At 51.5% G+C, this 70545-nt stretch overlaps 2 protein-coding genes across 2 annotated transcripts; both read right to left on the reverse strand.

Moving 5' to 3' along the window:
- Nucleotides 1-1011: 1011 nt before the first annotated feature.
- On the reverse strand, nt 1012-36468 carry SORT1 (sortilin 1). The gene is made up of 20 exons (XM_048826630.2): nt 36264-36468; nt 26690-26749; nt 23655-23728; nt 22184-22286; nt 21504-21674; nt 21045-21118; nt 19492-19541; nt 18615-18745; nt 18083-18227; nt 16078-16233; nt 14602-14708; nt 13907-14009; nt 13472-13640; nt 12862-13052; nt 8427-8616; nt 7802-7918; nt 7050-7158; nt 6779-6885; nt 5672-5795; nt 1012-4697 (listed from the first exon to the last, which is right to left on the reverse strand). Exons 1-20 carry the CDS (start codon nt 36438-36440, stop codon nt 4683-4685), a joined length of 2373 nt encoding a protein of 790 aa, XP_048682587.2. The 5' UTR covers nt 36441-36468; the 3' UTR covers nt 1012-4682.
- A 7991-nt stretch (nt 36469-44459) lies between these two features.
- Nucleotides 44460-62263, reverse strand: PSMA5 (proteasome 20S subunit alpha 5). Its single transcript, XM_048826672.1, has 9 exons — nt 62090-62263; nt 58749-58815; nt 55196-55322; nt 53705-53772; nt 52542-52649; nt 52379-52437; nt 51316-51418; nt 49473-49559; nt 44460-44750 (listed from the first exon to the last, which is right to left on the reverse strand). Exons 1-9 carry the CDS (start codon nt 62116-62118, stop codon nt 44673-44675), a joined length of 726 nt encoding a protein of 241 aa, XP_048682629.1. The 5' UTR covers nt 62119-62263; the 3' UTR covers nt 44460-44672.
- Nucleotides 62264-70545: the final 8282 nt, after the last annotated feature.

Consider the following 70545-nt stretch of genomic DNA (forward strand, 5'->3'; position numbering starts at 1 on the left):
ATCAGTTCTGGCCTCTACACTCACCCAATAGCCACCTGCTTTGGTCTGAGCCCTCATCAGACTCCCAACAATTCCCCAAGGCCTCCAGCACTAGTGGCCTTGGCCCGCAGTGCTGTGATGCAGCAGGGAGGGGGGAGCGTTGACCTGGGAATGTGGCAGGGGAGTTTCAATGGGAGACCTGAGAGCCGGTAACCTGAGCGAGGAGGAGGAGATAACACCTCTGCCCAGGAATGTGGAAAAAGGCTGCAGGAGGGAGCCTGCTGGGGGGGTTTAGTTTCAGTTTGGGGCTGGGTGGTGGAACGCAGGGAACCCCAGGGCTGGGGTCTAAGCTCCCTGCTCCCCCAGAAGGACTTGACTTGTACCCACAAGCTCTGTTTGAGACTGTGTTCCTATTGTTCAATAAACCTTCTGTTTTACTGCTGGCTGAGAGTCCCAGTGAATCCCAGGAAGAGGGGTGCAGGGCCTGGACTCCCCCACATCCATGACAGGCACAGCCTCCCAATGCCCTGCTCCCAGGCTGCCCGCCTCAAGGGCAAGACCTCACTGCTTTTATGCAGCTCCCCTTATGGACGGACGCCAGACATGGAAGCCTGCCTCTCTCTGCAGGGCAGAAGGATCATGTGAGCAAAGGAAGGGGAGTTTTTCTGCCACTGGTAAGACAGAGAATCAACAGGACTAATCAACTGTACATTTTATTGACATCAGTGCATTAACCAGGGAAGTGGCCACCGGAACAACAGACTTACTGGAGCCATTAAGAGGGGCACACGGCTAAAGACTGACGTGCCGCTATCCCCTGACAGTGTGTTACAGGGGCTAGTCATGTCCAGAAATCAACCTGGAACTGGTGGGGGAGCTGGGCCTGGGAGAAAGCATCTAGTGTTTGTTACAGTGCCCAGGGGTCTGCTAAGGTGTGTCGCTGGGCCAGGTGGGAGAGGGCACTTTAGAGGAGTCTAGCAGGAGCCAGCCCCTCCTGCTCCCACAGTAAGGCAGTCCACAGAGCAGGTCACATAAATTCCATTTGATTTTTATTTCTAACCCAAATATTGCAAATATACAGAAAAATCCCAGTACAAAGTCATTCCCCAGCCCTGACTTCTCTCTCACCAACAGATGTTGGTCCGATAAAAGACCCCCTCCACACCGTGTCTCTCTAGTATAAAGTTATACCCCAGCCAGGTTTGTTTACAGAACACTCCACACACCTTCATCCCGTCCTGTGTGCCTTCCCTGGACCTGGGCCCCGAGATACTCTCCATGGGAGGGCAGGGGCTCTGGCTTCAGTTACATGGGGACATAGCACGGGCTGGCTACCTGGCACAGCATCCCTGTGTTGATCTGCCCTACAGCCACGCTGGTAAACCAAGGGTACTGGGGCAGCATTGGGCTTAATGCCACATGACAGCAGCATCCCCAGGGAAGTGCTCCGGCAGCAACCATTCAGCAGGGACAGAGCTGCAGCATTATCAGTGCGCTTTGCTCAGGGAGAGGAAGGCTGCTGTTGCATGACACAGCGAGGCCACTGGCACGTGGGAAATGCACCATCGCCCACCAGAAAAATGTAATTTGTCTCTCCCCAGGGCTGCCTTCACCCCGTTGGAGCACGAGCTTCCTGGGGGGCAGGTGCTCTCCGCGCCAATGTACCACGTGCGTAATGAACAGCAAGGCTGATGGGTTTGGGGGCAGGAAATAGGGAAGGGGGTGTGCAAAAGAGAACCACAGTGTTTACCAGCTTCTTCGACAGCCTGTAGATGAGAATGCTCCTTCAGAACAGGCTGGTCTCAAGAGCATGAGAATTCGTAGCCAGAATTTTACATTCATGCAGCCGACCAGCTCATCCCCCAAATGCTCTGCTTCCGTTTCCCCTCGAAGGCTGGCACCTGGAGCGCTAAGAGCCATGGCCATCTGATTCTGCCCCAGATGTCTGTGCTGAGACAGTCTGCTGGAGACTCCCAGAGACACAGCAGCCACCTCTCATTTATTCTTCAGCCTTTGTTCCCAGCTGGCGAGGAACGTGGACCTGGACCTTCTCCTGGAGCTTTGGCCAGCTGCGGCTATTTGGCTGCTAGTCAAATTCTAACGGAAAAAGCTCCCCAAAAACTCATTCTTTAAAAAGAAATTTTGCTAAACCAAGTCTGGGAGCCAGAAACCCTCCAGGCAAACAGGCTAAGCTACTTCTTTCCTATTCTACACGAGCGGACGGATACGGGGGGACGAGGGTAGAGTTGGGCAATGTGTTGCCCAGGAAAATGCACCCAGATCTGCCTTCACCACCGAGCAGCCTCTCTCTTAGCCAGAGAGCATCCGCTCCCTTACAACAGGCTACTCCAAAACATAGCACAGCTTCGGAGAGCAGCCTTCCAGCTGTACCCAGGGAAACAGCGCTTTCTAGTGGCCACAGGAATGGCATGGCTCTGCTTGTAAGTTTTTAAAGGAAAGCCCCAGGGTAACAAGAGTTCGGTAGCTTAGAGCCAGATTTCTGTGAAGGTATTTAAGGGCTGCTCCACTCCTTGTTGCAACACCTAACTGACTTAGGAGCCTAAGTCCTATCGTCTTTCAGTGAAACTCAGGAGCCTAAGAGTACATCTACACTACAGTGTAAGCCCAGGGTTCGAATTCAGGCTCAAGCTTAACCCCCCTTTCGTCTACACATAAATCACGCTAACCCAGGGTTTGGACCCAGGATCCCACAGTGGTGGAGTATGAGAGCCCGAGTCAAGCTGGGACCCAGGGTTCAAACCCTATTACTTTGCAGTATAGACACAGCCCCCCTGGGCTCACGCTCCGGGAGTCTGCCAAAAGCACCCACTATCCTGCGGGCCAAATTTACTTTGTCCCTTGGACAGTCATGTTTTCGCACGCTGCCCCACGAACACAGAGCTCCAGTGGCCACGGTTAAGGAAGGAACTAGGAAGCCTGGGATGTGGGTGGCTGGACTCAGGCCTGCATACCGCAGTATATGCTGGAGCTCAGGCTGGGACCCAGGGTTCAAGACTTCTGAACCTGGGGTCACAAATGAGTGTAGACACTCCAGCCCTACGTCTGCCAGACAGACCCCAAGCTCCCTGGAAAACATTATGCTCCTAAGTCAGCTGGTGCTGCAACGCTGAGCAGAGCAATGCCTAAGGCCCTGCCAAGGCTGGGACTTAGCAACGAGAAGAGTTGCAATAAATGGGTTTAACATGGCCAAGAAGAGCCAAGTCGAGGGGAAGCTGCTAATGGGACAGGGACCTGGACAATTCTAGACAAGCCCTGGCTCAGTTCAAATAAGCCAAGTTTGAAAAATACCAGTCCTTGAGACTCCTGTCTCCTGCGGGCCTGGGGTCGAACGGTGCTCCTTGCATCTTGGCCTATGCTGGGGCCTAACAATGCACCGGATGAATGGCAGCTCACTGGGACCCAGCCCTGGAGAACAAACACCAGTCATATCTGTCAGACTGTTCTATACATTCACTTTTTATCACCCAGCCCTCCAAGTGCAAAGGCCAACCAGACACCCCCTCCGCAATCAGCGGGGCAGCATCTATTGCAGGGGACAACTGGACGTTTAAAAAGGGACATGGACACACTGCGCAGTGTACTCGGCCGAGTGGAACTGCACCTAGAGCAGCAGCTTACAGTTTGTCAGGCGACATCACACCCAAACGCGGTACCGCTGGGAAGGGCAGGGCACTGAAGATCCTGTTGGTAATTGCCAGAGTGCCTGCGAGCCACCGCCAGGCCTGGCCACATCAACAGCAGCTCTAGGAGCTACCAAACAGCTGGTTTCCTATCGCTTTGGGGCGGGACGGGACAGGCAGATGTTCGAAAAGTAGGAGCCTCTCTCTTCCGCCCCCTTAAACGAAGCCCTGGGGCTCTTCGCCAGAGCACTGACATTTCAGTGCACAGATCCACCTGGAACACGCTTCCCACCGCCCTGAAGAACACACCAGCACGCAGGAGATTTATTCCTACCAAGTTTTCTGCTGCACTTATTCCTAGAACTGAAAACAACCCCTTTCCCTCCCCTGCTGCTACCGCCGGTGTTTGCAGACACAGTGCTTTCCCAGTTCAGTGCTTTGGTTCCACAAGGGCCAGTCACAGCAGTTACTCCTGGGGCGGAGATGAACTCAACTTTACGCGCTGCGTTGGTTTCATCCAATCACTCCTCTGATGAAGAAATCCGAGGCACCCGCCCCCCTCATTTTGGCACGTGGCCCTGCGGGGCGCTGGCTCAGCGACATGCTGTCCTGGCGGGAATCCCGAGGCCTGCCCACGCTAGGTGAAGTGGTGGTGGTAGGCCAGTGCCAGCAGCAGCTCTGCCCAGGCCACGCCAAGGCAGAGATGAGCCCCGAGGGGTGACGCTGGAGTTAAGAGCCTTCTCTCTGCAGCAGGGTGAATTGCACCTTTGTAATGCTTAGTGCTTAGGGAAATGCTGGTTTCACCTTCCTATTTAGTCTTCCTTAAAAACCAAAAAGCTGGAAAGAAATCTCATTACAATAAAGACAAATTAAGCCCGCCCCGCCCGCCCCCACCGGCTCTGGACAGTCTCAAGGGAAGCGGCTGGAGCACGGAGCTCCTCGGAAAGGGACCCAGGCAGCCAGCGCGGAGAAGCGTGGGCTGGAGGAGGCGGTTGCTGTTCTGCAGATCCGTGGCGGCGTCCAAACCCACTTGTCCCAGTGCCAGCGAGCAGCGGCGTGCCCCTACTCCAGGAGGTCCTGAGGAGAGAACACGAGCGCTCAGCCCTCAGGGCAGACAGCGCCAGAGCCTCCCCCATCTCAGCCTGATCCCAGCCCAGGACCACTCCCCTCCTGCCCTGGGAACAGGAGAGAATGGGACACCCCGCCTGCTGCCGTCCCCCCATGCTCAGGAAGCCACAAGGCCACTGGGAGCACTGCACTGTGTGAAGGTCTCAGCCTGTGTGATAGCTTGGATGGTGGGCGAAGCCACCAGGACAGCACAAGCCGGCTCCTCGGCCTGTCGGCCCCAGGACAGACATCCCGTTATCGACAGGATGGGCACCACTGCAGTGCAAGGTTCTCACCTGTGCCATGTGGCTTCCTGGGCCAGAGGGCCTGGGGGTGGGGGCAGTGTCCACTGTCCCGCTGCGCTATTCTCTCAGAAAGACCACCTAGGAACAGGACTGGGACGGACTCATTTCCTGCAGGCCATTCAGCCCACATGGGGGTGGCTTTCAGAGACACTTGTGAACTAGCCCCGCCGCATCGAGGCCGAGTGGGAGACCCAAGATCAAGTATTCTTCAAGCCACTGAAGACATTCCAGCCCACCAGCTGCCCCATTCAGAACTCACTGGCCTGCCCCCCCAGCCCCCCAAGGGCTTCTTTGGCTGGAGCTGCTCCCCGGCCCGGCTCAGGGCCTTCATTCTGCAAGCAGGCCAACCCCAGCAGTTCAGCCCTGACCAGCCTGGCCTCCTGAAGCCTGGGGATGACACAGAGGGAGGAGGTTCTCCAGCGGCAGCCCTACGTTCCCTTTGCTGGTGGCTGTGGGCTGCAGGACTGCTCAGACAAAGGGGCATTTCATATGGCCCTGACATTCAGCCCCCCACTGCACAGGAGCAGCATCCATTTTTAACCCCATCCCAGCTCAAGCCCTGCTTCCCCAGGACACCGAGGACATGCCGTGCTCAAGCGCTGCTCTCTGCTGCATCTGCATCACCTGCCAATCACCTACCTCATCAGAATCGTCGTGGTAGCCCCCTTTATTTGCAGGGCTGGCTGCCTCCAGAGCATCAACCCCTTCCACCCCATTCGCCTCTGCATGCTGCTGCAGGACAGAATAGCGATGGACCAGGAACCTGGGGGTGGAGCAGACACGGGGGTCAGGGACACGCCATGCTGTCTTTCAGCACCTCTGGCATGTCAAACAGCAAGACCTTCTAATGCCCTAGGAGCTTGGCAAGGACAGCTGCCAGCACTGGGGGAAGAATTCCAGGCCTTTACGATGCCCCGTACTCTGCAGTGGAATGGTTAGTGACTGCAGACAGGACACAGGAGCTGCTTACCACGAATGAGCTTCGCTTAACTGAAGCTGGTAGATGTCAGAGCCATCTCAGGATATGCCTACGCTGCAGTCTGCAGTACAACCACTGGCAACATGAGCAGGAGGCCGGGATCTCTGACAGCCTGCGCCGGAGCCTGTGCCACCGGACGACACTGCTGCTTTTGGCCAGGGAGCTGCACTCACACTTTGGATTGCAGCATGGCCGAACCTGCTGAGGGGGCAAAAAACCCAACTGGCTTCAAGATTGAGCTGGATCAGTTTATGGAGGAGATGGTGCGATGAGATGGCCTGCGATGGCATGTGGCCCATCGCTCACTGGGCTGGTGACGGGACACTAGATGGGGAAAGCTCTGAATTACTACAGAGAATTACTTCCCAGGTGTCTGGCTGGTGGGTCTTGCCCACATGCTCAGGGTCTAAGTAATCACCAGATTTGGGGTTGGGAGGGAATTTTTCCCCAGCTCAGATTGGCAGAGACCCTGGGGTTTTTCCGCCTTCCTCTGCAGCCTGGGGCACGGGTCACTTGCAGGTTTAAAGCAGTGTCAATGGTGGATTCTCTGCAACTCACAGTCTTTAAAGCATGATTTGAGCACATCAGTCACTCAGCAAGGTTTAGGGGTCTGTTACAGGAGTGGGTGGATGAGTGAGGTTGTGTGGCCTGTGACATGCAGGAAGTCAGACTAGATGATCACGATGGTCCCTTCTGGCTTTAAGATCTATGAGATGTGTAATACTTCACACAGAGCGACTGCATGTGAAACCCCTCCCAAACCTCACCTGCCCCCACAGACGTATTTCTTAATGATCAGGACTCCAGCTACGATGGTGAGGAGCATCACGCCCACAGCAGCCAGGATTACGGGAGCGGAGCTGGACGCAGCAGACTGCAGAGAAAGAAAAAAGCTTTACTACATTCACAACACATGAAACTTAAACCAAGACTGCTCCGGTACCTGGCGTTTGTACAAGAACCTTGTAGCCCCAAGGATCCCAAAGCATTTCACAGCCTGGTATTGGCTGGCTCCCCACATGGTTTGCTATCACCTACCAGCTGGCTGGGAGTCAACAAGTTGCTTGTGCATTTCCTCTTCAGGTCCGTCACTTCACGGCTTGGACTCTTCCCACCGCTACATTTGTCTCCCGGGATCTTACGGTACCTGGAATGTCAGGGAAGAAAGCACCTGCAGGACCTGATGATCAGGAGGGAGCTTCCCAGGCCAGCTCAGAGATTGCCCGGCCATTCCTGGAGACATCAACCCCACCCCGGGATGGGCAGAAAGCGTGCAGAGCAACATGGTTTCCTAGCCAGGATCAAAAACTGCACCTAGACCTGCTGGGGGAACTCCAGCCCTAACCTGCCAGGGGGCCAGAGGAACAGCCTCCTGAAGCTAGGCAGGCTCCCCTGAGGTCTGGCTCCGTGACCGACTGCCCGCACAAACAGCACAGGGCCAGCAGCAGGGGCATCCATATCCACATCCATTCTGTGTGCCCAGCGCTGGCCTCCAAGGACCAGAAGGGCAGTTTCCCATTCGAATATGCTACAGCAGCACTTGTTCCAAAGCCCTGGGGCCAGGCTGGGAAGTATCATCGTTGCCCAGAGCAGGAATTGGTGACACAGCCTGGCACAGAACCCAGGTCCTCCTAATTCCCACCCTGTAGCCCTACACACTGGGAGTACGGTGCCATGGTAGCACCAAGATTTATCCCCCTGCTCCCAGGAGTCCCTGACACACTGCTGCTGCTTCTGCCCCTATCTAGGGCTAGTGGTTGCTGAGCGACCCTGTTAAAAAGCCACTTTACCCTCTAGTCTTCAGCAGCTCCTGCCTGCCATAGAGACAGAACTCCAGGTCGTGGCCCTTCAGCTCCGGCTGCTCCACACAGACAGACTGGTTTTCAGGGCGGAAATAGCCAAAATCGCTGCAGCGCAAGGACAAAAAGCAGAGACGGGCATGAGTGACACACTGAGCGATGGCTCGGGGGCCCTTCAGCTAGCCGGCTAGAGCGTTAACACAGGCAGTCCTGGAGCACCTGCAGCGGACTCTTCTAGCCAAGTGGATACAGGCTGTGCCAGGCCTGCGGGTCAGCTCTTGGCACTCCCACATGCACCACAGGAAAGTCAGTGTCTGGTTGGGGGCCCCCACCCCCTAGTTATAGCATGGCACCATGTATGGTGCATTCCGAATGGGTTTGCCTTCACCAGGCACTGGAGCGGGATCCCTACTCACTAGCTGATGCTCTGAGACAAACCCTACGCGCCGACCGGGCCAAACGATCCACACGAGCGGGTCCCGCGCAAAGGCAGCTCCTACGCCACCACCAGAGTCCCAGACGAGCACGCCACCCGATGCAGGGCCACTCTAGTAACCTCAGCAGAGCAGATGTCGCCCCTCGCCATGCAAGGCGAGCGAGCCTTTGCTCGCCATACCAGAGGTAGTCCTCCAGCGTGCACGGGCAGACAGAGGGCTGCTTGATCATCACGTAATCCCGGCCATTCTGACAGACAGATGACTTGCGGAGACGCAGGTATTGCTCCTTATAGCCCAGAACGCAGCCATCAGTGCGGCTGCCAGGCTCGCTGGAGTGAGCCAGCCAGATAGTATAGTCCTCCTCCTCACCTACGAGAGGGGAAAGGCGATCAGACTCCGGGCACAAGATGATGTAATTGAGAAGACAGGAACTGACCCTGGGCAACAGCTGCCAACCCCAGAGCTGAAAGCAAGAAGAGGAGTGTGGCCATTCCAGCCCATCCTCCTACAGAATCGGGCACAATGAAGCAGGACAGTCTGCCCACCCGCAGGAAAGGCAGTGATGGGTAATACCTGGGGGCACTGGCAGGGCCATGAAGGGGAAGAGATTTTACACCACCTGCTTTAGCCAGCATCAACCACATTCCTTTCCGTCAACACTAAAATCTGCCCTGAAAAACCCTAGCAACATCTGCAGGGTTTTGACCGCCTGGTGAAGTCATTTGCTGTCAGTGGACCTCGGGATACTGGTAGGGAACTCTGGTTACCAAGTAGCCTACAGGAGTTAGGTGAGCCTACCCCTCATCTCACTGGGGAGTTACAGGACAGTGCATGAGATTAAACTCCAGGAATCCCTGATTTCTATCCTGGCTCTGTTGGCCATGGGTGTGTCACTCCCCATCACACCCATCTCAGAGGAGCCGTGAGATCTAGCACATTGGGAAGATTCAGAGCTCTGCATCGAGCACGGGAGACTCCTCTCATTTATACAACCCCCAGGACAACCAAGTGTCCAAGATGTTCCCATGGCAGCATCGAGCAGAGGCTCTCAGTGGGGCCGTGCAGCATCACTGCATCCTGTTTTACCGAGGGGTCTGGGCCTTGCCCAAGGTCACACCACGACTTGCCCAGTCGCCTGCTCTAACCACTAGCAAGAGGCAGGCACATTAGAACAAAGCCCCCTACACCTCCATGTTCTCCACACCAAGCTGAAACCCAAGGCGGTGCCTAGGCTCGGCACAGCTGTGGTCACGTTTCGGGAGCGAAGGCTTGTACTGAAGGAGGGCAGCGCAGAGGTCGGTGAACCGCAAGTTCCATTGCATGCTGCCCCTGCATTCTCAGCCACTAACTGCGTCATGGAAGTGGTTGGGATGAAGCTGGAGGTGCTAGCCACCGGTAATTGGGGCTTTTGGCCCCCTGGAGAGGTGTGGGAGTTTGGGCGGGCGGGTTAAGCACGCTGCCTCAGTGTTCCTGCAGCGACCAGCAGTGCAATGGTTAATGACAATACTTCCAGCAGCCAGCTGTAGGTTCCAGCGCTCACACCCAGAGCTAGTCTCATGGCTGTTGGCAGACTCTGCAGCATTTCACGCTCTGTTCACGGTTTCACCACAGAGAAGCCACAGAAACAAAACTCTAAATGACCGCTCTGTGCAGGAGCGCAGTGCTCCAGCAAGGGAGTCACAGCATAGGCCCTACCCCACCTGTAGCAGCAGCCTAGGGCGGGGCTGCTCAAGGAGCTTTCTAGCGATCTACAAACCAAAGGGGACATCCAGGAAGGGAGGGAGGGGCATGTCACTAAGGAGTAGACGTGGGAATAGCAAGAGCGTAGGGACAAAATCAGGAAAACCCAGGCAAGGAAGAAGTTAAAACTGGCAAGAAATGTTAGACACAACAAGGACGGTTCTACAAATACGTCAAACTAAAAAGATCAATCGGGGACAGCGTGATCCCCGCTGCTCAGTGGAGCTGGTAACGGATTATAAGAAAGCAGAGCTGCTCATTGCCTACTTTGCTTCAGTCTTCGCACAAAAACCAGCCTGTGGCCAGAGGACTACCGAAGTTATCCCAGACAGTAAAGGGGAAGGGACGCAGATTGGGATAAGTAAGGAACATGTCAGATCTTCTGACAAATCTGAATGAATTCAAGTCCACAGGGCCAGATGCTATTCACCTGTATCTGTAAACTCCTGGATGACAGGAGAGGTCCCGGAAGACTGGTGGAGGGCCAACTGGTGCCCATCTTTAAAAAGGGGGGAAAGAAAGAGCTGGGGAACTTTAGACCAGTTGGCCTGACTTCGATACCTGGGAAGTTGGTAGAGCCGTGTAGAAAACATTCCATTTCCAGCAACCTGGAGGATGAGGGTGATCACCAGCAGCCAGCCTGGGTTTACCAGGAACAAACCCGGCCAAACCAGCTTGATTCCTTCTTTGACAGGGTAACTGGTTTGGCGGATGGGGGAAATGTGGTGAACGTAATATACCTGGACTTCATCAAGGCTTCTGACACGTCCTACATGACATTCTGAGAGGTAAGCTAGAGAAATGTGGGCTTGACAGAATTACCATTAAGTGGATACATAATTGGTTAAAAGAACCGCAAACAAAGAGTCACTAGTAATGGAATGAAATCAGATTGGACGGAGGTCTCAAGTGGGGCTCCACAGGGGTCTGTTCTGGGTCCGGTGTTGTTTAACATCTTTTTATTAATGACCTCGATGTAGGAATAGATCAAGTTTGCGGATAACACAAAGCTGGCCAGGAGGATGCAGCGGGGGGTTGCAAACTCTTTGGAGGATAGAACTAAAATTCAGAGGGATCATGGTAAATTGGAAGACTGGGCTATGGACAACAAAATGAAATTCGACAAAGACAATTGTGAGGTGCTACACTTAGGGAAGAAAAACCAAATGCACAGATACAGAATGGGGGCTATCCGGCTTGGCGGCAGCACTGCTGAGAAGGATCTGGGAGCTGTGGTGGATCACAACCTCAGCATGAGTCAGAAATGTGATGCTCTTGCAAAAAAAAAAAAAAAAGCGCAAATGCAATTTTAGGTTGCATTAACAGAGGCACGGCATGCATGTCATGGGAGGAGACAGTGCCGCTCTACTCAGCACTGGTTTGGCCTCAGCTGCAGTACGGTGTCCAGTTTTGGTCACCAATGTCTAGCAAGGATGAAGAGAAACTGGAAAGGATTCAGAGGCGAGTGACAAAGATGATCAGAGGGATGGAACACAAGCCATATGAGAAAAGGCTGAAGGAACTGGGTATGTTTAGTTTGGAAAAGAGGAGATTAAGGGGGGACATGATAGCAGTATTCAGATACTTGGAAGGCAGCCATAAAAAAGACGGGGAAAAGTTGTTCTCTCTTGCCACAGAGGGCAGGACAAGAGGCGATGGGGTCAAACCACAGCACAGCAGATGTAGATTAAACCTCAGGAAAACCTTCCTAACTATAAGAAGAATAGGACAATGGGACAGACACCTAGGAAGCTTGTGGAAGCTCCTTCACTGGAGGTTTTCAAAAGGAGGCTGGAGTTGTGTGTCTGGGATGGGTTAGACCAGGGGTGTGCAAACATTTTGGCCCGAGGGCCACATCTGGGTATGGAAATTGTATGGCGGGCCATGAATGCTCATGAAATTGGGGGTTGGGATGCGGGAGGGGGTGAGGGCTCCGGCTAGGGGTGCAGAAGGGGGATCAGGGCTGGGGCCAGAAATGAGTAGTTCAGGGTGTAGGAGGGGGATCAGGGCTGGGGCAGGGAGTTGGGGCGCTGGAGGGGGTCAGGGGTGCAAGCTCTGGGTGGTGCTTACCTCAAGCACCGCCCGGAAGCAGTGGCATGTCCCCCCTCTGGCTCCTATGCAGAGGCATTGCCAGGCAGCTCTCCACACTGCCCCGTCCACAGGCACCGCCCCTGCAGCTCCCATTGGCCATGGTTGCCGGCCAATGGGAGATACGGGGGGTGGCTCTTGGGGCAGGGGCAACATGCGGAGCCCCCTGGCTGCCCCTACGCGCAGGAGCTGGAGAGGAGGACATGCTGCTGCTTCCGGGAGCCGCGCAGAGCCATGGCACGCGTGGAGCAGGGCAAGCCCTGGATCCTACTCCCCAGCAGGAGCTCGAGGGCCAGATTAAAACATCTGAAGGGCCAGATGCAGCCCCAGGGCTGTAGTTTGCCCACCCCTGGGTTAAACACAACAACAAGTCCTGCATCTTGGCAGGGGGTTGGGATTAGCTGACCTTTGCAGTCTCTTCTAACCCTCTGATTCTAGATGGGACCAAACCATAGGAAATCTGGGGTCAGGGGATTCCAATTGCTGCATAGTTTGGATTCCTGCATGAAATCCCACAAGCATGCCCAGGTGTGAAGGGGAGTAGCAGTGTGATGTGTGCAGTCTATAGCAGAGAGGTACAGCCACTCTGCAGCAGCCTCTCTGGAGAAGATGTTCCCCTGTTATGAGGGCTGAAACTCCCACCTCTTCCCCAGTCTGTATCACTAGTCTGAACGCGGCTGTACTCATCTGTTCAGATTGCTCCCCAACTTTGCCCCTCTTAGCAGGCAGGCAGCCCTTCCCTACCCCCATCTCTGTATGGAAAGGAAGGAAGCAAGAGATGCTCACAGTTCCTGCTGAGGAGACGACTGAAGTCAATGGTGTAGGAGACCCACTTGCGGGGCAAGACAGAGTCTCTGTAGCCCCATAGGCTTACGTTCATAGATCTGGCTCCTGGCTCCGACGCCAGACCCGTGAAGTAAACGGGCTCCTTGGAGAAAGTGTACTTGTGCCAGCACTGGCCTTCATCCGTCGAGAACCTAGAGAGAAAAGACTTACCATGAGGAGCTGGATTCACAACCAAGGAGAGACCAGGTGGAACTTTCTGTGACCCCCTGCTACATTCAAAGGCGAAGAGGGGTGGAAAGACAGGCTTGCGCAGACAGGCATGAAGGCCCAGAAGGGGGAGCTTACCGGCAGAGTGCCAAGCACAAAGCCGTATGTGCCCAAAGGAGAGGGCTCCTTCCCCTCTCAGCAGCCTCACTCCCATGGAAGATCCTTTGAGCAGCTGCAGAACAAGGGAGGGAGGGGAAATCCCAAGACCGACAGCAGCCTAGTTCCTCCCTCAGCACCAATCGATATGGACAGAGCTAAGCTGACAGCTCACCAGAGCCTCCCAGAACCAGAGAACAGACCCCCTCCCACCCCACCCCCTTTAGCAAGTGGAGCTCAGGCTTACTTAATCACATTGATCGGCTCGAGGCTGTGCTCAATGGCTACGATGATGCCCCCGGAGTCCAGGATGGCGTAGTGATGTGGTCCTTCCAGCACCCGCGCCCAGGTATAGCCCCCATCATCCGATACGTAAACGTCTGGGCTCACCACGGAGATGGCATCCCCCACACTGCCTGCAACACGGTGCCCAACACCACAGGGCTTAACGCAAGTCCAGGAAGTGTCCCTTCCTCGGGGGCAGACTGAGACTTACTTACTTTGACTTTCCCCTGCCCCGCAGCCTTGCTCTGTAGGAACGAGCAACTCACCCCAAGTGGATTAAACCTGTCACTTGCCAGCCCAAGGCCCAGAGGATGGATCCTGAGAGTCCCCTCCTGCTCCGCCCACATAACCCCTCCACTTGCCCTCTCCCTGTGTTGGTAGCAGTCGGGTCCGTTACCGTGAGCGATGACTGTTCCAACCACATTGGGCTCGGACAGAGGCAGCATGGGCACGTTGTGATTCAGGGAGATGCCGTACAATGCGTAGATGTAAAGGCTACACTGTAAACAACACCAAAGAATCCAGGTGAGGAGACAAGACGACACATGGGGGGGGAGGGGGTCTTCCTGGCATGTTCCCACCAGCATCTCAGCAAAGCCCAGCTCAGGTTTGCGCCCACCCTGGGCTACTCAACTAATGTAGAGCCAGGGACCTTTACCTGCTTCTGCCATTTCCATTTTGTGCGAGGCACAGACCAACTACACAGGAAAGGCAGCCATCTGCCCCCAAAGACACCCCACAGCCTGGATTAACACATTGTGAAGTCTTGGCTGGTGTCGCTATTGAACTTTACTTTATTACACATCTCACTCACGCTGCAGGATGCCAATAAACTGAGCAGAAAGTCGCCACACACAGGCCTGATGCTGCAGTATCTGGGCTGCTAGCCCTGCCACGGGACTAGGTCCCCTTGGACTTGCACATGGGAAGATGCAGGGGTCTTAAATAAAAGACTGCTTACAAAAAATGAACTATGGGGCCAAGTCTGCCCTGCCTGCATCCCAACACATGGCAGTGCCCCACACCTGAGCCTGGCTGCCCCGGGACTCATGAGAACACAGTGTGTCTGGCAGAGACCCCAGACAGACAAACCTCCTCCTTGTTCTTTGCTGCAGAGTTACACTTAGCGTTGACAGGCGTCCTCAGCGGCAGCCACTCACCGCCCTGGTCGAAGGTGATCACCGACTGGATGGAACGGTCTGGAGGGGAAGGGGAACACTTGGTGTGAAACCCTCAGTGTTTTGTATTCCACTCAGCTCACTCCAACTCAGCCCTCCCGCTGAAGACAGCAATACGGTCTGACGGGACCCTTGTCCCGGTCCATCGAGCAGACATCCTACCCCTGCGAGCCAGGCAGCCTGGCTCCAGCAGCAGGTGATGAGTCGATTTCTCCCTGGCAGCTGACCACATATATTTCTGCTGCACCGTTTTCCCAGTGTAGAGCGCTCAGCTACACTGCACTGAGGAGTTTCTCTCCAGCTGCAATCACTCCACTGACTCTGTTCTAGTAGGACCCCAAGGACTAGTTCAGTAATGGGCCAATAGAAAACTCCCTAGTTACACCAGCAGGATGTCCAGAAGACAGCAGAGGCGAAGAACCATCCTTGCAGACAAAGGAGGAGCGTGCAAGTTTCAAGAATTTTTAAAATTATTAAGCCAGCCAGGCTCCCTCACTGCTCTGCCTTAGAAGTTAGATTGGTCCTGCATGGCACAGGTAGTGTCTGTTCACTGTATTAGCTCATACTGCCATGGACTACTCGCCTCCCTTTGTGTATCACTGTACCATTTCAGTTAAAATTCAGACACGCCAGTGAGAGCGCTGTTTCACCTCCCAGCGACGCCCCACGGTGCCCACTTACCTCCTCCCCCCGGGATGTGCCATAGACTGCTGAGCAGCACTGAACCCCAGCGGGGCTCTGCCGACAACCTGATGCTTTCAAGTCAATGAGTAAAGTCCTGTGAATCGAAAGGTCTAGGTCTCGCCCCCTCTCCCAGCCAGAATAAATCTGTCCAGACTTTTGGAAGCCAACTCAGGCTCTTCTCTAAAGACCTCCGGGCTGAACCCAAACTTGGCCATTTCCAGCCCTGCAGGAGACTCACACGTGAGCAGAGAAAGGGTGTTGGACTGAAAAATTTTGCACCTAGGGGCCAGCTGCTACTTTACTCCTGTGAGCAGGCCCACCAGCATCAATGGGAGCAGGACTGGGCTCACTGACTTCAATGGGGCTACTCACATGAGCAAGGACGGCATGCTATCCAGCCATGTAAGCCAGGCCCACGCGAACCCTGCAGACAGTGTAAGGGTTGGACTCAAACAGGAGCAGGCAAAGGACAGCAGAGATACACCCCATCCTTCCTGGGCCTGGGTGGGCCCCAAAGCATTCCTGAGGCCTGGTGCAGACCCCTGGAGAATCACACCCCCCAGGAACAGGGAGGGGCATTCAAGAGAAAGGTTCTGGCTTGACTGATGCTTTACCCCGGGCCCTTCCCCGGTGCCGGGGCTGAGGGTTTTGCTCTAATGCAGCCATCCTGCTGGGCGCAGCCCATCCCCCAAGAGCGAGCGCTTGCCTTCAGAGAGCACGCTGGTGATATAGACGCCCCGCAGCGAGGTCACATTGGTGAAGTCAGTTTCACTCCCAATGCCAGTGTAGAGATGCCGTTCGAGGGACTTGGAGTATATGAGGCCTCGATCGTCTGAGGTGTAGATTGTGCCGCACCCAGTATCTGCAAGACAGACAGATGACACAGCTCTGGAAGAGGAGCAATCAGATAGTGCCACAGAGGTTACCAGGCCAGGGAAGTTTCCTGGTCACACCCGGACTCAAGCCTCCACATGCCAGAGTCGCACCTTACGCTGCCCGTGCTGACACAGCATCGCATCAGCGATTTATCCCCATTTCGCATGGCGGGGGCGGTGGGGGCAGAGAGAAGCAGCAAGTCCAGAGGAGAAGCAAAGAGGGCCCACGAACTCCAGCGCTCACGTGGTGTGATGCTGCCAGATGCCAAATTCTTTGCTTCTACTTACAGCTGGCCTTGGAGACAGCACTTTCACCCTCTGCTTTGCCAGGAACGATGGCTCAGCGGTTAGGGTGCCCGACAGACCATGTGTAGGCGTACAACAGGGACAACAGCCCTGCCCCAGGGGGGCGTGAGAGGATAAACCAACAACAGTACTCTGGTAACAGGGCCGTCTGAGCAAGGGTCTCCCTCTGTCTGAAGCCCAGTACTGATTCCGAGCCCCTTAGTTTTGCCAAATCAAAACCAGTGCAACTGAAATGTCACAGGCATGATCGTGTGCCAGGGACAGCTTTCCTGGCAAGCCTGAAGCCAGACAGTGGCGCAGAAGTGAGGATTACACTCAGCAACTCTCAAAGCCTGCAGCCTAGAAAGCAGAAGTTTGGGTTAATCTGCTGCTCTGGAAGCCTGGTGCCTTGGAGGAATTTGCTGCAGAGGGATCTGGGGGGAGAATTTAAGTATTTACATGTATCTGACAGGCAACTTCATGTGACACATACAGCTATGGCACGGGGAGAGTGGCAAGGAGCGCAGATCCCTCGATCCCTGTTCCATGCGGCCACAAGCCTGATGTGGCTCTCTCCATGACTGGAGAACGGGCGGGCAGGGAGCTACATTGGGTGTCCAGTCTTGACACTAGAAAGGAAGACTCCACAAAGGGACTGGTCTGAGAAGGAGCAGGGCCATCTGCAAGCTCTGCCGGGACCCCCAACACTGAGCAATTCCTGAAGTCTTAAACAATATTAAGGTAACCTTAACTCTGCCCTTGTATCACTACTCACAAGACAGTCCTACTTTCCAGCAACAAACATGTTGACTGCATCAGCGACTCTGAAAACTGACTTGTGATCTAACTGGCCTGCTTTGGTCTTCTCCTAGTTTGCACTGGGGAATTTAAACTGAAGGGCACTTGTCTTTCCATCACTACAAGCTGCTCTTAACCTCCAAGACCATGAACAACTGCAGAGAAAATAAAGGAGACTGATGCACTTTTCTTCATCAAAGCAGGCTGGATTCAGGACCATAAGATTCAAAGGACAGATTTTTCAAATGCCGTGCCATAGTGAAAGATTTGGCACAGATAAGGGGATAATATTTCTAAGGGAATAAATTTAAGGCGTGGACCAAAACTTAACTTAAAAGATGGCGTGCAGGGTAGCGTGGAAACCACATGCATTCAGACACGCAACGTACAAAACCATAGTGTTCGCACGGGGCTATGGTATTCCCACAGCCACGGGCTACCAGGTATTAGAGCCCTTGCTGAACTCTCCTTCAGAACACTGCCTCCTACATGGAATTGCAGTGGGTATACAAGGCAAGTCAGTGCAGAACTGGACAAAGTTACGGTTGTTTCTATACTTAGAACATTCAGGCAGGGGATTTATGTGAGTTATCAGCTTGGCTTTGCATTTCTAGGCTCTTAGGGTTTGCTATCAGAAGACTACAGTGTTCTCTTGAGTAGAGATTTACAATCAACTCCAGTTGGATGAAGCACTGGAACTGAAATTCGGATCTATTCAGGCACACACCCGTCCACCTGCCCTCTGTCACTCACCTCCAGGGTCATCCACATGCATGAACACCATGTCCTCGTTAGCTGCCAGGATGGAGAAGAACTGCTCCTGACCCACAGATGGAAGCTGGGCCATATTCCAGGTCTCCCCTTGGTCAGTTGAGACATGGATCCTCCTCGTATTGCCCTGGAAGGCAAACACAATCTTTATGCTGCACCACCAGTGACTATCGTATTCAAGCGTCCGGCAGTGCCTACGCTCCTGGGGCCTAGGCGGACCACAGAGGGCGACAGGGAAGAGAAGCAGGAGCGAGAACAGTCCCAGTACTAGATCAGGACACAGGAATGGGATAAGCAACTCTGGACAGCCACATGCTCATTTATGCCCTGGCCTGTTCCCAGCCCCTTAAGGGACAATCACATTCACACGGACCCTGCACCCACGAACCCAAACCAGGGCATTTATCCAAACCCGGGCCATGGCCTCCCCCATGGAAACAAAGAAAGGCCGTGACTTGTGGACTCTCAGAACCACCTGGAAGCCGGACAGAAAGGAGTAAAGCAAATCTCCTACCTTCTCCGTCACCACAGAAGTGAACAGGAAGCGACCTCCCAGGCCAAACGAGTAGATTTTGTTTCCTATGGTCTTGAAGCTTTTGCCAAAGTCACTGGTTTTCTTTAGCTCCAAAAACCCAAGATCAGTTTCTTAAGAGAAGGAAACGAGAATTCATGTTGCTGCAGTAGAGGGGGGGAGGGGAACACTGAGGCCAGGGCTACAGAAGGAAGAGAAGTTGGTGTAACTACGTTGCTCAGGGGTGTGAATAATGCACCCCCCTGAACAAAGCAGTTAACCCAAAGGCCCCAGTGTAGACAGAGCTAGGTCAATGGAAGAATTCTCTGGTGACCTAGCTATCACCTCTCGGGGAGCTGAACACCCACGCTGGCAAGAGACGCTCTCCCTTCGCCATCGGTAGCGTCTTCACCGACCCGCTACAGTGTTTTAAGTTTTGTGAGGGTATTACGGCGTCATACTCTCTATGATCGCTGGAGAGCACCTGGAGAATTGTGACCTGTAGGACTGCTACATTTAAACAGACTGGAGATGTAATTTACATAAATTGTTTAACCTGTAAATCCAGGCATCTAAGTCACCTTATATGGTACCTGGCAGGAGGGGGACCACAAACAGTTGACAGCTTTCAGAATCACATGTTAAAATAGCCACCGATTAGCTTTATACAACCTCCAGAGCATTTGAGCTCAGGACCATTCACTGGCCTGTCCCCAGCTCCTTGGGCAAACGAGTCAATTGCTAACGGCTGATTATTTATTAAGGTGTTTGCAGAACATGAAGCTGAAGGGAAAAGGTTTGTGAAGTCTCTGGCCTCAAACACACAAAGTGGCTTTGATTCTCTGATACTGCCCAACTGTTGGAACCAGGGAGTACTTACTGCAGGAGTCATTCAGGTAGGTGGTGAAGAAGATGGTGGCGTTCGGGCCCCTAGAAACAGACAGGAGGGGGGAAAAAACCACGAGTGCTTAGAAAGCTGATATCAGGAAAGCGGATCAACAGCTGTGTCAGACTGTCTGTGCTGCAGCTGGAGGTGTATCTGCAGCTTGGGAGGCAGATCTGCACTAGCTGTCTTCTAACTCGCACTGCTCAGACAGCCAGGAAGACGCAGCAATGCACACACCCAGAACACGTTCCCAGAGTCCCTGCCAACGGGTTTTCTCTGCTGTTTTTAGCGGCCCTAGTGATATTAAAGCTAGCACAGGCATGCCCACGTAGGCAGCAATCACACCCCCGACTGCAGTGTAGCCATACCCATAATTGTACACAACATGGGGACACAGGTGAAGCCAGACTCCCTGAGCAGGGACAGCCTGTATCCCCGTGGTATACTGGGATTCTACAACACATGCACCAGCGAGGACTGCTACAGGCCTTTCAGAGACACGTGGGTCCTTTTGCTCAAAAGTCTGGGGAACATCCAAGGGGTTTGTGAACTGAAACCAGATACCATCCATACCGCACACACTGGCCCTGTCCAGGTAGTCACTGAAGGACTAGCTTGACTAGATTCAAGTAAGTTTGTGATGAAGCTTCTACTTATCAGAAGCAGGGCTGAGACCTAACAAACTCATGGCACCCAAGCCCATGGTTCCTAAACTGTTCCAGTCTGAACTGAAAGCTACTGGATGCACGTGTCATCTTGGTATCTAGGACCAGAATGCTGAATGGTATTGCTGACTTCAAGGGGTTCAAAATCCAGCGAGACTAAGCAAACTGGGATTCAGCTCCAAAAAATCCAAGGTCCTCTCACCTTTTCGGTGCCCTCCCTCCCTCTGTAGCAGCCAGGAAGGAGGATTGTGGGCATCCATAAGCAGAATCTGACATGAGCGGGTACAGCACAGACACACACTAAAGAAGTGAAGCAGCCAAGCAGGAACTGGAGTATTTATTAGACTGCTAAAGGTCTAAAGGAAGTGTGTGATGAACACAGACACTCAGATAACCCCAGTAAGGAAGGGTGGCTGGCCAGGTATGGGGAGGCTCCAGATCAGTCAGTTAGGTGAAACCAGTCAGGCAGGTTTTACTAGATGAGCCCAGCCAGAGGCCCGTGGCTGTGTGCGGAGTTCTAGGTACTCCATGTGAAAAGAGTGGAGGCTTCCATTGAGGGAACACTCAGTCCATGCTTTCCCGACCCTTAGAGAGCAGTTTGCTGCTCCTGATGGAAGAATCTGAGTCCAGGACACTGCACTGTGGCAGGGAAGGCTCCCCAACCCTCAGTGGGATGGGACACTTATTTCTAAATCAAAGCGTATTAAACATGAGTGGCATGTGCCCCTCATGCTGTTGGGCTTCCTCTATGGGAAAAGAGGGGACAGAAAAAGAGTGCAGGAGCATCAGTGGAAGAGCCACAAGCAGTGTTGAGCAGCTCCTGCTTTCCTTTGGCGGGAGAGCTTAGAGCAGCGGACACCGCGTTACCATTCGGCTACTCACCATTTTGCCAGACAAACAGCTTTGTGGATTTCTTCCCACTTCTCCCCAAAGTTCCTGGACACCCAAAGACTGTTCTGAAAAATTCAGTAGTCAGACAGGATTGCTGGTTACTGGCTGTGTTAACTCTAACGCTTCAAATAGCATCTGGCCTAAAAAAATGCAGAGCCAACCCTCTGAAATGGAACACACGTCAGGGCTTCTAAATACAAGGCCACATAACACTCCCTGGAAAGTACTGCCTGTAGGTTTCAGACTCAGGAATAGAAGTTCATCCCCCAGAAGCATAAAGGGCTAAAGGACACAGCAGCTGTGATTTGTCATTCTTCCCCTTGTGGGATGCTACCACCCGACCCCACCAGGTGTCGCTACAGAACTCAATCCCAGGACATCTCTCAGCGCATTCTGGGCGCTATGTACGAAAGCGGAGACAGGGGGAGTGGGACGCGTCTGGTCTCTTACTTCGGTGCTGAGGAGCAGCAGGTTGTCGGAGTTCTGCGGGTGGTATATGACCTGACTCTGGGGCTGAAAGGGGAGATCTGTCTGAGCAAAGTTCTTAGCATAATCAGACGATCTGAAGATCTTTCCTCCACGGCTCCCTCCAGGCACAGGCATGTCCCCTGTCAGAATCACCTAGACAAGGAGCAAGAGGGAGACCAGGTCAGCGAGGGTGCACATGCCTTCACTGCGACAGTCAGCCTCGGCCATGTCCCCCGCGCCGGCTGAACTGACCTGCTCCAACACAATGGGCAGCGTGTGGCTCACTCAGCCCCATTTCCCTGCAATGGGATCAGAATGTGCATTTCCTGGCAATGGGGCTCCAAGTGCTTCACAGGCTCTGGCTAAGCCCCAGAGAGATAGGCAGACAGGGAAACTGAGGCACAGAGCTGTGATGTGACTTCCCCTCCTTCTCCCAGCAGGTAAATGGAGTGTTGGGAGCAGTACCCAACCCAGGAGCACACCACCACCCCTCCTCTGAACACCAGTCAGCACTGCCATGTGGAGAGTTGCATTTCAATGAACAAAAGTGCATTGCTATGCAGCATGAATGCAGCCCTCATGAAGGCCAGCTCCATCCCTGACTCAGGAGCAGTTCAAGGGAGTGCATGCTGTCCAAGAGCACATCAGCAGCTGTCTCCTACCTTCCCCGAGTTCTCTGGTCCGATGGCCATCCCAAGCTCCGTCCGGATGAAGGTGTGGTTAATGAGCTTAGTGATGTCTATGAAAGTTTTTCCATAGTCCTCGCTGAGAGGAAAGAAAGTAGATGATGACTCTTTTAGAGCAGTGGTTCTCAAGCAGTGGCCTGGGGCCTCCCAGGGGGCCGCGAGCAGGTTTCAAGGGGTCTGCCAAGTGGCACCAGTTTAAACTCGCTGGGGCTCAGGGCAGAAAGCCAAATCCTCACCGCATGGGCCTGAAGCCCCACCACCCAGGGCTGAAGTAGAAGTCTGAGCAATGTAGTTTTGCGGGAGCTCCTGTGCTGTGGGGCCCTGGGGAACTGCCCTGCTTGTTACCCTCTAATGCTGGCCCTGGCTTTTCTATGCAGAAAACCAGTTGTTGAGGCACAGGTGGGCTGTGGAGTTTTTATAGAATGACGTGGGAGCCTCAGACAGAGAAAGGTTGAGAGCCCCTGGTCTAGGAGACACCTTGGGATGCAGCACAGGTGTCACTGATGCTTCAGGGACAACTGCTGGGATTAGAGAGCCTGAAAGAAGGGATGTCCTGGGCAACTCAAAGCAGCTGCTCAGTGCAGCTACCAGGCAAAGAACGGAAGCATTCCATGGAAAATGGCCCCTTTTCCAGCACTCAAGCTAGGGAGGAGCCAACCTGCAAGAGTTCCAATCACCCAGGACCAGGAACAGCCCAAAAGGGAGTCACAAGACCCCCAGACCAGTCCTGCATTGCTCAGCTCCAGCCTACAGGCTCCTTCCCCCCAAAAAAGGTGTTTACCCAGGACTGAGAATATTCCAGTCTCCAATGAGCTCTAATCCCCAAATCCTCTGCATCAGTGCAGAGGCGTCTGGGAAGCAGTGAGTACTGGTCACACCTGCCCATGAAGAACCAGGGCATGATTTGGGAGAGGGGAGTGAGTGACCGGGCACCACACACCAGGATCACCGAGTGCTAGCTCTTCACTGGCATGGAAACGGTCTCGGCGACTGAACGCCCAGATTCCCAGAGCAGCTGAGCAGCCCAGAGCTGTTCTTGTCACCCTGCAGCACGCCCACCCCACTGGGCTGGGCAGTTTCTTTGCATTCCTCACACTCTCCCAGGCACATCAGAGGAAGAGACAAGATACACCCAAGCCCTGGCAATTATCCCCACTCGAGGCATCGCCCATTCCTGTACGGCAGCCCAGCACCCATCAGCAGCGGTGACACAGTGGAGTGATTAGGCACCAGTTTAGAAGCCCTGCCTCCCCCACCACACCCCAAGGAGGCTGCCTGAGCCTGCTGGCAGCTCAGCCTCCCTCCAACTCCTCCCCCAGTGGCTACACCACCTTTACGGCTGGCCGCGAGTGAGCTGCAGCATCAGGTCGGACAGCCAGACGATGCAGCTCGCTAATCCACTGAGTTAATCAAATCAGCTGCATGCATCTGGTACCGGGGGCCTCACCTCCTGTAGAGTTTGGACTGCTTGAAACTCACGAACAGCAGCGGTAACTTGAATGTGGTCAGGACAAGAATAACCTGGCCAAAGAGAGGACCAGAGAGTCAATCCTGGGGAGGGCCATCAGGGAGAACCCATTAGCAGCCCCTCCCCCCGCCTGGCAGCCTGTGAGTGCAGCCCTCAGATCACCCCCTCCACTGGATTTACTGACCCCGGGAAGGGGGTTGACAGCCCCTTAAATACCCCGCCTCAGTCCAGTCACTTAGTGCTTTGACCAACCCTCCACGCCACTCTTACCCCTCTCCCAGGGAGGGTCGCTTTAACAGCAAGACAGGGACTCACTGGCCAAAAAGGTTTGTATTTGCCAGGGCGGGAAAGGAGTCTGGTGGAGAGGTACCCCCAAATCGCAGGGTGTGTGTGCTGTTGTCCGACAGCCATCTGGCCTCCAGCCAAATGCAGGGGAAGGTTATTGGCTCAACCCACCTTTCTCAAGGAACAGCAAATCCCAATGTCTTTAAGGCACCAAATGCCACAAGCTAGTATCTACAGATGGGTTTACAGGGGTATACGGCACCTTCACCTTCCAACAGGCAGCCACGTCTAGGGTGGAAGGCACCAAGCTATGGACAGCACAATGCACAACACTGATAAAAGGCGGGGGTGTTGGCCAGGCTTTAGGGGACTCCATTCACCCCTGAGAAGGGCTGACGGATCTTTGATGTCCACTGCCCAGACAAGACCTTGGGATGTAAGGTCTTGCCTCGCAGGCCCACACATGGGGAGGTTGAGGAGCTGAACCAACTCTGCCAGGGCTTGAGCCAATGATTCCAGGGAGACTAAGAACTTCAGACATGGGCTTGAGCCTCCAAGCTGCTCTGCGAGAGCCTTGTCCAGAACGCAGCGGGTGAGGGAGGCTGGCTGCCTCAGCAGTTCTTTCCTGCAGGAGCCCACAGGAGTGTAGGTTATCCTGCCTGATAAAGACAGCCCAGCCCTGCCCTGCCCGGAGCTGTAATTTAGAGGGGCAATTCCAGGGGTTGGAGGAGCAGCCGCCTTGTGATAGCTCGACAGACAAACCCTCCGACGCCAGCTGCTCAGCGAGCAGTGCTGGCTGTGAAGGTTTCCTTGCAGCAGCTCCCTTGCTCCATTTTCAGACACTTCTAATGAGCGTCAGTCACACAAGAGCACAGCTCAGCAGCATCCCACTCCTCAAAGGCCTGGAGCTTCCATAGATCCCAAGGCCTGAAGGGATCACTGCAATGTTCCCTCTAATTTTTACATCCATGTGCGGAATTAATTTTGTTATGTGCACCAATATGGAGGTGATGAGTGGCGGGGGTGCAGAAGGGGGCTCAGGGCTAGGGCAGAGGGTTGGGATGCGGGGCTTGAGGGCTCCTAGTGGGGGTGCAGGCTCTGGGGCAGAGGGTTGGGGTGTAGGGGGTGAAGGCTGTGGCTGGGGCAGAGGGTTGGGATGTGTGGGGGGAGCTCCTGCTGGGGGTGCAGGCTCTGGGGCTCAGGCAGAGGGTTGGAGTGCAGGGGGGCGGGGTGCACTGAGGGCTCCAGCTGGGGGTGCAGGCTCTGGACTGGGGTTAAGGATGAGGGGTTTGGGGTGCAGGCTTCCCCAGGGAGAGAGAGGACTCCCCCCCAGCCCTTTCTTGCTGCAGCAGCCCGTGGCCAGGGGAGAGGTGCCTCTCCCCGCCACAGCCCTACATGCCCCTTACCTCTCTCCTCTGCAGTACAGGCCCCAGTGGCTGCGCACCTGCACAGCCCTAGGGAACTTGGGACCACTGTGATCCTCCAGTCGGACCTCCTGCACAGCACAGGCCAGAGACCTGCCCCCCAATCACTCCTCGAGCCCATCTTTTAGGCAAACTTCCCATCTGGATTTAAAGATGGGCAGTAACGGAGAATCCACCACGCCCCTCGGTCAGTTGTTCCAATGGTTAATTACTCTCGCCATTAAAAATTTACTCCTTATTTCCAGTCTGAATTTGTCTAGCTTCAACTTCCAATTCAGACTGCAAGTAAGGCATCTATTTTGGAAGCTGGGCTCTCAGCGATGCCATGCCGGGACGTCAAGATGGATTTAGCATCAACGGGCCACAGGCTGTCTCAGTGCAGCAGGTGAAGGAAGAGGAGCACATATCCCTGCCCCACCCCCGAGGCTAACAATGGGGCCGTGTAAACCCTCCATCCCTAGCTCAGGAGGAAGGAGCCCTGCTGGCCATTTCTTACCAGAGCAAAAGGGGGCGGCTCCCCCAACCCGTCAGGGTCAGACAACGCAACGCTCCCCCTCGAATCTGTCTAGACCCTTGTGCTGCATCACCCCTGTAACACCTGGGTACCTTCCACCATGTCTGCTGCCTGCAGGTTGTTCTCTCCCCAGAGGGTAGAGTTTAGTTAGGGGGTGGGGGGGTTAATTTTAAAATATTTATTTTTATTTCTATGTATTTAAATGTTGGGCCCTCTGGAGCAAGACAGAGCCAGATACAGCAGCCAATGGGCAGCGGGCCCTGCTAACATAATGGCAGCCACGGCCTGCAGCAGCTGCTGCAGAAGGGGTCTTGTGCTGGTCTACATGCAGGTTTGTACTGAGAGTTAAAGTAATGCAACCCTCCACGGTGGGCACAGACACATCAGGGTAAAGGTGTCCTATCGGCGTAGCTTATTCCTGTAACTGTGCCGAAATAAGCGATACCAGTCTAAGCACAGTTCTACCAACATAACTGTACCCCTGCTGTAGGTTGCGCCCCTGCTGTAGGTTATGTAGATTTGTGCCATTTTTAACTATAATGGCTTCTACAGTAATTTAGCTGGAGTGTTAGACCAGCCCCCACCAGGGACCTTCCTAGGCAGGATTAAACGTATGGACACGCAGAACACTGGGAGTGTCCAATAGTCAGGAATGCTTGTGCCCAAGGTTCAAGGATTCCAGGAAGTGAAGTCGTGCTTCCCAGCTGCCTCTCCAGCTTGCTCACCCCCTGCTACTCGTCATTTCAAAGGGTTACCTTTCAAAGCCCGTTCAGATCAAATGCGCTACTTACTCCAGTGCTGTCTCCAACCCAGGAGAGCGATACAGTGCCGCTGAAGTCATCAAAGACATACTGCAAGGAAAAAGATCGGAGTCACATCCAAACTTCCACGCTCCACATCCCAGATCAGGCAACAAGACCCTTTACTTCCTGTCACCAGAGGGGAGAGGATCAGGAGGAATTTGATCGGCATAGCGGAGTACCCCCTGGTTACACACCATCCCAAGGCAGTAATAACCACCCAGCCGCCAGCCAAGATTTGTCCATCCCACTGGCATTTCCCTCCCCCTCATCACAGGTTGCCTGGGGTTCCCTGTGCAGTCTATTGCTGAATCAGTAAAGCCAGGAGACACACCCCACCAGGGGCTTTTTCCCAGCTTCATGCTCCCTCAGGTGGCTTCCTTCACTGACCCACACACATCGCCTTACATGGGATGTTACTGAAATGCCCGGTGGATTTTTGCCACGCACCCTGTGTGTGACAACTCAACAGAGTTTGTCTCCTTAGCAGATCTCATGGGCAGGTGTCCCGAGTCCTCTTCTCTCGCTCGATACCATCCTGCCCCTTCGGTAGTTCAGGTAACACTGGGCGGCTTGTGCTGGGCAGGCAGAGCGAAGCAGAACTCATGCTTTTTGGGCCAAAGGTGCTAAGTTCAACCCCCACCGACCACCTCTCCAAGGGGCTGATGGGCTCATGTTTGAACTGCAGAGCCATCTTGTCTCTACCCCCAAAGCTTTACAGGGGCCTTTCCCCTTAGCACTTGATGCTCATCAGCGAAGTTACTGCAATGTGGAAAAAGCGTAGTCAGGTTCCCCTCGTGTCTGCCCTTGACACACACGCACAGGCATGACAGCAGCTCTGCTAGGGGAAGCTGATTTCACTTTTGGTTCTGCTGAAGTGCAGATGCTTGCCCAGTGTGGTCACCCTCACCTAATGGGGTTTCATTGCTAAACCAGGAGCCAGAGCCCCACAAGCGTCATGAAGCCAGAGATCGTTTACAGTCCAGCCCTGTGAGAACACAGGAGTGAGCAGCACAGACTGCTCCCAGGTCCCACACCCTCATGAGTTAACAACAATGCTGCTCCTATCAGAGAGCGCCCCAGCAGCCAGCTGGCATCGAGAGGGGCAGTAATGGCTGAAAGTTAAGCAGAGCTGGACTCTTTTCCTGCTGGACATTACTAGTCACCCGTAAGAGCAGCACCATGCTGACAAGAAACACACTGGTGCATTCGCTTGGCCTTGCAGAGCAGTAAAACTGGGCTGTGCACTTTATCACGAGCTCTAGAGTAAACAGTGCAGCCCTGCCAGCCTGCAAAGGCATCTGCATCCAGACAGCATTTTCCACAGCTCCTGCTGGCTACCAGGCAGGATCACAGCAAAAGGTGCACAGAACGCTCCCGCTAAGCAAAGGGACAACTGGACCTGGCTTCAGAAGCCAAGAGGGACTCCAGAGAGACGAAGCCAGCAGAGCAGCGATGCTGGGATTTGGCTAGCTAGCGCCATGTTAGTGCCAAGGAGGAACCTGGCAATGCAAATATTCCCCTGAGCAGAACAATAAACGCCATCAGTGCCCTGCCCTGCAGTCTCAAAGGTTGCCTCATAATCTGTTCACAATCTCACTACATTTTGAGGCTCTCCATGTTACAGCTCAGCAGGCACTTACGCCATAATCCTAGATCAATGGCTGAGCTGGACAGGACACAGACCGAGATCTGGGTTGCAGGCAGAGAAACCTCTCCCCCTCCCAAAGCAGTGACTCCGAGACACCTGTGCATCTGGGAACAGGAATCCCAGCATTCTACAAGCAAAACCTGGGAGATGACCAGACAGTCACGATGGAAATACACCTGGGACCTTGTAATGCTCTGTTGTGAGAGGCCCTCAATACCTTGACTGCAACAGGAGAAGTGCTACCAGTTTCAGCCTCAGGCATCCAGTTACCTTTGCTGGAGGGGGTGGGAGGGGAAGAGAGACCAAAGTAATACCTTGGGGAGAGTGTAGAATGCCGTTTCTTCACAGCCATGGGCACCTTGGGGCCTCAGTGGTGCAGGGGCGGGGCAGTACCAACACGGGTACTGAGCTATGCCAGACCTGTGCAAAAGGGAGGCTCCTGGGGAGACCAGAAGGAAGACGAAGGGAGACAGGGAGGCTGTGGAGAAGGCTCTTGCACCAACAAAGAGCTGGACCAGAGAGAGCTGATGCTATACAAACAAGAGGAGCAGAAGACAGAAAATCCAAGACGTGGGCTGGAGCGACCCCTTGGAGCATCACTAGCCTGGGTGACTCTGAAACGGACCCAGAACAATGCGGAGTTTGATGCAGTCTCACCTTTTGGAGTGTGCAGGAAGGGGCTGATCATATGCTTGAGTGGAGGAAACTGGGACTTTGGGAGACAGGGGAGGGATTTTTCAGAAGACAAGGAGCGAGACATGGAGACACACATGGGGACTTGCCACAGCCAGGGATTGGCCCAGTGAGTCAGGTGAAGGAGGAAAGTTCTGGACAAGAGAGAGGGGTGGCAGAGGGACTTTCCGAGCAAAGGAAGGAAAGAGGAAATGACATGTACAGCATAAGGGGGCAGGGGCTGGCCCATCCGTTCAGTGGCGCGTCAGGGTAAGGGTGGTGGGTATGGTACGGTGCAGACAAAGAGCAGAACCTGTGAGCTGCAGAAAAGGGGAGAGCTGTGCCCCTCCTCCCCTGGAGCCAGTGCGGCACTAACGGATTCATCTGAGAGACACCTATTACCATCTCATTAAAAAAATAGAAGAAATGTAAATTAGCTGTGTGCGTGACAGATCGGACCGGGGATACCAACGGGGGTTACAGACATGCCAAAGTGAACGTAATCCAGACAACATAGGGGCTTCGAGTGGGAGGAAACGCAAGGGGGAAATTTACAAATGATTGGCAAAAAAATCCCTGCTACCAACCACCTCCAAACATGGAGGCTGACTCTGCATCACTGTCCTAGCCATCCCTAACCCCAGGCAAATCCGCCTCTTTGCTCCCCTCCTCCCAGGAGGGAGCAGCTCCATAAAGATACTGCTTTGAGCCAGATGGGGACCAGTTCTCTGAGAGCACCCAGGCACTCCCCTGACACATGGCTCAAGCACACAATAATCCCAACAGGCTTCCTAACCCCCTCCACTTCAGCCAAACAAGATCGGGAAGATCTTCAGCCAAGCAAGATCTGTTTCCCTGGGAATGAAGTTGTGCTTTAATCTTGCCAGGCCTCATGCTATGAGGCCACAAACCATCCACTGGACGGCCGTGTGACAGGAGGCCACTCTGCTATACAGCAGTGTAAAAGACCTTGCGTTTTCAGCCGACAGGTCCATCAGTAACCAAGCTTCATGGTGGCATAGCCCCTGCTGCTCAGTCTCTGTTAATAAAGGATGATTTTAAGGGCGTTACAGCTCCTCTTCCTGCAGGAACGGAAGAGATGGGCTTAGCATTTAATTACAAGTACACGGCAATGAGTTCTTACTGCTAGGAGGGGCTCTGTGGAGAGCAGGCCTCCCACCTCCTACGAGATGACACTTGGCCCACGGCAGGGGTGCAGGCGCTGAACTAGGAACTCCAGGAGCGGCAGCTGCAGCAGCACAAAGAGTTTGCTGTCTAAACGCAGGACTCTGCACGAGAGGGGCTGGCACACCCGGTGATATCACCGTGCTAGCAGGTTAGTGGGCGGATTCAGGGCTTGCTTGACTAGCGGCAGGATAGACCCACTCTTCTTAAGCAGTCAAAACTTGCTTACACACAACTCCTTAGCACAGGTGCTGGCAACTCAAAGGCATTTCACGTCAGCACTGACCATCCCTCAGGGAGGCAGAAGGAAAGCTACTTTGTAAGTGATCACAGAGTGTTTAACAGCTAAGCCTCAACACCACAGTGTACAGGGAAGGAGCATGAAGAGATCTCTTCCCAGGGCACTGAAATTGCAACCACCTCTGGGACGGAACATGGCAGCTGTTTGTTATTATACAGTCACAGCTGGAGAACCCGACCAACCTCAGCATCTCATCTTGCTAAGCACCACACAAACAGCCCCTGTCATGCAGCGCTTGCACAACAGCCCATGCGCAGCCCCCTAGGCCACGCTGCCTCTTACATATAAGGCAACAAAACACTTCGCTCCCGAAGAGGTCTGCCCATACGGCATGTTTAACCAGAAGAAACGCCTGCAGAGGGAGGAGGAGTTGTTATTACTCTGCAAGCCAGCTGGCAGGTGCTATGCACGGACTTGGCAGCTAAGGCAGGAGAGCACTCAGGCTGATGCTAGCCTCGCCTCACCCCTCCCTGGATTTGCAGGTGTACTCCTGAGCTAGGAAGTTTTCAAACCCTTCAGGAGGCAGCCACACATGGGCACACGTTTCAGCATCTGATCAGAGAAGGAAACCCCAGCAATCAACAGAATTAAACCCACTGGCCTCTCCTCACCCGGACTGCTGCTGGGAAGCTTTGGAGCGGACATCCCAGCAGAGCGAGAATCCCAGGAAGAAGTGCTGCTGCAAGACAGAGCTGTTTAATGCAGGCAGCAGTCTGCAGAGGGTTTGGGGATTTACCGGAACCGGCCTGCGCGAGGAGGGGATGGAAGGAGGGTCTTGTGACATCTGACTTGGCCAACTAGGGAGCAGCACTTCAGCTGTACAGAAACTGCAGCCAGGCCTCCCTGGACTGAACATTGACAGACCCTCTTCCCCCCCACGGGGAAGAGACTATATTCCCCACAGACACACACAGTCATACCTGAGATGTGGGGCCTCTCAAGCATAAAGCAGAAGACTCTGGGAGGAGAGGACCCTCAAGGGCTGGGGGAGAGCAAGCTGAACAAAAAGAGAGGCTGAGAGCTGTGTAAGCCCTGGTCTATACTAGAACTTTAGGTCGAATTTAGCAGCGTTAAATCGATGTAAACCTGCACCCGTCCACACGATGAAGCCCTTTATTTCGACTTAAAGGGCTCTTAAAATCGATTTCCTTACTCCACCCCTGACAAGTGGAATAGCACTTAAATCGGCCTTGCCGGGTCGAATTTGGGGTACTGTGGACACAATTTGACAGTATTGGCCTCCGGGAGCTATCCCAGAGTGCTCCACTGTGACTGCTCTGGACAGCACTCTCAACTCAGATGCACGATTGTCTGCCGTTGCTCTGACGCAGGGAGGGGCGACTGACCACATGGCTTACAGGGTTGGCTTACAGGGAGTTAAAATCAACAAAGGGGGTGGCTTTACATCAAGGAGTATTTCAGGCAGGACTTCATGGAGGGTTCCAATAAGAAATGGTGCATCTAAGTTATTGTTCTTTTGGAACAAGCAGGTTGGTCTGGCCTCTGATTGATACATGGCTAGATTTACCTCGCTGCACCTTCTCTGTGAGTGATCGCAGTGTGACCTAGAGGAATGAGTCCCCTAGACGGGGGGCGGGGTTGCAAATGAGAACAAAACAAATCTGGTCTATTTCTTGTTTTGATACACTCCATCTATCTTTTACATCTTTGCCGGCAGCAGACGGTGCAGAAGGACTGCATGCCATCCACATCCCATGGCTGCTCGGCAGAAGATGGTACAAGAGGACTGCTAGCAATCCGTATCACCTGCCTGCTCACCATAAGACGGTTCAATAGGACTGACTGCAGGACTAAAGAGAATGACCTGGTCAAGTCACTCCAAATTTAGTCCCTGCGCCAATGTCTGTCCAGCTGCTCCAGGCCGACGTGGCCAGGAGCACCTCAGACATGACGATGACGGCTACCAGTCGTATTGCACCGTCTGCTGCCAGAAGGCAATGGGTTGCTGCTACTGTGTAGCAATGCAGTACCGCGTCTGCCAGCACCCAGGAGACATACGGTGACGGTTACCTGAGCGGGCTCCATGCTTGCCGTGGTATGGCGTCTGCACGGGTAACTCAGGAAAAAAGGCGCGAAACGATTGTCTGCCCTTGCTTTCACGGAGGGAGGGAGGGAATGGGGGCCTGACGATATGTACCCAGAACCACCCACGACAATGTTTTAGCCCCATCAGGCATTGGGATCTCAACCCAGAATTCCAATGGGCAGCGGAGACTGCGGGAACTGTGGGATAGCCACCCACAGTGCAACGCTCCAGAAGTCGACTCTAGCCTCGGTACTGTGGAAGCGCTCCGCCGAGTTAATGCACTTAATGCACTTAGAGCATTTTCTGTGGGGACACACACACTCGAATATATAAAACCGATTTCTAAAAAACCGACTTCTATAAATTAGACCTAATTTCGTAGTGTAGACATACCCTAAGAAGATCCCAGATTTCACTCCCTCTTCAGGAGTCCAGAGGCCCATAATAAAAGTGTAAGAGCTATGGCTCGCTCTCTAGTCTCCAACAGGCACGATCCATTCTATCGCAGATGGCTAGGACAAAACACTGCCAGCCCAAGCAAACAAATGCTCATATTCTTCTCTGGGCTGAGACACCATGTTATTTAACAATGCTGATTTCTGACACAGCCTGTTTCTTTTAGACACGAAGTGCTTTTTACATGCCCACAGAAGCTATGCGCTGAAGTGGGAGAGGATGGGATTGTGGGTCAGACAAAGAAACAGGAATCAGCTCTGTTCCCAGCTCTGTCACATACTGGCTTTGGGCAAGACACTTGCCCTCTCTAAGCCTCAGTTTCTCAACTGTAAAATGGGACAAAACTGCCTGTGTTACAGGGAGGTTGGGATGCTAAACTCAGTGTTAGTAAAGGGCTTTGCCAACTCGGGAAGCCCAAGAGGATTTTTAAGGCTCAGCACCAGCTCCAGACAGAGTAAGATGACAGCAGATACACTGCAGAATACCATTATACCATAGGGCACATCCACCGCAAAGGCAGGATACAGCACCCACAGATGATGTAACATCACATTGGGATTACACACCCCCAGCATGTCAGGAAGAGTAAGGAAATGAATCCCAACTTTTGATCCTACATCAGGTACAGAAGAGGCCGATAGAAATGGGCTTAAAACCCAAGGCAAGTCAGTTCACAAGCCTGGTGAGTGATAGGACTTCGCCACTAGTTGCTACAGAATCTAAGGTTTCAGAGGAGCAGCCGTGTTAGTCTGTATTCACAAAAAGAAAAGGAGGACTAGTGGCACCTTAGAGACTAACCAATTTATTTGAGCATAAGTTTTCGTGATGCATCCGATGAAGTGAGCTGTAGCTCACGAAAGCTCATGCTCAAATAAATTGGTTAGTCTCTAAGGTGCCACTAGTCCTCCTTTCTTTTTACAGAATCTAAGGCTTTGGTCCTTATGGTTGTGAAGAAAACCTTCCAAATGTGAATTCCATGTAAAACGATGCAGTGCCTGTCTTCCCGAGTCGGCAGACAGTGCCTCTACTTCTGCTCATAGCTTTGCCAAACAGCAGCATGAAATTAACAAGAACGCTGAGAATGCTGCGGTCTGTAGGCAAAACTGACCAGGATCATCACTTCTGGCTTTAGAATCTAGGTCTCTTTCTCCCAGCACTTGCTAATTTGGAAAGCTAAAAGCAGAGGCAGACACTGGAGCTGCTCCTAGGGGAGAAGGGCTCAAAGAAGAGGCTGGGGAAAGAAGGGGAATAGTAGGGACACTCCCTCCCTGGCTTGCAGGAGCCCAGAAGCTCTGTGGGATGAGTAGAGGAAACCTCTGCCCTTCCAAGCAGCCAGGAAGCTCACCTATTTGAGGCAGGTATGGTGTGAGGGGAGGGAGGGGAGATAAGTCTGCCAGACACAGTTCTGCCTCTCAGGGGATCCCCAAAAAGGCAATACATCTCAGGTACAGAATTAAACCACAAAGAAAAACACCAAGAGTGAAACAAACATCTGCTAAAGCCATGAAGGGAATACGGAGAGATAGGAGGGATACAGAAAGAACCAAATAATAGGATTTTCTACAGCAGATTATTAATGCAACAGCAGCACTGAATTGCCCGGCTATAGTTAAGGGCCTGTTACAGTTTTGATTCTATGCCCCTGTGCTCACGGTCAGTGGAGCACAGGTTCCTGCAGTACGCGTACAGGTGCAATCTTTGGAGAAATTGCACTGTACCAAGTCAGTGAACTGTGGCTCTCAGATGACTCAGGGGAAAGGGGAATGATAGATGTCTCTAAAAACCCACCACCTGCTGCTGCAGAGTTCCAAGGATGCACCAAGGTGCGACAAGACTCAGTGCCTCAGACCCTTAATCTCACGGGAGCAGCAGCACGGGCCCCTCTGCCGCTCACTCAGCATCAGAAGAGCGACCTGTTTGCAACCTCACTTTGAAAGTCAGGGAGAAGTTACAATGCTGTTCAGGTGAAGACACATCAAGGTGTTTAACATTGACGGGTTCTCCGTCTTCTATCTATGGGCCTGCTATAGTGCACAGACTAGCCCGATTCTGTCCTGCTCTGACACATGCAGGTAAACCAAGTGCTCAGACATTAGAGATACCTCTCTAACTCCAGGCAAAATGCGTTCCATTATCCCCATTCAATGGAGGGGAAACAGAGGCACCAACCTAGGAAGTGACTTACCAAAGGTCACATTGACATTTGCCATATTACACACTCAGGTGGCAGGAACCTGCTCGACACAAACTTAACCCCTCAGCTCCTGGCTGTGCAGGCAAAGACCAGCCCACAAGCGACTCCCCCCCCATCCCGACTGTATGCAGAGATTTCTTGAAGGCACATGGGGCAATTAGTGCTGGAAAAGAAGGTGGGAGGCCCAGCTTTAGCACTCCCGCCGCCCAAGACAAGGGCTCCCTCGCTGCAAGAGGAGGAAGGTGAATCGCTGTCCTTGGGGCTCTGCTAAGAGGCAAAGACCAAGGCAGCTTGGGGGTCCCCAAGACCAGGCAGGCATGGCTGGCACAGAGCAGCGCCCCCTATTCTGGGCAGGGCAAGATCATCAGCGGCGGGGGTGGGGGCTCTGTCGGCCCCCCGGCGTTGGCGGGGCGGCGGGGGGGGCTCTATCGGTCTGTCGGCCCCCCGGCCGCGGGGGCTCTGTCGGTCTGTCGGCCCCCCGGCATTGGCGGGTCCGGGAGGGGGCACTGTCGGTCTGTCGGGCCCCCGGCGTTGGCGGGGCGGCCGGGGGGGGGGCACTGTCGGTCTGTCGGCCCCCCGGCGTTGGCGGGTCCGGGGGGGGCACTGTCGGTCTGTCGGTCCCCCGGCGTTGGTGGGGCGGCCGGGGGGGGGGCACTGTCGGTCTGTCGGCCCCCCGGCGTTGGCGGGTCCGGGAGGGGGCACTGTCGGTCTGTCGGGCCCCCGGCGTTGGCGGGGCGGCCGGGGGGGGGCACTGTCGGTCTGTCGGCCCCCCGGCGTTGGCGGGTCCGGGAGGGGGCACTGTCGGTCTGTCGGGCCCCCGGCGTTGGCGGGGCGGCGGGGGGGGCTCTATCGGTCTGTCGGCCCCCCGGCCGCGGGGGCTCTGTCGGTCTGTCGGCCCCCCGGCATTGGCGGGTCCGGGAGGGGGCACTGTCGGTCTGTCGGGCCCCCGGCGTTGGCGGGGCGGCCGGGGGGGGGCACTGTCGGTCTGTCGGCCCCCCGGCGTTGGCGGGTCCGGGGGGGGCACTGCCGGTCTGGCGGCCCGGGGTCCCGGCCCCTCACCTGGTAGGTGTTGTTGCCCAGGACGGGCTCGAACCCGCGGAGCTCCCGGCAGCCCGGCTCCGCCGCCCGCCGCCTCCGCAGGAGCCCGGCGCGGGCCCCCTCCAGCCGGCCGGGTCCGGGCAGCAGCAGCAGCAGCAGCAGGAGGGTCCCGCGCAGCGCAGCCGCCCGCAGCCCCATCGCCACGAACCAGCCCGAGCCCCGCCAGCGCCCGGACCCCGGCTTCGCCGCGCCCCGCCTACAGCCACCCCATTGGGCAGCACGCACCCATCTGCCACGTCTCATTGGTTAAAGGAAACAGCAGTCTCCGCTCCAGGAAACAAGCCCCGCCCTCCCTGATGGCTCTGTCCCTGTTCGTGCGGCCGCTCGCGCCTCAGACTTCTGATTGGCTTCATGAGCTGTCCGTCTCTACCCTCGCAAGCTCTCACACCGTCCCCCTAGCAACGTAACGTGGGCCAAGCCTGAGCAGACCCTTTACCTTCTGATTAGCTTCCCACGCCCAGAGGTGGGCACAGAACCGGGGCAGCCCGGCCAGGCCTTGCCCTAGGCCCCCTCCCTGCCCCCGGCTGCGGCCTCAGGGGCTTTTTTTTTGCTCCAGGCTGGTTCTACATTAGTAATGGACTTAGATGGAGCCTGCCAGCATGGCTGGCTGTATCACCACTCTCCTGACAGTGTTTTTCTTACAGCTCCAGCTTCTGGAGTCAGGTGAATGTGTGAGTCTCAATGAAGTAATTTTAAAAGTTTCTAAGGATCCTGGCTGTGGACAAAGTTGAAAAGGGGGCCCGGTAGCTTAAACACCAAAAGGTCATTTTTAAAAAAATGTGTTTTTAAAGTCTTTAGTTTAAAATATATCTCAAGCTTGTTGAGTGCTTCGTGGTAGCAATGCTGGGAGTAGCTGGCCCTCTGAGCAGTTCAAGCCATGGTAAATTAGGCAGGAACAAAAGTAACCCCACTTCCAACCCACAATAACACCATGGCACGAGTGGAAAGCAGCTTCTAATTACAGGTGTGGATTTAGCAGGATTAAACCGATGTCTGCTTGCAAAGGTTAGAAAACATTATTAATCACCTAGAATCTCAAATTCCCATGATTCTTTACATGGTTTAAGGCACATGCCCTTGGGCAGTGAACTTCACCCTCTACAACAAGACAAGACATTGCAGGGATCGTGGGGACTGGAGAATTAGACTGAAAGTAAGAGAAGGGGGAGCCTGGTGGTGGATGAGAACACGGAGACGGATCCAGACCTAGGCAAGTAGCATGATGGAAACAGGAAGCCAAACACTGGAGGCAAAAGGGTCAGTACAGCAAGAAGATGGAGGGGGACATGAGAGCACAAATGATTTGACATGCGAGATTAGTAAACCAGTAAATTTGAATTAGATGGAGAGTGAATGAAGGGATGCAATATAGCACTACATAGAAGGAATGTAAAAAGATCCTATCTACTAATTAAAATTATGGAAAAGATGTTCAGCGTCTCTGCCTCCTCCAGCAGTGAATGGACATACATGTTTAACTGGTTTCTCTTCAATGCCTTTTAAGCCCTCTTCTAGCATAAACATTTTGAAATGTTTTTCATTCTGGGCTATAATTATGCCCTTACAAATCCACATTTAAAATGTTATGTAAGATAGTTGTACCATGTCCACACACATACGCAGGCTGAGAATCCTAGAAAGGAAACCAAACCTCAGGTCCTGCAGTGCAATGCTGCTGTTTGGAGTGCCACTCCACCCCCACACAAAAAGTTTAAGTGCTTTTTGAGGGTAAAGAGCAGCTTTGTAACAAATTAAGCTCCAACTCCATGGCAGGGGTCATGGGGAAAGTAAGATGAGTCAGAACCCACCAATGGAATCATCAGAGAGATAAAAGCTCCCCCTTCAGCCAAAGGCAGGTATGGAGTTCACAGCTATTCAGATTAAGGGAAGGTGCAAAGGAGAAAGTTCCTAACCCAACTGTATAACACTCACCATCTTGAAAGCTTTATAGTGACTAAGCCTCATAACTATGCGGAAGTGAGATAACCTGACTTCTACATATCTGCCAAAGTGAGATAAGCTAAGTAACTTTGCTTTGCCCAAAGCCACAGATTAAGTCAGCAGGCAAACAGATTAAAAATCAGCAGTTTCTGGATCTTCATTTTGTTCTCATTCCATATTCCCTAGCAAATGAGAGGGGGGCTGCAGCCAAGAAAAGAGCTTAATTTTATATCAGTGTCATCCCATTTTTCCAGGCATTCATTTGGATTTCATGTTTGAAAAATATAAGGACAAATATCTGACATTTCTACAACTGCCTAAGAGGCACTGCGTATCACCTGAGTAGTGCCATGGGAAGACGGCAAAAAGAGCCCAGATGAAACTCATTTGCAAGAGAGCAAAATCTATTATTCCAAGATGCCCTACTTGTATTTGACTTGGCTGACTTGCAACAACTTCAAGTATTTAGTATATCTCCCTAGAGGGATCAGAGATCAGAACACAAAGCCTTGATTTAGTTAGAATACCATGGCAGGATCACATGATAGTTGGTACCAGTAAACAAGTGATTAGGATAGGATATAAAGGACATTTCTTTGTTTTGAGTCCCACCCAGGGAAGATGTGTTTGTTGTATTTTTTTTTCCTAGAAAAGTCAAGTCAAAGGAACAGCAGCATCTCCTGTAACAGCAGGATTCTTCTTGTCATATACCACGGCTAATTGTATAACTGTACAACAGTTAAGAACCAGAGAAGAATGGTACCATAAAGGCAACATGCTGTTGCCCATCATATTAACCCAAGCCATGGAAACACTAGCATTGATCTCCAGATATCTGAATCCTGCATTGCTTTTTAATGGGCAAGTTTCAGTGGCACTGACCTTTGAGATTATAGATCTGCAGACAAGGCCCATGAGGAATATGCATGGAGGTAGAGTGGGATTGGGAGTCAGAAGACCTAGATTCTATTCCTGGCTCTGCCACTGGCTGTGACCTGGGGCAAGTCACTTCATTTCTGTATCTCAGGTTTCCCCATCTGTAAAATGGAGCTGAGACTTACTAAAATCTACAGATGAAAAGTATGAGTCAGCGATTATAATACTCAGGTCAATGAAGCACATATCTTGTGATGGCATATAAGGGCAATCTGGCCAATGACTACTTATACCACACAATCACTAGGATTATGGTAGATGAGGCTTTTCAGCTCAGCTCAGCAGCTCACCTAGGAGAAAGACAACTCTGAATACAAATCCTGCACCCACGTCAGCTGCCATGCTTGTGGCATTTACAGCGGCTTGGGTGAGAGCGTGGGAAAGACACTGTGCAAGCCTCTCTCACTTAAACCCCCATTCATAGTGCTGGTTGTTCAGCCAAACTCATTTAACTCAATGTAATCAACTTACCCAAATGCTGTGGTGATGGGGGACAGGCAGAGGATGCTGCTGGCAGTCCTTAGTCACAAGACCGCAAGCAGGCGGCCTTACGGTGACAGTCGTTCTCCACAGCGTAGGGCAGATATGGAGCTCATCCTCCTGAGGTGACAGAGCAGGCCTTTTTGGAGACTTTAATGCCCCTGTGGCAGCCAGTTCTGACATGGAGAATAGGGTGCTAGGCCATCATGGCATTGGAAGGTCAAACTCCAGCAGCCAACTATTTCTCTCCAAGTGTGCCAAGTTCAATCTCACCATTACCAACACAGTCTTCCAACAGGCCAAGACAACATGGATGCATCCCAGATCAAAACAGGCACATGATGGATTATGTAATTGTACAGTTTAAAGACATTAAAGATGTGCACATCACCTATGCTCTGAAAAGAGCCGAATGCTGGTCAGAGCATTGGCTTGTGAGAAGCATGTCGCTACACTTCTCAGAGTCCCCTAAAGACACCATAAACCACCAGAGATCAATGAGCTGCCAGGAAAGACCAACTTTGTTTGTTTGCTGGGGAACAGACACCAGAGACTGCATTAGCTGAGGTATCAGAGAACTCCACAGACATTGAGGCAACCAGGCAGAAGCTCAGATATGTCACATCCAAGGTATTTGGCTTTGTAAGGCAGAAACACCAAGACTGGTTCAATGACTGACTGTGAAATAGACTGGCTAGTGGAGACTATGCACATCACACACAAGTCCTACATTTTGGATAAGAAATCAGCAAGGAAGGCCTGGTAGCATCAGGCCAAACACTGCAAACCTGATGAAGAACCACTGATGGGAGCAGAAGGCTCAAGAACTGCAGAAAGTTGCTGACAAGCATGACATGAAGACCTTGGGCGCTAAGAAGGGCACAAAATCCAGTGGTACAGTCACTGTCCTTACAGCCGATGGTAACCGGTTGCTCACACACAAAGAATATTCTCTCTCGCTGGGAAAAGTACATTGATCATCTCCTGAACTATGTCTGACAATGCCACTGACTCAGTCCAGCAGTGTCCTGGCCTGGAGGAGCTGCCCATGTACCTTTCTTTATATGAAGTTAAAGGCAACTGTCCTCAGGCAAGTCACCACACCCTGACAGTGTCCACCTGAAGTGTACAAATGTGGAGCTGCCCACCTATCAGGAAACCCACCAGCCTTTTCAAGGTTCTATAGGAACAGGGTACAGTGCCACAGGAGTACAAGGATGCTTTCATAGTCCATCTCTACAAGAGGAAGGGAAGCACATCCAGCTGTGACAACTATCGCAGAATCTCACTGCTGTCTGATCCTCATTCGGGTTGTCCTCCGCAGGCTTGTCTCTCACCTACTGGATTCAGTCACTGTGTGGCTTTGGTGCTGGCTGTGGCACCAGGAACATGACTTTTTCAGCCTGACCAACACAAGAGAAGGCTCGTGAACAGAACAAGAACCTGTTCATAGTGTTTGTGACCTAACCAAGGCCTTCAACATGGTGAATCGCAAGGGCCTTCTTAAATGTGGCTGCCCAGAGAAGGTGATTGCTGACATCTGCCCATTTCACAGTGGCGTGATGGCCAGCGTGATGGTGTGGTGACTCAGACGCCTTCCCCATCACCAATGGCACCAAACAAGGGTGCATAATGGCTCCCATTCTCTCTGCCATTGTCTTTTCAGCCGTGCTCTTGTTCGCGTTCCAGGACTTTGATAGAGGGAGAAGAACGCATCCAGTTCTGAATGGATGGGGGGGTCTATTAAATCTACAGCGACTCAGGGCCCACATCAAGGTAAAACAACAAACAGCTCCTGTTTGCTGACAACTGTGCCCTCATTGCAAACACACCCAAGGACATTCAGCTTACCGTGAAGTGCTTTACCTATGCCTCAAAATGCTTTGGTTTTACAATCAGCCTTTACCCGCCAACACCAGACCATCAGCAGCATGAGCACAATGATCCCATGGTCACAACTAACAATACACCCCTCAACTTGGTCAGGAAATTCTGTTACCTGGGTAGCACACTTTCCAGCAATGCCGTGTTGGATGAGGAGATTGGCATTTGGCAGGCTCACCCACAGGCTCCTCCAGAGGAAGCATGGAGTCTGCGTCAGAACCAAGAGAATCTACCGTGCTGTTGTACGCACCCCACTACTCCATGGCTGTGACACATGGACATTGTACTGATGCCACATCAAACAAGTGGAGAGCGTCCACCTTTGCTGCCTAAAATCCATCTGCAACATCAAGGGGTACGAAAGGAGCCCTGACATTTAAGTCCTTGAGAGGTGTCAAATCTCTGGCATCGAAAGCATGCTCATCCAGCTTGCTGGGTCAAGCACCTGGTCTGCATGGAGATTTCCTGTATATCAAAAGCAGTTCTCTACAGCCAACAGAGCACAGGAACCCACTCTAAGGGTTGACCTATCCTTAGATATAAAGACACAATGAAGGCCAATCTCAAAGCATGCTAGACACTGAAATGTGGGAACTTGTTGCACTAGACAGACCTAGATGGAGAGGTCAGTGCCATGAGGCTGTGTGTCTGCTTTTGAGGAGTGGCATGAGAGATCTCTGCAGGAGAAGAGAGCATGTCATAAGGCCAATGCCTCAAACTCTCCCCTCAATAACCGCTACACTCGCAAAACATGCAACCGTATTTGCAAATCCAGGATCAAACTCGCTACCCATGTGCGAAGTCATAAAACCAAATAAGCCCAGAGCCTCCATGAACAGTGGATACAGGTACAAAGCAATAAAAATTATTAGGGTTATGGAATAGCTTCCATACAAGAAGAACTTAGACTGGGACTGTTCAGGTTAGAAAAGTGATGACTAAGGAGGGATATGATAGGGGTCTATAAAATCACAACTGGTGTGAAGAAATTGCCCTATTCCACTCATTCCCTCTGAAGCACTGGCACTGGGCACTGTCAGAAGACAGGATACTTGGCTAGATGGCCCATTGGTCTGACCTAGTATGGCTGTTTTTATAACTAACTGCTTACTTTTAAGGTCCACAGACAATTGGCTGATAAAGTCCAGCCTCCCACTCTTGCTACTAGAAAGAGATGATACTGGGATTCCTATAAGGATGCTTTCTGGACATTGCTTGGGGGTCCACCTTATGTGTCTGTTGCTGTTCGATTTGAAACTTTCATGCTCCCAGCAGTTGGAAGGATGAGTTTTCCCTCTGCCTAGCCTTCTGGAAGGTGAGAGAGGGCTCTGCTACTCTAACCTTACCCAGCCTCCATTATGAGGTCTTCCTCCTGGCTCCAACAGCCCCCTTGCCTCCCTTTGCTGCTGCTCAGACCATTCCCAAGCAACAGCAAAGAAAACTGACCCAATTCTCTTGGTGTTTGGACTTCCACAAGGTAAGGAATAGAAACAGTGAAACTGATCCGTCTTGTCAATTTCATGCTGTGGCTTGAAAAAGCTAAAAGCAACCATGAAATTAATGCTGGAGACAGAAACAGCTTCTACTTCAGATTCACAGTGGAAAGGTTTTTCAGAGGCATAAGAATACAAGTTTTCTGTTTCAGTCAATTTTGCAGAAATTGATGTCTTAAGTATTCCCATTTGCCAGAGCAAGTTTCCTTCTCTGCACTGCTCAGAGTCTCTCAATGCCTATATTAAAAAATGCTACCTCAGTTGCTTATTTCACAAAAAACAAAAAGTTTTAATTTCTTCATTATGAAACTGTTTAATTTTTCAAAATAGGAAGACAAGGTAAAACTACAGGTAGATCCACCCTCAACCGTATGCAAAGGTTTAAAGAGCCACCCATTCAACAGAACTGTAGTCACAGGCCTCTACTGGGAGGAACCACCACGTAACTAATTTCCTACATTCTGAAATAGCATTAGTAAAATAAGACCTTGATTTCACAAGGACAAACTTTTTGGGTTTGATGATTAAGGAGAGCTTCCTTTTAACAATCCAATACACATGGATATCAACCACAGTACCCAGATTGTGCAGTAGAAGTTACAGCTCCTTTGGTTAGAGAAACTAATGCTGTGCTTTATTCAACTGGGAACAAAAGTAAGACAAGTAAGGGGATAAGATTCACACTAGATAAGCAAAAAGGACACTGATCTAAATGACAGGTCACCAGAAATAAATGAAACTAGGCTGATTGTTAACAGGACAATACTGCACCCATATATCTCAAAGCAATTTCACATCTGGAAAATGAAGTCACTCTTTGAAAATTGACTATGAAAATAAAGTCACAGGCATTTGGTATGTTAAAATTCATTTCCAGTTAAGGGTATAAGTATCCTACCATGCTCTTTGGTCCTACTTTTAAGGCTCCTGTTAAGAAAGAATGTCAAATCCAGTTATTGATTTCACAACCTTCAACAGAAGTCAAAACTACAGGCAAGCCTTGGACATATGAAGGAGAATGGGTGAGATGAATCTGGATGAGCAGGGGCCTGGATGCACTGGATACACAAAGCGGGATTTATCTCAGGTAAGTGACATTGGATCAGATGTTTGAGTACAGATAGTATGTCATTACAGCATTCTCCACAAGAGGGAGCTTTGCCATTGGGGTTGCCAGAAAGGATCTCCCCCAGAGTGGGTGCTGGAGGTCGGGCCATGTCTGGGAACACCAGACAATGCTGTCCAGAGAAGCAGTGTGCATAGCAGTGCAGGGAGAGCAGCTTTATTAGGGATGCCTGTTTGCAGAACATATATTAGGTGCAGGGCTTTCTGTATTACCTTGCAGCAGTTTAACAGCAGAGGTCATTCTATACCTGCTCTGCATCTCCCCCCACCCCAGAACTCCATTACAAGAGAATCAAGATAAGAGTAACAAAAGGATTTATTCTCATTTCCTTACTGTAGATTGTTTATGTACAGAACCTGTAAAAAAAACCATTACAGCCTTCTACAAAGAGCAAGCACATACGCTGCTGGAAATAAAATCATGGGTACTCGAAGGAACTGAAAGAAGTCAGTTCGCTTAGAACAGGGAACGAGGCTTTTGAGGGAGTCTCTCTCTCAAGCTCCTTGTTTTTCAGATATCCTTGATGACTTCTTCAAGCTCTTCTTTTGTATACATGTGAAACTTCATTCCGGGCTCCACCGTTGCAAGCTGGAAGGAGAAGAAGAAAGGGTTCAGTGTAACTATTTGCCTGCATACGTGAGGAAGTGACAGCACTGGGCATGGAACAGAGAAACTGCCAGAGATGGAGCAGCTGTTCCTTCTCAACTGCCTGATCCGCCAGCCCAGCGAGATCGTTCCAGCCTGTAACATGTTCTTTGATTCCCTAAAATAGCTGCCTGCTGCAGAAATAACTTCTAATTGACTCAATCTCCTCATAGTAGCAGCAGCTCAGGGAAACATCTACTGGGAACGCACAGGTTCAGCTGCTTCTCCCTCTGCAGGGACAGACTGGTTCGCACTAATTCTTCAACAGAAAACTTCGGGGCGGCAGGGCAAGACAAGCTGCAGTTCAGCCAGTCCCATTTCTAATCAGGCCCAGGCAAACATCTTTTGGACCACCATCTTCAGGAGGCAAGTTTAGAGAGCCAGCTTCCCTCTTCTGTAATAACCAGGGTTACAAGTCCTGTCCTGTTACATAGGCATTCTAAAAATGAGGCTATCAACAACTCAAATCATTAGGGGACAATTTGTTAATACCGAGCTTGAGTATCTTTGGGAAATTGGTAACCAAAGAGGCCATTTGCATCAAAGTCATTACTTCAAATACAGACCTGGTCAGTAGTGAACATCTGTCACTGCCCTCTATCAATCAGCTGTTTAGTGGCTCAAATGGAGATCGGAAGAGGGCCAAGGATTCAAGGGGACCTGGGCTGAGAGGAAGTTCACTCTCCCGGAAGTGACCCCAGGAGAACAGGACAGAGGCACATTATCAGGGCAGGGCATGGATCTCCTGATGCTGTTTGGATTCAGTTTCTAGGGCAGATAGCCTGGAACCTTCATGGACCAAGCACCAAAATATTAAGAAGAAATTGGAAAAGGAGCATCAGAATAGTTGAAGAGCCATTTAATGGGGCTGACATGGGAAGATAGCGGTAAAGAACAGATGCAGTGGAAGCTAACAAGGGGGACTGGGGAGCACCTGTGGTTGCTACCGTATGTGGCACAGAACATTCATTCCTTGGACCGCCCTGGGATGTACTGAGTTCTGGAAGTGGGGCAGAAGTCTTCACTCTCTGGGGAATGGGGAGTATGCTACTGCCACACATCAATGGAAGAGGAAAGACTGGACACAGAAGTGCAGAACAAAAAGGACCCAAGACCCACATGACCTGGAACTTCCATTGGGCCCCATGCGGCACTGCTTTGTGGTCACCCACAGGGGAGCAAAGAATGTCAAAGATGTACAAGGTGAAGAGTATAAAAATAGGTCAAGAACTTTTAAGGCCAACATTTTCAAAATGATGAGTATTTTGAGTGTCCAACATGGGACACCTTAACCAGACCTGGCTTTCAGACGGCAGGTAGTTGGCACTTTCTGAAAGACAGCTCTGTTTACGGAGTCTCATGTCGGGCACCTAAAATCACTAACTGTTTTTGATAGTTTTGGCCTAAGATACCGGACCCACTTTGACTGGGTAGTCCTTTAAGTACAACTCTACCATGCCCCCTCCCACCCCCCCAGACCACTATTCAAAGACACTAGTGAACGACAAAAATTTATCCAAACTCTAGACCAGTGGTTCGCAACCTATTTACCATTGTGGGCCGCATATGCAGCTCTCTGTGTGTTATGTGGGCCACATCCACACAATACATACACACTATCTGTATGGCCCTGAGGCTGTCACATGGGCCGCAGCTGTGTGCTGACTGGGCCACAAGCAGCCGTGGACCACGTGTTGAGAACCACTGCTCTAGATTTTAAGACTTGTCTGTAAGGAAAGAGGTTAAATAAAGGGAAACAGTCACATTGAAAAAGCAAATTTTTGGAGAGACATTTCAGGTGCTGCACTGGCTCCTGAGCCCTGCTGTCAACGTATATTTTTAACTGTTCCTTTGCCACATTCTCACGTTGTTTTTCTCCACCCCACTTCCGTGAAAAAAAAAAAAACACACAATGTGTTGTCAAATGTAAAAAAAAACAAAAAACCAAACCTTATCTCTCTCTTCGGTTTGCTTTCTAGCCTTTCAGATATAGTAACTAAGTCAAACATTCTCAACTAGAAGGGTGATTTCACTATACAGTGCCCCTTTAATCCTCAGCACACTATTCTCATACTTGCGAATACAGGCTAACATGGCTGCTACTCTGAAACCTGTCATTAAACCTGATAGTGATTCCTCAATGCATACAGAGCTATGCTGAAGACAGTTAAGCCGTGTTAAATGAGGACCTGAGATAAGTATACTGTACACATTACTCTGCATGGATTTCTTCACACACTGTACTATAAGTCAGTCATCCAGAGGAAAGCTTCACTGACCAAGATACTGATTTGTAAGATAGTAATAATGAGCAAACATGCTTGTAAATGTGTGGCCCCTTACTGGGCACCCCATTGTACCCTCAGGGCAGCCCTGTAAGTGGCCCCTTGCCTCAGTTTCCCTCTATTCTGCAAATAAACTCAGTACAGCCTTTGGAATACATAAGTAGCCCTTTTTGCAGTTTTAGTTTATTAGAAGTCCCACTACCTACCACAAACCAAGATGCCCCCAGCACAGTCCAAATAGCACATTTGTCCCAACAGTCCAACACCAAGTTCAGCTCTGGCATTTCTCAACATGCCCCAGCTCAGCACCTCTAGCTGGGGTTTCTCTCCACCCTTGTTCCTTTTCAGATATAGTTCCAGCTCTTGCCTGGAGAAATCAGCAGACTCACCCATCCGTCCTTCAGCCCTCTCTGGCTCTCCAGTTCAGAGGCATCACCCTCTGCTGCTCTCAGCCTTTAGCACTCTCTGACCAGGGGAAGTTTGTAGGTGCCCAATCTCCGACTGCTTTCTTGCCTTCTGCTTTCCCCAGCCTGATCTGGCTTCATGGGCATCTCCTCCCTGAGCTCTCAGCCCAGCTCTGCTCTTCCTCTGAGCTCCGTACTCTCAAGCCTCTGGACTCTCTCCCATTCTAAACTGTACCTCAGGATTCTGACCTCTTGTTTATAACTCCGGGAGAAGCCTCACCCTCATTACACCAAACTAGAGTACACCTGGACTGAAAAAGGAGAACTGAGTCCAATTTTATTTAAGGGGCTGGCTACCCTGTTAAAATGCTCATGACTTAGTCCTGGCTAATTGGAACATTTCTGGGGATGGCACAAGATTGTGCTCTGAGTGTGCACACGCAACCTGGCATGTTCTCTTCCATCTCTCCTCTCTAGGACAACTCAGTTTGTCATCTCAGAAGGGCTCACTAGCAGCATTTAATATTAGACACAAGCAGCACATCTAGCATCAGATGCCTATTGCTAGTAGCTTTTGTTGCAGTCATTAAACTTCTCTCCTATTGCTGGTACTGTTCAGGAATGGTGCTTAGGGAAGTTTACTGGACTTCAGAGCATTTATACTGGACCCAAAGTATTTTTGTGCTTTAATAGGTTGTGCAATACAAAAATGTAAAATCACCTCATTCTGATCATCTTGCTTGGCTTCCCCACCTACTCCCATTACAATTTCAGCAACTGATCCTTCAGACTGCCAGAGCTAAGGCACCTGCAGCTCACAACTCTGAGAAGTCAGGCCCCAGGCATCTCAGGGTGGGCAGTCAAAAACAGAGGCACCCAAAATTAGAGTGTGCGCCTATTACTTTCAGACTGAAAGTTACTACCTAGAGACAGCAGCTGTTGAAATCACATCCGTAACTGAAGAGACAGAAGAGCAACTTAGTAGTCAGAATGACATGATTTTAAGGTTCAGTTATCTTGTAAACTGCCAGAAATAGAAACAAATGTTATACACCAGCCTTGATCAAAAGAAATCTATTCACCTACCCTTTACCATGATGGACAAAAAGAGGGAAAAAATGATTTTTATTTGCCCCACAAAAAAGTGTTAGCACGTCTGAACCAAATTACATTTAGCAAGGCTGCTGCTCATCACTGGGAAGTGGCGGTTAACACAGACTCTACATATTCATTCCCAGAGATTTGAAGTCCGGAAAAACCATCTCTTTGGTCTTATTTTTTTGCACTGATCCAAGACTAAGAATAGTAAGTCCTGAAGCTGTATAATTTTCATTCCTTGGAAGTGACAAGAAAGGATGGCAGTGGGAAACCCTAAAAAAATTACCCAGCTGGCATGACATGTCCATTCTGGCAACTCTTGAAATCTTGTGTTAGTGCTCTTAGCAGGGGCCCCCCCTTCAAGGTTTTGGAGAGTAATACAAAGTCAAGCCTAGCCACATTCAGGGAGTGTTGCAGGATTCAGATATTTACTCAGACAAGCATTCTCCAATTAGCAGGGCAGAAGAGCCCAGCAATACTTTCCCAAGAGCCCAAATCAAGATTAAGGATTTCATTCTTACTTCAGGTATGCCACACGGAGTTATGTGGCAACACACTGATATTATGGCAATGAGCACATTAGAAATGTATAGATGTTGACAAGACAACAGACAAGAATCACCACCTCAGGAAGAGATTGAAGGCTTAAGAATTGCAGATTGGCCCTTGTTTTAAAGTCCCCTCATCCCAGTCATTGCTATTTTGACAAATATCTAAAACCAACCCTGACCTAGTATCAGTTGAGACACCCTAAGGAGATACTTGCTGTGCAGCCACAGAAACTTGGACCAGGGAAGCAGGACAGATTTTTCTTGTAGTCCAAATGCTGCCAACTCCTACAGCATTTGTACAAGGAAGAACAGGGCAGCAGCACATACCTCAATGTTAGTTGCATTCAGTTTCTCCTCCATAACTTGCTTTAGGATGATGAGGGATGACTTGATCGCTTCTTTCAGTGTCATTGACTGTTAAATAAAACAAGCCAAAAAAAAAAGTTAGCCACTCAGCTTCATTGTTTAGCTTCTCACACACACCTCTCTAAACAGTCCTCTGAAAAAGAAAATCACATCCTCTCCAAAAGTCGTGTCCTCCCTCTGTCCTGCTCCAAAATATCATATCAAGCTATCAGTGGCAGCAAATCAAAATGTCACCAAATTATATATATTACCAACACTGCACTAGTCAGGAATGTTGTTCAGGTAAGGCAATAACTAAATTGCTGGATACATTGTTTTCCTTTTTGTGTATAATACTGCAGATCTCCCCTTCTCTATGTTATTGTTTTACAAAACTCAAATCAGATCTCCATCACAAAAAAAACACGACACTAATCAGGTCTCATTTATTACATCTAAATTCAGCTGCTTGGTCACCTCAACAAGGCTGTCTTAGGAAGTCCCCACTCAACACCGTCTTTCTAGTTATAAATCACCAGGGTTCCTGTTTCTCACTGAATATTATTTAACAATTCTGAAAAATTGGCCTCCGTATTCACAGAGCTCTTCATGCTCTAACCTGTGAGGCCCCCCATGAGCCAATGTCCAGAGCCAATGATCTATGCGATACCCAAGAACGGATGACTAGCGGTTATCAGTTGTTGGCTGTGTGCGTGTTGTACTGTACTGGCTCCGACCAGATCGATCCAAGTCTGCTGTTTGGATTAAATGCCCAAGGAAACCACAGACTCGGTTCAGTGGCACAGGGTTCAGCCAGGTGTATTGTTTACGAAGCACAGTCCTAGCGGCTGGTAGACTCTATGGCAGCGTTTGAGAAACGCTGCCACCAGCGGATTTTTCTTCGGCCACAAAAGCCTCCAAAGCAGGTGGAGAATGGGGGAGCAAAGCAGTGGCCTCTAACTGCAGCACCCAGCTGTTGCTCCTGAATAGCTGTTACCAAGAGCAGCGAGATGCGCTGGCTTGGTGTTTGTGCTGGTGCCGCCAGAAGGGATCTGCACCCTGCAGCCTCCTCAGGGGATCCGGGCAGCGCCTCTGGAGACATGTGGGGCTGATGTGCATGGCACTGGAGGTGGCTGCAGCGTTCAGTTGCTGGTGTGCTCCCCTGGGCAGCTCCCCTGCGCCTGCCCGGGCAAGGCAAAGGGAGCCTGGGACTCCACAAGCGGCTGGTGAGTTCCTGACCCACCAACTTGATGCCGGCTCTCACTGAAGGGCTGCGGGAGGCAGGGACAGAGAGCCCGGTTTTTCAGAGTGGCCACCAGCAAGAGTTGGTGGCCACACTCTGAGGCCACCAAAATATTTGTTGTAAGAACCCCTGTTCTATGGAGACACTTAACACATGTATACCCATTACAACGGACACAGCTCAGCGAGCAGGCATGACCTTCTGCTCCCCTCTAGCCCAGACAGAGGCACCCCCTCGGCAATCCCTCTTTTATACACCTATACAAACAAGTTACATATTGCCTCTCTGATGTGGTTAGTTACCACCCTTTAAACGTGTACCTGTTGGTTTGATCAAAACATCTCTATCCATCACGCTGTCAACCTGAAATTATCTTTAGGAGGGGTCAGCGTGTCCCTGTATCGTCTTGGGGAGTGTATTTATACCATAACATGGTATCGGAGTGCTCTGGTACTACCCTTCTGGATTTAGCCCCTGTATCTAGTTTCCCCACCCATGAAGTGGGGGTAATACCTACTTCCCAGGGCACTGCAGACATCAGCTAGCTAATCAGTGGGTGTAATTCTGAACTCATTCCGTTACCTTGTGATAAACCTCTTGCAGGGAGCTCTGTGCACCTTCCGAGGCAGACCCAATTGCTTTGGCATCACACTGCACAAATGTCCCAGAAGGGTCCATGTGAAACCTGCCAGGAATACAGATAAGTGTGTCTTATGCCTCTGCATTGCAAGGGGTTCCCCAGAAGATTCACAATAATGAAACATTCTCTGCAGAGCCCAATTTACAGCTGGAAGTTAAGGACTCATCGGGTGAAATTTAGAGAGTAGCAGCTTGCCTGACATCCTGAGGCAGAGGCTCAGGGTACATGCTACGTGGCTAAAGCCAGCATCATCCTGTATGGCAGATTTGAGGGGCTGCTGAGACAAGATACACCAGCAGCAGGTAACTCCTGCTGGCATTTGGAGGACAAGACAAAATTCAGACCAAGATTCCAAAGGGGCTGAAGGGTCAAGAAATGCCCTGAAGCAAGTGCCAAACCCAACAGACAACCAGGGTATCCAAATTAGAATTAGAGTTGCACCCCTTTCTGTCACTAACGCTCACAACCCTAGCAGAAGCATTTCACATGAACAGGATCTTTCATTATTCTGACAGGGACCGAGGCCATGGTTACCCAGAAAGACAGACCTTCAGCTCCAGATTCTTTTCACTGTGCTGTTCCTCCCACTGCATTCATGGAACTTCCACCCCCCACCCCTCCAGGAAGGTCTGGATCTTGGAAGCACACTGAGTTTCTGGTTACAAGTGCTCCCACCCCCTCCCTAAGGAATGATATAGCAGGCTCCAGATATTATGTTACGAGTGGTTCTGCTAGGGTTGTGATCTTCCCCCCTCACTTTATTCTCAACTTTTTTTTAAATCAAACTTAAAATCAGGGTTTACTGCAAGCATCATATTCTGTTCCACAATGAACAGGCAACCACTGCAGCTTGTTGCATCCCAGGCACATACTGAGATAAGCCCAAGATGTTGATTTCTACGCAATTCCCTATTTCTTGTCTAATCAGACTATCTCGTGGTGCTTCAGGTAGAAGCCCCACCTCTTCCCAAGAAGAGCATGAACCAGTGAGAGAACTGAACTTACAGTTGGGGTCCTTTTTCATCGACTCCTCCGAACAGCAGCGCTACACCAAATGGACGAGACTGTAACAAAACCACAGGAGGGTTGAGAGAGACCAGGACTGTTAAGGCAAAGGAAATCCAATGGTTTTACAATCAGAAAATGTCCTGTGCCAGCACCTACTCACCATAGCACCAGGATCAGCATCCTCCTCTCCAAACTGCAGGGCTAGGTTGGATACGGCCTGTGTCACGCTCTCTACTGTCATGATTTCATTGTATGTAAACCAGTGATTCTAGGAGAAGATAATACAAGGGCTTGACCCATCTGTCCCTTTCCAAAAGCCAGTTCTTGCGCATGATCCTCAATAGGACACATGCAAAAGCCAATGCTCTGATGGAATAAAAGGGTCTCAAAGGTAATGGGCCTGCCATGTAGCCTTGTGATGGTGCTCTGCATTGCCATGCGGGAGACTCATAAGAATGGCCATACTGGGTCAGACCAAAGGTCCATATAGCCCAGTACCCTGTCTTCTGACAGTGGCCAATGCCAGGTGCCCCACAGGGAACAAACAGAACAGCTAATCATCAAGTGATCCATCCCTTGTCACCCATTCCCAGCTTCTGGACTCCAGTTCCATTCCCTGACCTGGCAGGAGCTTGGGGCATTACAAGGGCAGTACATTCAATCACAAGATGGAGATAATGCAAGGAACGCTCTGTATTGCTCAGAAGTGACATCCCAAGCTAAAGGACGTGTGTCTGTGACATGGGCCTCTCAGAAGAGGAGTATCTTCATGGCCTGGTTTGAGATGGGAAAAAACGAGTAATTTGGAAATTATACAAATTCACAAGGGCTTCTTTCAGAAGTAGTGGATTGGTCCCTTTACTAGTTTGCTGCTCCCTTAGGGACACCTGATACCCTGGGACACTACCAGGGTGATTGCAAAGTCAGTACATCTTAGAACTACACTCAGCTGAAAGGAGAGAAGGATTTCACGTTACTCTAAAAGAAGGGGAGGAACAGTGCTGATGTGTCTTTATCCACCCATACCAGCTCCAAGTCCCCCAGGAAAAGCTCCTCTACAACAGAATTTAATGCAGTTCCTTTTTCATACCAAGCTCTCACTACTAAAAAGACCAAAACAAACAACAAGTGTGAGTAAGAGTCAGTTCTGCCAAACACCTGTGAAATTTCAGCTGCTGGGCTTGGCTCCGAGTTTCTCCTCCTGCTCAGCATTGTTTGCCTTTGCTACCCAGGTCTGCAAGTGCCAGGACCATCCAACTGGCCAGAAAAATAATCTATTCTCAGAATCAGGTCGTTGTTTTGAGATACTAGAGGAAGCTTTACCTGTGTCTCCACTCTTGCTTTATCAATTAAAGTCTTTGCATCAGCTATTAATCCGCTCATGGCACAGCCTGAAACAAAGGGGAGAGAGTGTGACAAATAAGTTCATTTATTAAGTTATCTACCACTTTTGTCCCCAAAATGCCCAAAGCACTTTACTAGTGACGTAAGTACTCCTTCACCCACTGGGCCAAATGTGGCTCCTGTGTAACAGCATTCAGTAACGCTATACAATAGTTTAGGTCAGAAAGTGAAGAACACTGGATGCAAATGCAATTGCCAGATAGATAATATTCTACTGCTCAGCTAGATGGCTAAAGCTATGGCTTATCAGGGCTGATGCCTGGCATTCCGATATACAGAGCTACGCAAAAAACCACTACTGCAGCGAATGGACAAAGGAACCGAATCTGAAACCTTGGAAGAGAATCCAAGGCACTAGCCAAACCTGCTGGAAAGAATAAAGTCATCCTCCCCCAAAAAGGGGGCTGGCTGCTTCTCTGTTAGCTGGCAATGGCACAGTAAGAGGTCTGAGACAGCAATCAGGCTCCACAGGGAGCCACTCACCAGCTTCCTGAACATAGGTGGCATAATGTAAGGGTGAATTAATTAGTGGCTGGGTAGCACAAGGCAGCCAGAATTTAGGCTGGGAACTTACTAAATGTGTGAGAGTGAAGGGCTGGGGTGGGAGGACCTGTGGGGCTATTGACCAAAAATCTAAGTATTGGAAAAGTCACCTTTCTGCCTGATAGCGTTTGATATGCACACAGAATGCCACAAAGTTGCATGTTTGTAGCTGGTTGAAATAAGCGGCTATAAATAAATTGATCCGTTCAACCTGTTATACCACATGGCGTCTGGTAGCTGTGGAAAGGGCTGTATTGTAAGAAAGCAGAGGAGAAAGGTTTTTTCAGGGAATCTAGCCTGTCTCTTCATGAGCAGCACAGCCCACACCAATTCTTATCACTTACAAGAGTAGTGTTTTGGAGAGCTCTAATTTTTTAAGCGGACATATTTTAAGCTGGCCCAATCAATCTTCCTTGGGCCCCCTGCAGCTGCAGTAAGCTGCCTTGAGCACAGAGGAACAGTCTAACATTAGTGATCCAACCAGTGAGCTCCCAGCACAGACACTGGCCTGGGATCAAACCTTTACATTGCAATAATTCCCTACCCTCCCAGATCTAAATTTGGGGATGAGTTTTCATTAGGGAGGTCAAATAGGAAGAGCATTTCAGCTGCTGCTTCCTGCTCCTGCAACTATGTCCTGCTGGCCTGGAGCCTGGAAAACCAGTAACCAGCACCCAGTATTTGCTGGGAGTTGCTTGTTCATTCCCACCCAAGAAAGCCACATGAGGGCCTCAGATGACTTCAGAAACCATGTTTCAAGACAAGTCTCTCATGAAACTCTTCTGGAGAAGCTTTCATTACACGTCCAGGGCTGGAAGGATGACACAGGCCTTACCATGAGAAGGAACAAACCTGCATTACTCTTACCTATATGAGAATCTATTTCTACAATTTTTTCAATACTGCTGGGTTCCATAAGTGAGGAGGTGATTCTCTTCTCCACTGCCAGGCAAACACCTTCTGATGTCTGAATCCCAATGGCTGTGGAGCCAAGCTAAGAACACACACACAGTTACCACCATCACACAATCTACAACAGCATTAGGGTGCCTACACTTTGGTATCTAATCTACACAAAATGAGGATGCTCATCTTGACCTACATCATTTGTAGTATCTCTACCCCCCCCCCCCCCCCGAATGACGCTATTACTGTACTACAACATCAGTAGCAGAAACAGATTCTGCATATACTAATGCAGGGGTTCTCAAACAGTGGGTCAGGACCCCAAAGTGGGTTGCGACCCCATTTTAATGGGATCACCAGGGCTGGCGTTATACTTGCTGGGGCCTGGGGCCGAAGCCAAAGCCCCACCGCTCAGGGCCAAAGCCCGAGGGCTTCAGCCTTGGGTAGCAGGGCTCAGGCTTCGGCTTCAGCCCTGAGCGACAGAGGTCAGGTTACAGGCCCCCTGACCGGGGTAGGGCTCGGGCTTTGCTGTCCTCGCCCAGCTGGGGTAGCAGGGCTCAGGTTTCAGTCCCCCCTCCTGAGGTCATGTAGTAATTTTTGATGTCAGAAGTGAGTTGTGGTGCTATGAAGTTTGAGAACCGCTGCACTAATGTATCTACAGTTATGTACCTTCACAACAAATACAGGATAACGCACAGTGAGAGCTAAACTAAGAGGGCATAATTTGATCTGGGAACTGAAGTTAAGCTGCTCAGGACGTGCAGTTTGAAAGTTAATCGAGACCCAGAAACCCTCTTGCAGATTAGTAATTAATCTCTTCCCTGAGCTATACCATAATCTCACTGAATTTTTTTTTAATTTTACAGATTAAAAAGAGTTTTGTGAATTTTTTTTTTGCAGAACAAAATTAAAGTCAGATGCATTGATTTCCATGGATATAAAACGGGATAACACGAATATTTGCAGATTAATTTTATTAGTTTAGTCACTTTTATTCTTTCCTTTGCTGTGAAATCCCTTACTATCTGCAGAATTTACTTAGGAGTCTTCACCAAGTGAAAGAGAGGTACTTTGCACTCTCACCAAATCCTGCTTTTCATGCCTTAATTACTGGATCCTCAACTCCCCTGTGAGATAATTAAGTATTACACTCCTCTGAGAGACAGGGAAATGGGCATAATGAAGTGAGGTGACTGACAAAGGCCACACAGGGCATCAGAACTGGGATTAAATCTCAGGAGTACTTGGCTATCAGTTGCCTGCTCATAACTCTAAGAGCTTGCCTACACAAGGAAGTTTACTTGTATAACTATATCAGTAAATTTCCCCATGTAGACAAGCCCTAAACCATGCCACTATCAAATGCACACAGGAATTCCCTAATTTTGGAAGTTGCATCATATTCACCTGCATGTTTCTCAAAGACTGAACCACCTGGATCCCTTATTAAGTATATACCTTACCTGAACCACATTCAAAGCTTTGGCTGTAATTATGAAACAAAATATGATTGTTTGAGGTACTGCAAAGATTGCATTACCAACTGCCCCAATTTATTTCCCTGTAAACTGAAGGATCCCCCTGCACTCCCAATACATGGAATAATGTACCAAACATCTTAAAGGCAATATTTGAGCTGCATAAATCTAATTCATTTCCAGCCTTATTGATGGAACACACAATAAAGACAAGCAAGTTTATCCTATGGATTAGGTTTCAGATTTATTATATGTATTTTATGAGCAATATGAATGCATCAACACGCTGACTACTAGAATGCATTTAAGAGTTCTTGCTTCCAAAAACTTGATGAAACTGAATAGCTGCATCTTGCCTGCTCCTTGTGGCCAAAGTGTTTGAGTGGAAAATAGTAACAGAGAAGATATTCATCTACGTGGACCCTTAACGTTAATCCCTAAATAGAGGCTATCGAAGAATCTAAAAAAAAGGTTTCTTTCCTCAACGCCACTTACACTAAAACCCTCTGCATCAAATTTGGAAAGAAACTGTTGGTTTCTTCATATATTAGAAAAAATACACCTCAATTTCTCAATTAATTTAAAACACGTCTTGTACATGAGCAATGAGACAACTGCATCACTTGCAATAGAAAGAACATTCAACCATTATAAACAGGCACTCACAAACCCCAGGTTTCTTTGGCAATTAGCCAAGAAAATAAAGGTCATCTAGTTAACACAGAATAGAGTACAGTTACAATCTGGTAATCTTTGAGAGAGGTGGTATGTGGAAACTACACATCCCAGAATGCAATGCTCCATCAGCCCAAAAAGGTTCAGGGCATCAAGTGAATATTTTTAATTGAAGCTGTAGGGAGGCATTTAAGGAGGTAGAACATAATTACTCAAATAAGAATTTGGTGTATATGTTGGAGCGAACACCAAGTCTCAAAAATGCCATGGGATCTTTAATAATCTCAAGTGTCCAGGACACCCCCCACACAGTTCTAACTACATTTGGCAGTATGTTAGCATTCAGTAGTTTCCCCAAGCTTTTGCTGAGTGTGTAGTTTTGGGGAAGAGGTCTTTCCCCTTCCCCCACTCCAGGCTGTGGTGTTCTTAAGTGTTAACTGACATTCAATTCAATTGATTATACAATGGATTTTGCTTATTAGCAACCTCTTAGTTCCCAGTAAAAATTGCTGCTACCCAGAAGTTGCCAATAAGCAGAAGGCTGGTTTTGCGGGGCTGCAGCCAGGGAACAAGCACTGGACAGCCCGAACCCCCGGTGTCAGGACAGAACGCAGCCAGGAAAGCAGAGGGAGAGGTACCGTGCAGCCTTGTGTGGCCTCAGAACCTACACGCTCCATGGAAAGCCCCAGCATCTGGGCTGAAGTCTCCCTACTGCTGCGCAGCCCGCAGCCCACAGCCTCCCCTCCCAGCCCATAGTGCGAGGACTCTGGTAGGGGATCCCCCATTAGGCTGGGACGTGGGCACCCCAGGCCACTATGAATGTGGATGGCAGTTCCTGGTCACAGGCAGGTCAGTGGGGCTGCAGCCAGAGAAGGAAGCACTGGGACCTGCCGAACCCAGGTACTAGTGCTAGGGCGGCACACAGCATACAGATGTACTGTGCAGCCTCAAGCGCTTCCTTTCCTTTCTGTAGCCCTGCAAACCTGCCTGCAGCTGAGGTCTTTCCTCCAGAAAAAGTTGTTAATGAGCGGCATGCCTGTTGCCAGCATCCGAAGCCCACGATCATCAATGGAACAGGATTGGCTCTCAACTGCAAGATGTCATCAGGATTACTATTAACCAGCATCACTGTATGAACACAAGAGCTCCACCAGGTAGGGTGTGTGTGTGTGTAAAAAAAGGGAACAATAAATGATAGAGCACAGGTTCAGTCCTCACTTCAAATGAAGAGTCAACTACTGAAATGAACAACAGGACTTTTGTTAAGAGCTCTCCCATCCTTAGTGACTAAGCCCAATCACAATTGGGAGCGTTTGGGCTACAGATAGCAATGTATCAACAATGGCTGAGGTTTGCAATACCTTGATAGCCTCGATGGCATATTCCACCTGGAACAACCGCCCCTCTGGAGAAAAGGTATTCACACCCCTGCAATGAAAAAAATCAGAGCTAGAGAAAAGGCCAAAAACTTAAGGACAAACATCAGAGAAAATAGTTCCTGGTTCTACTCTGCAGAGGGACCTAATGGCACCAAGTCAAGTCAGCTGGTAATGCAGAACGACGGCATTTTAGTCAGTGGCTGGATATGTTTATAGATGTTCCTCATCCAGCAGCATGACACCTGTATATTCAGAAAGCGAACACCAACATGGCAGATATTGACTAGAGGGATGTAGACCCATGAGTTTTAAAAAGAGGAAGGAGTGAAAGAGCAGCAGGGACTGGACAAAGAAGCAGAAGATGCCCTAGAACTCCAGTGGGTCCAATTATAAATGTGGGGAGAAATGCTCCAAAGGATCTTCCACAAGCAGATACCAGAACGGCCACTGGACTCTAAACAGTGTATGCTCCTATTGGCTCAGGAAGGCTATTGCCTTGCTTATATTTAGCAAGAGTTTTTCCCACCTACATAGCTACCACCTCTTGCAGAGGCAGGAGTTATTAACCTGACAGGAGAGCTCTCTCCCGTTGGCTTAGAGCAGTGGTTTTCAAACTTTTTCCGCATGACCCAGTGGAAGAAAATTGTTAATGCCAGTGACCCAAAACAATTATATTTTTTGACTAGAGTTTTCATAAAATCATAATATTGCAATACATTCCAGATTAACCCCCTTTACATAACACTAGACACTACCCTTAGTAAGCCTACGGTAAGGAGTGTGGGAGGTGGGGCAGAGGGTGGGGTGTGGGCTCTAGGGTGGATCTGGGGATGAGGGTTCAGGATGCGGCTCAGGGCTGGGGCAGAGGATTGGGATACGGGGGGGAGGGATGAGGGTTCTAGCTGGGGCCAGGGATTTGGGGTGCACCAGGCAGGCCCAGCCCTCCCCCCCGCCCCCAGCAGCTAGCTCTGGGAGAGGGACCTGCCTCTCTCTCCCTTTGCCGGCTGCCAGCACCAAGCACAGGCATCTCTTCCCTCTGCACGGAGCTCCAGGGAAAGGGTCCCTCTCTCCAGGCTGGCAGCAACAAGCTCCGGGGGAGAGGCTCACAGCAGCCCTCCAAGCCCCAACTTGCTACCCTCCCCAGTTCCCATCCACCCCCTACCTCTCTCCTCTCCAGTTCCCTGTTGTGCAGCCCTATAGAGCTGCTGCACAGCAATGATAGTTATAATTTGAATCAGCAAAGCGACCCAATGCCTGACATTCCGCGACCCAGTAATGGGTTGCGACCTGTACTTTGAAAAACTGCGGCTTAGAGCGCTACAGTGGTGCAGAAAAGGTACTCCTTTTCTTCTTGCGGATACAGACTAACACAGCTGCTACTCTGAAACCTGTCAGAGTGTAAGGGTGCATATGCAAATTCACATTTGCCACATCCACATGAATAGCTTAGCTCATGATTACACAGTGACCCAAACTTTCTGAGAGAGTAGTTTTTGTTTATTTGCTTTGATGGCAGTTTTATAACCATGCAAAACATAGTGTTCGGTCCAACTAAAAATGAAACCAAAAGCCTGAAAACTCAGTCACTCTGTGACTAACCCAGCCTGCTTCTTAGGCCCTGCCTACACTATAGTTCTGAAAAAAGAAAAGGAGGACTTGTGGCACCTTAGAGACTAACCAATTTATTTGAGCATAAGCTTTCGTGAGCTATAGCTCACTTCACAAATTTTCCACATACTTTCCACAGTATGCATCCAATGAAGTGAGCTGTAGCTCACGAAAGCTTATGCTCAAATAAATTGGTTAGTCTCTAAGGTGCCACAAGTCCTTCTCTTTTTGCGAATACAGACTAACACGGCTGTTACTCTGAAACCTATAGTTCTGAATTTGCAAGCCAGACAGTAGGAGGTCTAACATGAGTAGGTAGGCCTCATGTACTTGGGTCAGGGAAACTATATTAACACTTCGTTAACAACCATCATATTTAAAGCAGATTGAGCTATGGCATAGACAGGGCCCAAGTGTTTGGAAACAGCAGTTAAATTACAATAAAAAGGCACAATATGTGGAATTAGGGACAAGGCTATAACTACTCTACAATTATCTGTCTCCAATAAGCCTCTTTCTTGTAATGAGAAAAGGAGTACTTGTGGCACCTTAGAGACTAACCAATTTATTTGAGCATGAGCTTTCGTGAGCTACAGCTCACTTCATCAGATGTGTACCACGGTACACATCTGATGAAGTGAGCTGTAGCTCACGAAAGATCATGCTCAAATAAGTTGGTTAGTCTCTAAGGTGCCACAAGTACTCCTTTTCTTTTTGCAAATACAGACTAACACGGCTGTTCCTCTGAAACCTGTTTCTTGTAATGAAGTCTATGGCCACCTGTAATTGTAGTGTGGACAGAGCCAAAATGGCTTTGCTAACTTGGACTCTACTTGGTTACTGCTGCTTTACGTCTGACTTTTAGCCATACTGCAGCACTATTGGTATTTAATCTCAAGAGACTTCAGGGAGAGTTGGGTGCCAGGAGTGGAAAAGGAGGATGCTGTAGTGGGATAATCTGATGGTGTTCCTTTGAGCGCGACATCAAGGGCACATCTTTACTTTAGCACTTTAATGTGGCTTGGGTAGTCACAGCACAGTGCTGGGAAAGAGCTCTCCCAGCGCTATAAAAAAGCCACCCCCACGAGGGGAATAGCTCCCAGGGCGGGTGCACTGTCTACACTGGCACTTTACAGCGCTGCACCTTGCTGTGCTCAGGGGGGCGTAAAGTGCCACTGCAGACAAGCCCCAAGTTTCCGACTTCAGAGACATTAAGGCTGGGTGGCTAAAGCATCCTTTCCCATTCCCCAGGGCCCCCAAATGCTGGCCACCTCCAGCGTGCTGTCAATCAGGCCCCAGAGTGATGACACAGCGGGGTCTGTCCGCCCCCACTAAGGACTCAGGGCCAGGAGCAAGGGAAGGAGCCCGACCCAGGGGACTCCCTGGGAGCATCGCCCCCACGGACACCGCCAGGGAGCAGCCCAAGGGCAGGACCCGGAAGGGGGGATCCCCCGCCGAGAGGCAGCGGGAGGCTGGGCGGGGGCAGAGAGAAGGGGGCGGGGAGGCTCAGCGGGCAGAGCTCCCCGCGCGGAGGGGCGGGCGCTGAGCGGGGACCCCCCGCAGTGCGGGGACCCCCGGCGCGGCTGAGAGGGCTCGGCGGGAGGGGTCGCGGAGGCTGGGCCGGCCCCAGGCCCCGGCCGGGCTCCATGACGAGGCAGATGCTGGGGCTGGGCCCGGGCCCGGGCCGGCGCCGGGGCGGGCCCGCCCTCGCTCACCTGTCGTACTCGGAGCGGGTGAGGAACATGGCGGCGACGGGCGCGAGGCTGAAGGCCGGTGCGTGCGGGGCAGGGAAACGCCGAGTCCGGGTCCAAGTCCCACGCCAGGCCCGAAACCTCCAGCGAGCGGCCCTGTCAGCAACCGGCTCCGCACTGCGCCTGCGCGGCCCTGCCCCCACCGCTACCCAATTGGCGAAGCACCCTGAGACGTCACCATGCCCTCGCCAATAGGCACCCGAGGCGGGATCCCGTCTTACTTCTCTGCGATTGGTCAAGAGCTCCCTTGCCAAGCCTTGATTGGCTGCTGGTTGCCAGGGTCTAAGGAGTATGCGGATCCCGCCCCATTCTTCAATCCTTGCGATGGGGGAAGAACCCAGACGGTAATGAGGGGGGAGGGGCATCAGGTGTTAGGAGCGGGCAGGCACAGGCCGCGCGGGGGAGGAGCCGGGCCCGGCAGGGAGGGGCAGGGGCTGGGCCTGGGCCCACCGGGGAAGGGAAGTGGGGGGTACTGGGCCCAGCAGGGCGGGGCAGGGGCAGGGGCAGGGCCCACCAGGGAGGGGGCTGGGCCCACCAGGGATGGGAAGGGAAGGGAAGGGAAGTGGGGGGTACTGGGCCCAGCAGGGAGGGGGCTGGGCCCACCAGGGAAGGGAAGTGGGGGGTACTGGGCCCAGCAGGGAGGGGGCTGGGCCCACCGGGGAAGGGAAGGGAAGTGAAGTGGGGGGTACTGGGCCCAGCAGGGAGGGGCAGGGCCCAGCAGGGAGGGGGCTGGGCCCACCAGGGAAGGGAAGGGAAGTGAAGTGGGGGGTACTGGGCCCAGCAGGGCGGGGCAGGGACTGGGCCCAGCAGGGCGGGGCAGGGGCAGGGCCCAGCAGGGAGGGGGCTGGGCCCACCAGGGATGGGAAGGGAAGGGAAGGGAAGTGGGGGGTACTGGGCCCAGCAGGGAGGGGGCTGGGCCCACCAGGGATGGGAAGGGAAGGGAAGTGGGGGGTACTGGGCCCAGCAGGGGCAGGGCCCAGCAGGGAGGGGGCTGGGCCCACCAGGGAAGGGAAGTGGGGGGTACTGGGCCCAGCAGGGAGGGGGCTGGGCCCACCAGGGATGGGAAGGGAAGTGGGGGGTACTGGGCCCAGCAGGGAGGGGCAGGGGCAGGGCCCAGCAGGGAGGGGGCTGGGCCCACCAGGGAAGGGAAGTGGGGGGTACTGGGCCCAGCAGGGAGGGGGCTGGGCCCACCGGAGAAGGGAAGGGAAGTGAAGTGGGGGGTACTGGGCCCAGCAGGGAGGGGCAGGGCCCAGCAGGGAGGGGGCTGGGCCCACCAGGGAAGGGAAGGGAAGTGAAGTGGGGGGTACTGGGCCCAGCAGGGAGGGGCAGGGCCCAGCAGGGAGGGGGCTGGGCCCACCAGGGAAGGGAAGGGAAGTGGGGGGTACTGGGCCCAGCAGGGAGGGGCAGGGGCAGGGGCTAGGGGCTGGGCCCAGTAGAGAGAAAGCAGCAGCAGGGTGGAGATGGGGCAGGTGCAGTAGAAGGGGCTGAGGCCAGCAGGTCCTGAGTTCTGTCGCTTCTGCTCTCAGTTGGGCCCCAGGTCTCGAGTAACCAGACCAGCGTGGTTGTAACCTCTGCTCCCAGCACTCACTACTCGCCATGGGGGGGTCACTGGGCACAACTGGTGATTTCATGACAAGTCTCACAACGGTTGTGTTTTTTTGTTAAAGTCCCACCTGCAGAGATCAGGAGATTGCATGAGACTCTCAGCATTCATTTTAAAAAAAGATTTCTCCCGCACCCCCGCTTTGTTGCAGCAAAAATCTTCAAATCACAAAGTGAATGCACCCTAGCAGCTCTAAAAGCAGAAGGGAAAGAAAAATACTCCAAAATGTATTATTTTTTAAAATATTTTAAAAATATCATGATTTTTACATGAATCATGATTTTAAGAGGCCTCAGTCATGATTTCTGAATGCCTGAGATTGTCAATATTGCAACTGCACCACAAACACCAGCATCCATGAAAACATTGCTGCAGCTACACCCTGTGCAGCCACTGCCTGCTGCTGTACTCACCCTCTTCTGTTGTGCACACTGACTCCTCATACTGTGCAGGTTGGTCTGTACACACAAAACTGGCCTCGTGCTGTAACTCATGCTGGTTCTCAAGGGCTGTGGATTCCAGACCACACAGCTTTTTGTCCTAACACCTTAGCACTTGGGGACACACTGGTCCCACCATAGTCACCTCTCCCACTGTAGCACCCTGGCTGCTCCACAGCTAATCTCCCATCTGCAGAGCTTGGATTGCTCCAAACTCCTTGTGGCTCTTGGGATGCTCCAAACCAGTCAAGAGTGAGATGTTCACTAGGATTTAGCCCAAAGATTCATCATTAAGCCCTGGTCTACACTAGGACTTTAGGTCGAATTTTAGCAGCGTTAAATCGATAGGAGGAGGGGTAGCCTTTACAGAGATCTGTGATGCTGTACAGAATAAATAATTAAGTACAAATCACAAACTCTGAATTATCAGCACTGCTGGTAAACCACCTTCAGACCTCTGTAAATCTCAGATTTGCTGTTTTGCAAACACTCCGCAAACATTATAGGTTTAATTGTTTAGAGACTGATTGAAAACTGAAATCCACTTGTGAATCATCTTCTCCTGAATGTACATACAAGTCCCTGGAGTTTACACCTGTGAGATATTAACTTATGGCTAGGGCCCTATCAAATTCATGATCCATTTTGGTCAATTTCACGGTCATAGGATTTTAAAAATCGTATATTTCACTGTTTCAAATATTAAAATCTGAAATTTCAAGTATTGTGACGGTGGGGGTCTCAACCCAAAAGAGGGTCATGGGGGGATTGCAAGGCTATTGTAGGGAAGTTGAGGTGTTGCCACCCTTACTTCTGCACAGCTGCCTTCAGAGCTGGCTGCCCAGAGGACGGCTGCTGGCCAGGCACCCAGCTCTGAAGGCAGCACCGCCACCACCAGCAGCGCAGAAGCGAGGGTGGCCTGGTATGCGGGGGCGGGTCGTCGCTTTTGGAGGGCACAGAGCCAGCCTTATGGGTGGGTGATGTGGGTGACTGCCCAAGGCCCTGTGGTAAGCAGAGTGCCATGGTTTCCCTGCTCCCCCACAGCCAGTCCAAGGCCCCTTAAACTCCTGAGAGCTGGGCCCACAGCTGGGTAGGGACAGGGCTGGGGGCTCCTACCATGCGCCAGGCTCCAGCTGCTAGTCCTGGCTGGGCTGCTGCTGGCAGTGGTGCTGCCTTCAGAGCCGGGCTCCCAGCCTGGAGCCGCGGAGCTTCCTGCAACTGGGGTAGGTTCCCGGAGGTGGGTCTGACCCAGCCCTGGGAGCAGACCGTGCAGGGTAAGAGGAAGTCCTGTCCCTCCCTAGCTGGGCTGGAACCAGAGGCTGGAGCCTGGTGCATGTTAGGAGCCCCCAGCTGGGCGCCCCCAGCTCTGCCCCCCCACACTCTGAGTACATGGGCTAAAGGGGCCTTGGGCTGGCTGTGTGTGTGTGGGGAGGATGACAGCACCCCCCTGACCAAGAGGCCCTAGGCAGTTGCCCACTCACCCACATGTAAGGCTGGCCCTGTCCCCTCCAAAGGTGATGACCCCACCATATGATGCAACTCTCACTTCCGCGCTGCTGCTGGCGGCGGCGCTGCCGTCAGAGCGGGGCTCCCAGCCAGCAGTTCTGGAGCTTCCTGCAGCTGGGGAAGGTTCCTGGAGGTGGGTCTGACCCAGCCCCGGGAGCAACCTGTGCAAGGGAAGAGGAAGTCCCGTCCCTCCCCAGCCTGTCCAGGACTAGCAGTTGAAGCCCAGTGCACAGCTGGAGCCCCAACCCTGCCCATCCCCTACAATAGCCCGATTTCACGGGGGTAGATCAGATTTCATGGTCCATGACGGGTTTTTCATGGCCACGAATTTGGTAGGACCCTACTTACAGCTTGTGTTATACCAGGGCCCTCCAGCACAGCTGAGTCAGCATCTTCTCTTATTTTTAGGTGGTCTTAGTCCGTGAACTTTAATGCTAGACATAAAATCCACCTTCCCCTTAAAGTCTGGACGATCCTGAGGCCTAGGGTGACCAGATAGCAACTGTGAAAAAACGGGACGGGGTGGAGGATAATAGGCGCCTATATAAGAAAAAGTCTCAAAAAACAGGACTGTTCCTATAAAAATGGGACTCTGGGCACCCTACGGAGACCTCTTCTCCTTTTACTCCCGTTTGTTTGTGGATGTGGTGCTGTGGAGCTAAGTTCCCTCGAAGCTGCGTGGCCGGGTGGCCGTGCAGCAGCCAATTAAGCGCTGCGCAGGTGCTCAGGGCTGCGGCGGGAGAGATGCCGCTCCCCCAGCGCCAGGTCTGCTGTGGCAGGGAGTGACGCCAGCCCAGACAGTACTGGGTTTATAATGGCGGCAGGCCCACGCTCAGCAGGGGTCCTGGCGGCCCGGCCCGTCGCTCCAGTGGCCACAGCGCTGGCTCCTCTCCTCTCCAGCCCCTCCAGGCCTGCTGGCCCGGGCTTCTCTCCTCCCGCCCTCTGCCCACTCGCTCCTCTGAGGGCTCCTCTCTCCATCCCCCGCCCCCGTCACCAACAGGCAGCAGCCTCTGGCTGCCGGCCAGTGATGGGGGGAAGGAGGGGGCGGAAAGGAGCCCACAGCCACTGCTGCTCCTCCCCCGACTGTCACCGGCGGCCCGGACTGCGGACAGACCTGCTGCGGCCAGGGGAGATGCGCCTCTCCCCACCCAGCCCAGGTGCTGCTGGGGGGAGTCCTGGGGCAACCTGAACCCCAAACCCCTAATCCTCGGCCCCAGCCAGAGTCCTCATCCCCGTGCACCCCAACCCTCTGCCCCAGCCTTGAGCTCCCTCCTACACACCGAACCCTTTGATTTCACCCCCACCACATGGATTTGGTTGTGTGCACCAATACGGAGGTGATGTGTCACACATCACCTCCATATTGGTGCACATAACAAAATTCATTCCACACATGCGTTGGGAAAATTAGAGGGAACACTGCTGTGGACTGTACTTTTGGGGCCAGATCCAACTCAGATTTATGCTGGATTTTGTCAACACAAATGCAGGCATAGGGTCCCCAAGGTCAATGGCAAATCCATTGGGGAGGAGATTGCATGGCAGAAAGTGGCCCCAACCTCCCCTCCTCCATTGCAACCCAAAGAGTGAGCAGTCTTGGTTGGGAAGCCGACATATGCAAGGAACCCGAGGGATGCACAGAAATAGCCTCTGCAAGCAAAGATCCTTTGGAGCCCCTGGCTGGAATCAAAACTGCAGTGATGATGGGTGGAATTAACCCAGTGGCTAAATTCCTCCCAGGGCTGGGGGAGGAGGGGCAGGTTGGTGCAGAGAGCTGTCATTTCAACCTTCCTAAGCCAGCTTCAGTGAATCTTCCCCTTGGTGTTTTGCATATAATTAGAATATTATAATAGGATATATTTAAATATTAGAGGTAACTGTGATGATGAAAAAAACATTTGCTCACACCTTCTGCTAAGGAGTTTCATGCGTCTACACCAGCAGTTTGCACCACTCTCAGCTTGTGTTGTTTTATTTATAAAGTTTCAGAGGATCAAGAACAGGGGAACAGTTGGACTTGAGGCAGGAAGATGCCTTTGAATAGAAATCCATCTCCTGGTGTTTATCTCAGGCATCTTTGCCTTCCCAAAGTAGTTATTTTGTTGTGTCTCACCGTCACAACAAAGGGGAAGGGGTAAATCCAACCAGTGGGGTTTATCTCAGCAGAGACTTAGCATTTCCAAAGCCAGTGGAGTATCTCCTGCATGCCAGGACTGTCTGCCTGCATCTGCAAAGTGCCAGGCAATGCAACAATCACACAGACGTGTTAGAGATGGAAAAGGCCCCTGAGATTATCTAGCCTCAATCCCCCACGCCCAGCCAATGCAAGAGTTTTTCCCTACAGTATATTCTACACTATACAGATGTGTTGTATTCTGCAAACATAGTTGGGTGAAATTTAAGCAACCCGCCACTATAGTTTTCGATACAGAGCTAGAGTGGGATTAATAACTAGTAGGGAGGGCAGGGTATAGAGACACAGGTTGAAAACTGAGACGGACTTTATGGCTTGCAATAAATCAGTGGCCATGCAGCTCTTCGCATTTGTCATTATACTGTGCACTGCAACCAGTTTACTGCTTCAGCAGTGTTAGAACTCAAATCTTTCTGCTCCAAAAGCAAAGGCCCCCTAATATGTGAGATAAGGGAAAAGCTTCATAAACTATTCCATTTTTCGGCCTAGTAAATGCATAGTTGAGCAGTTCTGATCCTGTCCAGCAGAAGGCAACGATTAGACATTACACACAGTTGCCATTATGTTTCAGTGTGATTGACTAGGCAAGATATCCTTAGAGAAAACGAGGCAAGGTGAGGTAAAATCAAGGCCCTAGACTAGCGTGTCTACACTTACATTAGGCTGCTGGTTTTACCATAAGAAGAGGAAAATGACAATCTTGCTGGCTTCCGAGAATCTGTTGGGCAGGATTTTGAAAGCCAATAGAGACGCTGATGTTTAAAAGGGAATTTTTCACGCTAAGGCTGAGGTCACTTCACAGCAATGCAGTTGTCAGGGGCCAGCCTGCAGCAAAGCCAGTCTCCTGCCAAACGAATGAGCGCAGTTGGCCCTGATAGTAATTGTCTGATTGACTGAGCCACCTGACAGGCTGCAGCAGTCAGCAGGTTGATACTTAAACTCAGTAGTAGCAACCTTCTAGTGGCTGCTCCCTGTGCTCCTTGCCTGTGGCTGCACTTGGTCCTGTCCCTTTCTGCAGTCCTGCTCCTGCCCCAGCACCCCACTCCATCCTAGCTTCTGATTCCCGGCTCCGATCCTCAGCTATGACTCCTGACTGTGACTCTAGCTAATCCTTCAGCTTTGGCTTCTGGCTCCAACTCTTGGCTATGCCTTCTAATTATGACTTTGGCTTACTCTTGGTCTTAGGATTTGGCTTCTGACTCCTGGCTCTGACCTTTGGCTTCACTCCAGCACCCCATCCCAGCTGAATTCAGCTTTATCTGGTACGCTGGACGGTTTTTCCAACCATTAGGCTAGCCTGCCTGCAACTTGGTCATTGAGAGTTTGAGCAGCCCAAAAGATTGAACAAGGGTTGGCAAGGGGCCAGACTGCCCTTCAGATGGATTCTGTAAGGGCAGCCCTGCAAGACATTGTGGGAATTCTGTGGACCCCGCAGGCTCACTTTATGGTCCTGCAGGTACAAACTGTAGTCCTACAGCCATCCCACCTGTCTTTGCTGCCTCAGCTTCTAGGGACCCAGAGATTCCAGTGCTGAATAAGTTTGGTGGGGACCTTGGAAAGTTCTGTAGTTTCATGAACCCATGCCAGCTCCTGTTTATGCTATGGCCCCAATCATTCTGTGCTGACCAGACCTGAGTAGGACTTCGTATTAGTCTACTAAGCGTGGAGGCCCTGGCCTGGGAATCTCCTGTCCTGGAGGCTTCTAGCCCCCTTCTGGGATAATTTGAAGAGTTCATCTGAGCCATGGTGATTGTGTTTGACTATCCAAATTGTGTGGAATCCTCCAAGAATGTGCTTCAGGGGAAACAGGTCAGTTGTCAGGGAAACAGGTCAGTTGCTAAGTTTGCCGCAGAGTTCCGGCGCCCAGCAGCAGAAGCTGAGTGGAACGAGACAACGCAGTGCTACTCCTTCTGATATGCCCTAAGCAAGGGTGGAGCTGCTGTCTGTCCTGGACGTGTTGGTCAAGCTGTGTATCAGCATTGACAACCGCCTGACTGAACGCTGCCTGGGGAGACAGTCAAGTTCCTGGCATGTTCCACAATCTTATCACAGGAGCCCAGGCAGATCCGCCAGTTTGGCCTTGCCTCTCTGACGTTGTGAAGGGCTGGTGTCATGCTTCAGGTTTATGCCTGTACTGTGGGGAATCTGGACACTATGACATGGGGTGCTCTAAGAATCGGGCCATGTTTTGACCAGAAAGACTCCATGCCTCAGCCTCAATAAAAGCATCTGGACTGAGGCTGTGTTCCCTTCCTTACTCCAGAATCTTAAACCCCCTGTGTTTATTGGTAGCTTGGCTATGGATGGACACCATGCCAGCACCCGCCAACTGCCACTATGGCTACAGAATCCCACCATAGCAGAGGGTAGAGCTGAGGGCACTCAGACTCGGGGCCCTCCAACAATTTCATGGATTTAGACTTTGCCCAGGTTCACAATATTCCATCTCAGCACAAGAGCAACCCTGGTTTGGTGGAATCTCTTGATGCATTCTCCCCTCTCCTCCAGCCTGGTTACTTATTAAATGGCGCCCTTGATTGTTACCATGCTCCAGAGTACCAGGAAGGTTCTACAGTTTGGTCTGATCTGTACACTTCACTCCCCTGTCATCCTTAGCTCGCCACCCATGATCCACTCATCTGCTGGGGTCCAGGAACCATATGCTTTGCATCAAGAC

The sequence above is a fragment of the Caretta caretta genome, chromosome 21 (assembly GCF_965140235.1).
Source record: "Caretta caretta isolate rCarCar2 chromosome 21, rCarCar1.hap1, whole genome shotgun sequence".
NCBI lineage: Eukaryota > Metazoa > Chordata > Testudines > Cheloniidae > Caretta > Caretta caretta.

Excerpts from the sequence above, each read along its gene's own strand:
- SORT1 (XM_048826630.2), bottom strand. The coding sequence starts at position 36,440 with ATGGGGCTGCGGGCGGCTGCGCTGCGCGGGACCCTCCTGCTGCTGCTG. Across the intron at positions 19,542-21,044 it reads GCTGTTTGTCTGGCAAAATG|GGGCCCGAACGCCACCATCT; the intron begins GTGAGTAGCCGA and ends GTCTGTTTCTAG. Across the intron at positions 14,709-16,077 it reads CACCAGCGTGCTCTCTGAAG|ACCGTTCCATCCAGTCGGTG; the intron begins GCAAGCGCTCGC and ends CTTCCCCTCCAG.
- PSMA5 (XM_048826672.1), bottom strand. The coding sequence starts at position 62,118 with ATGTTCCTCACCCGCTCCGAGTACGACAG. Across the intron at positions 52,650-53,704 it reads AAGCAAGAGTGGAGACACAG|AATCACTGGTTTACATACAA; the intron begins GTAAAGCTTCCT and ends ATCTTCTCCTAG. Across the intron at positions 44,751-49,472 it reads TGAATGCAACTAACATTGAG|CTTGCAACGGTGGAGCCCGG; the intron begins GTATGTGCTGCT and ends TTCTCCTTCCAG.